This window comes from Oncorhynchus masou, chromosome 32 (assembly GCF_036934945.1).
Source record: "Oncorhynchus masou masou isolate Uvic2021 chromosome 32, UVic_Omas_1.1, whole genome shotgun sequence".
Taxonomy (NCBI): Eukaryota; Metazoa; Chordata; class Actinopteri; order Salmoniformes; family Salmonidae; genus Oncorhynchus; species Oncorhynchus masou.
Window position 1 is genome coordinate 33409099 of NC_088243.1, and position 54506 is coordinate 33463604.

Here is a 54506-nt window from a genome sequence, read left to right on the forward strand (position 1 = left end):
AGGCAGAGTAGCCTCCTCCAATGTGGTGGAGTAGTCAAATGAACATGTTTATACATTTGTATAAATGAATAAACTGAGTTTCTGTTATTGTAACTCCACTTTTTCAATTTAAATGTGTAACTTTGGCCAAAATATTCTCTCTTGTCCTTAAAACTCAGGCGTTTTGGGCCCCTTCACACTATAGCGGGCCCCTGCTATAATGACCACGTAGTCAAACCCAGATGTCGCTGTAGGGATCTGCGGTGGGTAGTTGTGACCGTACACCCGCCGCTCTCCCTTTTACACCGCATGCACTGTTTTTTTTTTCTATTCCAAGTTTGACCCTGTCTATTTCCTCTGCGCACTGCACTGTCTATAAAGTGACCATGCTTTTCCCACGCAGTCTCTTTCCCCGGCCACAAAACAACCGTGAGTGTCTAACTCACCGTTCTTTAACAACTTTAAAAAACAAAAAAATATAAAAAATAAAAAATATAAAATCTTAAAAATAAATAGGCCTTCCGTAATATACAAAATAAAAATACGTCGCTAAATTGTGTTAACAGGAGGCCTCGGGCTTAACCCGACGTTTAAGACAATTATATTTATCAGGAGAATACGCCGAGATTCCATTCTGTTTTTAGCTGTCACTTTTCCTTGTCAGCGAGTCTTGAAACTTCGATCTGAACACAAGTCGCATTCTAAGTGTTTTTACTCACAGATTCGGCCCCGGGGAACATTTCTTATCAACAATTCCCGTGATTATAGCGCGAAGGAAGAATTCATACATTTTGTGCACTCCGAGACATGAACACGGAGACTACAGGGAGTTATCCAATGGCTTCTCTCTATGTTGGCGATCTGCACCCTGATATCACGGAGGCTATGCTGTATGAGAAATTCAGCCCAGCAGGACCGGTGTTGTCTATTCGAGTATGTCGTGATATGATCACCCGACGCTCTCTGGGTTATGCCTATGTGAATTTCTCGCAACCCACCGACGGTAAGCAATCAAGCATGCCTCCAAGATAACGGCGTAAAGAGTTGCTTGGATGTTGGATTTATTTGAGCATGTCAACAGTTCAGTGCATTCGTCCTATAGAGAATACAATGTAAAGCACATCTTGATTTTATTGAGTGTATATCAGTTGTGATGTGATTTCCTGTTAAAGGTATCTCCAGCATTCACACCTGTCTAGCACTCAGTGGTTACCTCCAGACGACATAATAGAAACATACCGATACACAGGCAATCTAAGAGGTGTAGGCTAAGCCCCAATGCTGCATGTAACGGAATGAGTGAAAAACTATAGTGAGAGAGAATGTTTTCCACACAACTTGCACTGAACCATGCCTGGCACAGTGAATCAGACAACTAATACATGCAGTATGGACTCAGAATGCTTTTTACCCTTCATGGACTAACTCTGGTGAGTGGAGAAGTACAACATTTGGAATATCTCTTGACCCATATAGCAATAATGGTGGCCCACTTCAATGTGTCATTGTTTGAGGATTGACCAAGATATGCTCCAGGACTCCTGTTTTCACATGTACAAGACTCCTGCTTTGGATATGTTGTAACCAGCCTACTGTCTGTGTTGTGCCTCTAACTTTGAACGGATGGCTACAGCTTTGCTCCAGTCCTGCTCCACAGTGCCTAACCCAAAGTGACCCATTTCTGCTCCTATTTAAAGGGCCATAAGGGAACCGTTCTGTAGTGAAATTAATTCCCAATACCTTCCCTGCTGCCTTACAGAGAGAGGAAGAAACGGCCCAGCTGAACAGTAAGGCCACGTTCCCAATGATTAGAGGTTGCACGCACCAACCAATGGTTGCGTACCACTTTATTGACTGTGCAGTCAGGCACCAGAGTGCTAAAACATATGTGGTTTGCTGATAACTAAAATACCTATCCAGGCGTTGTAAGATCTGGCATGTGTCAGAAATGTCTAAGCAGGAGAACACGACCTAACTTGCATTTCCCTGCTTTCTGGGGATCATGTGATGTCCTCTGATCTGAGGAGAATAAGTCTGAATAGATTGCTTCTGCAAATACAATTCTGCTGAAACTTTTCATGTGGATTCAACACCCTTTTCTGGTTGGTTTTCTTGGGTAATTGTTGAAGTGTGTCATTCTCAACACCTCCATGTTCTCTCCTCTACATCTTGATCTGTGATGTTTTGCTCGGGTTGTAGTGGCTTACAATGTACGTGCTTGCAGGGTACACTGGAGGAATTTCCAACATTTGTATCCAAGCCCCTGCTCCTATTGTGAGAAGTCTGAACATTTACACATACTTGCACACTTTGAATTACCACTCGATTCAACAATCACTCATCTCTTAATTGTCCAAAGTAGTGCTTTTATGTGCAGTAGAATCATGTATTTGTTAGGTGTGACCTGACACGATTGAGCTGTAGCATATGGGGTGTGTTCTACGACAGTGTGGCTGCCAACTTGTTCAGCAGTGTGGACCTATGGGGCTGTTTTCATTTCACACCTGCCACCAGATATCTGACTTAGTGTAGCTAGAGAACTCTGTGGTCACAATATAACCTGAAGGTTGTACTTTTATGACAATACACAATCAATATAACATGTCAGGAAGTAAAAGTGTAGTACAACTACCACAGATGTAGAACTACAACCACATATTTGAGGGGAGTAGTGTTCCTTCGTGTGACTAAACTAGCTTTGGCTGACCGTCTCCACTTGGGTTTCAGCATGTCACAGCTGCATTTGTAAATAGTTACAAGACCTGGGGTTGCTCATCTGAACATTCTTGTTGAATGTGTCTCCCTCCATCAATGGAAGAGAATGAATAAACTCACTCCACACCAGCACATACCTCTCAGGACCCCTCTCTAAATATAGTCGCTCTCGCAGGCAGTCCAAATGTTGCCTGCCTATAATATCTCAAAAGTTTTAGTCTTCATACAGGGGTAATGTTTGACAATTAATTAGGGTGGCTATCAGCCTCACCTAGAATAAACTATCCAGTTTTCAGCTGTATGACTAAATACATTTACAGTATAATATCTTCAAACTGACCAGTGAAGTTCACTTGTTTTGTGTGTCACGTTCACTTTACCTCTTTGATTTCATCATGTTTATCTCTGCTATTCATCCATTGAGCAATCTCAGCTCCACATGGTGCTCAGGGTCTTTCATCAAGCATGGCCATGGGAACCTTCGAGAACTAGACAGACAGGGTGACCGTCACACACCTTCTCTGAGCTGGTTTGTGTGAAGTACAATTGCACAGCAAACTGCTGATGCCAGCAGACGCAAGGGAGCTCCGTTTTGTTTAACAGACATTTTTAGCTCTAAAGCCCGGGTGTGTGTTGCTGTGGAGTGACAGGAACAAAGGGGAGCTCTCTGGTTGGCATGTGTACCCAGATGGACATGAGAGAGGGGGCAGGAAAATGAGAACTGGCACAACAGAAATCATGATAGGCAGATCTGGAAAGTTACACACACTGGCATAGGTAGTGTGGACCATGAAAAATAATACAATGGCTGGTGTTTATTGGAGAACCTATAAGAGAATGTAAAGTTTAAGAGCCATTTGCCTCACTGAATTATATCTGTACATGCACTATATGTCTGCCATTGTATCTATTCATTATGAGAGGGTGAATCAACTATTATGTCTTGTGGCACTTCTGGTCCCATTTGTCTGTGTGTTAGCGCCATGTGCTCCTGCCTAGCCAACTGCCCCCCAACAGCTGCTCAGTGTGGTGGCAGGCGGAGGTCAGACTCCATAGCCACATGGTGTAGTAGTTCGGACAATCCAGTAGTAGCATGGTTTCTTAAGTGTGCAATAAACTAGGGCCAGTAGTTTTTCCTGACCACATGACTTGACCAGGAGTAACTCCTGGTCCTATCCATCACGACACAATGTGGTAGTGTGAATGATTTGGGAGATGTACGTATGGTGTAGCATGCAGCATGGTGTGGTGTGCATGGTTTGAAGTGAGCACTATATAGCATAAACAACATGGTGTACACAGTGGCTGGTATGTTTTTGGCTCCATGATGTAAGTTAACACTCTGACCTCTCCCCTCTAGCCGAGAGAGCCCTGGACACCATGAACTTTGATGTGGTGAAAGGGAAGCCAATCAGAATCATGTGGTCACAGAGAGACCCCTCACTCAGGAAGTCTGGGGTGGGCAACGTGTTCATCAAGAACCTGGACAAGACCATCGACAACAAGGCCCTCTATGACACCTTCTCTGCCTTTGGGAACATTCTGTCTTGCAAAGTAAGATTGCCGTGTTTCTGACCATAGACATCTGGTATGACCATAGACTTGTGTACTTTTTTAAAAAAGAGCATCAACTTGTCTCTCAAACAGGTTGTGTGTGATGAGAATGGATCCAAAGGATACGCGTTTGTGCACTTTGAAACGCAGGACGCAGCCGACCGCGCCATTGAAAAGATGAACGGCATGCTTCTGAACGACCGCAAGGTGTGAGTGTCTGATCATGAAGAGCGGGTGGGGAGGTGTGGGGAAGGGGCTGAACTGGAGTTACATCATTGTGTAGAAAGTGGACAGTTTATATCAATCAAGGGCAGCTAAGATATTGATGAGGATTGTACATGGTTGGAGTCTGATGTAGGCCTATACTGTGACACGGAAAAAGGGTGAGGTTAGCAGAGGAACAGCAACCTGTAGATCAGGGATCGGCAACTGGAGGCCCGCAGATCTATCTTATTTTGTGGCCTCCGCCCCCATCAAAGTTGCCCATCCCTGCTGTAGATGCATATAACGAGCCTCTTTCTCACACTCAGTCCCCATACACCCTGTCTTTCTGTGTGATTTGCGTGAATTACACAACTAACAGTGAATGTTTTTTGCAGTGCTTACAGGGAAATGTGGCTTTAAACCTATACAACAACCCATTTCGACTCTCTGTGGTCAACTCACTCCATGTGTCAGCTGAGCATCCTTCTGTCTGTACGTTTGTCCACCCGTCCACCTGCCTGTCGTGTGTGTGTGTGTAACCACGCTTGTGTGTTTTAGTGATGGAGCGAATGCAGGAATGCAATACTGGAGCCAGATTGGGAGAGGTCTGCATAACAAGGTACAGTCTGAGTAGAAAAATATGATCTATCAACCTAGTTTGGTCCTCAGCTTCCCTTTTTATGGACCTCTGTCCCTCCATGCCTCAAGTCTTGGACCAGGAAACGTCCTTGTGTCTGCTGTGTTCTGGGTGTATAGCATGAATGCTCAGTTTGCCTGATTGTGGTGCCATAAACAGTGCAAGAAGAAGTGTGTTCAATGTTGTTCCTGAGACGTCCTTGACTGACTCACTGTGCTGCTGTTCTATACAAAGTGCTTCCTTCCATTTAATAGTCTTGGACTCCTCAATGTCAGTGCTGTGAAAACATGAATCTCAGAGGGAAAATATAAGAGATGGATCACCGTCCCTTTCTCCCTGCTGCTCAGGACTGTTTTACAAGAGTTGTCATTGCTCTTTCGTGGTGTTTAGGTTCGTTGGACGTTTCAAGTCTCGGAAGGAGAGGGAGGCAGAACTCGGGGCCAAAGCAAAGGAGTTCACCAACGTCTACATCAAGAACTTTGGAGACGACATGAACGATGACAAGCTAAAGGAAATGTTTGACCAATACGGTAAGCTGTGACTGAAACATACCCAGTTTGCTTATTAGTGGAGAAGTTTTTGTTTATCACATATTTGTCTTGCAATCTTTTCAAGGAAACTAGACATGCACTTGCATTTCTCAAAACGCATATAACTGAGTCCCATTTGTTCTTCTTTTCTCCCTGCAGGTAGAATTCTCAGTGTGAAGGTTATGACCGACCCTAGTGGCAAATCTCGAGGCTTTGGCTTTGTGAGTTACGAGAAACACGAGGATGCTAACAAGGTACTATTATACCCTCATAACAACAGTCATGCCAATACAAGTCAGCAGGCTTTCGTGGTTGGTGTAAAAAGACTAAGTGAGACAATCGTACGAATAATCACATTGTGTTAACTTATGGATTTACGGCATATAGACTGGCTGTAACAAATAGATCTCTACTCAGGCATGTGAGGAGATGAACGGCCAAGAGTTCAATGGGAAGACTGTGTTTGTGGGACGCGCTCAGAAGAAGATTGAAAGGCAGGGGGAGCTGAAGAGGAAGTTTGAGATGCTGAAACAGGAGAGGATCAGCCGTTACCAGGTCAACTAGCATGTCACTCTCCTCTGGCACCACTATGTCTAATAGAACACTAATTACAACCAAATGCCATTAATCAACCTGACATCTTGTTTCATAGTACCCATTCATTAAGGGAACAAGCCAGGCTGAGTATGTATGTTTGTGGTCATGACACTGTTTTTCTGGTTTCAGGGTGTTAACCTTTACATTAAGAACTTGGACGACACCATTGACGACGAGAAACTGCGCAAGGAATTCACCCCATTCGGTTCCATCACCAGTGCCAAAGTGAGAGAGTGCAGCATAAGCCAAAACAGTGCACCACAATTACTATTTTCAGTTGTGTATTTGGAGTGTGTTATCCAGATATAACACGGCTTCTCTTGCTGCAGGTGATGCTGGAGGAGGGGCGTTCCAAGGGCTTTGGGTTTGTCTGCTTCTCCTCTCCTGAGGAGGCCACCAAGGCTGTGACTGAGATGAATGGGCGCATTGTGGGCTCCAAGCCCCTCTACGTGGCCTTGGCTCAGCGCAAAGAAGAGCGCAAGGCCCACCTCACTAACCAGTACATGCAGCGCATCACTGGCATGAGGGCCATGCCTGCCAACGCCATCATCAACCAGTTCCAGCCCGCCAGCGGATACTTCATGCCTGCAGTGCCTCAGGTTAGTGAGGGAGGGAGAGAGGGTTAAAATGGGTTTGAAAGAAAGTTATGTGAGATTTACTGGAAATGCCCTTAAAATTCCCTTCAAAAAGCCATGTCAAGGTTCTGACAGTTGATATGATAAATACTGCTGTGCAAATGCCAGTAAGATAATTGGCACTGTAACAAGTGAGTCAGTTGTTGTTTACAGGATGTAGAACTTTAATTTTGTGCAACATTATTGCATACATGGTTACACTTCTGTCATTAACTGTGTGTGTGTGTCCCAGGGCCAAAACAGGACCACCTACTATGCACCCAATCAGCTGACCCAGATGAGGCCCAATCCCCGTTGGCAGCAGCAGGGTGGCAGAGGCCAAGGTGAGGGTTAGAGATGACATCATACATAATAACTAAATGTATCATGGGCTATATATCTAGGCTATATATGCAGGCTATATTTATTAAATTACTATTTGTCCTAGTGACATTATGTTGACTTGAACTGCTGTCCAATAGTAACACTGCTAACCCCCTCTTCTCTCTCTAGGTGGTTTCCAAGGGATGCCCAACTCCCTGCGCCAGCCTGGTCCACGTGCGAACCTGAGACACCTGGCTCCCAGCGCCCAGGGCCCACGAGGCATGGGGCCTGCTGGAGCTCAGAGAGTTGGTAAGACTGGATTGCCTCAGTATATCTGATAGCCACTGACTATAATTTACATGGTGGAAATATTACCTCATCAAGCTTGATATACTGGCTCATCATACATCCTTATGTGTTACCCCTACCATTAGGAGGTGCTGGCCAGGCTATGGGTCCTCGTCCCTCCATGGGAGTCCCTGCCCCTCGTGCCATGCCACCCTACAAGTACGCCACCAGCATACGCAATACTAACCCCCAAGTGGTGCAGCCCATCGCCTTACAGCAGGTAAATCTCACCAACCTCCATCTTTAGCATAGTTAAGCTGCCTCCTTCATCCCTCATCTCTTCTGTCCCTCAAATCTCTATTTTCCCTTCCACTATTTTTCTGTTCCATCACTCCCTTGTTTTAACCACTTTCTTCCCTGTCTTCCTCCTCTCAGGCTCAGCCAGCTGTACATGTGCAGGGTCAGGAGCCTCTCACATCCTCCATGCTGGCTTCTGCACCCCCCCAGGAGCAGAAGCAGATGCTGGGTGAGTGCTGGAACAGATTGGTGGTGTGTCATATTGGTCCTTGGAAGTTAGCCAAATTCTAGAATCTATAGTCTAGAACCTTTGGAGGGATTTTGAACATCATTGCAATAAGGTGCAATTATACAGTAACATTTGAAGCCGTGAAAGCCAATCTTAACCCTCCCTGTCTCTTGTCTCTCTCTCTCAGGGGAGCGCCTGTTCCCCCTGATCCAGGCCATGCACCCCAGCTTGGCAGGGAAGATCACTGGGATGCTGCTTGAGATTGACAACTCTGAGCTGCTGCACATGCTGGAGTCCCACGAATCCCTGCGCTCCAAGGTACCAGGAACAGGATAATATCAGATCATAAAAATGGATCTAGGGTCATATAGTGTTGGCTAAGGCTCTAATTGTTTCTCCTATTTCTCTGCGTGTTTGTGCAGGTGGAGGAGGCTGTTGCCGTTCTGCAGGCCCACCAGGCAAAGAAGGATGCCACACAAAAAGTGGGAGTCATCCCTACAACCACTGCTGCCTCTACTTCCTGATGTGTAAGACCGCTTACTAAATGTTTGTTAGATTAGTTTTGTTAATAGATGAGAAAATGTGAGCTATGATATCACCGAAGCATGAGCTTTTGCCCTAGCACTGATAATGGTGTCTACTCAAACATTTTTGCAACATACATTAATGGTGTATAGATTTACAAACTTAATCCATTGCTTTTGATTAGTTCAATTGTAGTGGGTTCATATTTCTTATCCAATGCTTTTTGTGTCCCCCCCCCCAGGACACAATCAACTGAGAAAAAGATGGGGAGAGATCACTACATTGGCTTCAAATGACTGGGTCATCTCGAAAAAATCCTATGCAAAAATAAATAAAAACAAGGTTGAAAAAAATAGAAAAAATATTTTAAAAACATAAATATTTTTTAAAGAGATTACAGTACTTAATTTGTCTAGTTAAAAAAAAAAAGTTCTGTAATACATTTTAACTTTACCAAAAGCAAAACTTCCAACTAAATAAGGCCCTTTATTTTGTGGCCAGGACAAACCCCTTTTCTCTGAAAATTTGCTTTGCTCTTATTCTTTGTTTGAAAGTTTTGTTTTATGATTTGTTTTGGACAATTGGATTCCTCCGTCCCATCATGTTATCATGGGTGGTGTGGTATATGTTATTCTCAATAAAGGGATGAATATCAAATTTACAATGTTTGTTTTTCTTTTCCACAATAGTTTGCATACTGCCATAGCCCCATAGTAGGTGTGCTCACACTGCGCATTACCCCAGGGCTAAATATTAGGTTAACCAATGCTTGTTTGAACCGGATAAGCTAGTCCAGGGACTCTTAACCCGGAGCTAAGAAAAATGCAGTGTAAAAATGCCTAGTGTGTACACATTTCATTGCTCAAGTGAAGCATTGAATAAAGATTAGATTATTGGTTATTGATCAAATTATTCATTTAATTTCACAACCAAAAAACACAATGTTACATGAATAACACTAGCTACCTTCGCAGGAACTGAGGACCATAAGAAGTAAGACAACTATTATACCAACTAGCCAGCAACAGTGATTGAAAAAAAAAATATATATAATACTATACTGGTATTTTGAGTTGAGCTGTAAGATTTCAGCTTTTGGAGAGTCCCACTGGTTTAAGATTGGGCGATAATTTTTAAATGGAAAAGACAGGTGGCGCCGGAGCTCAAACATGAATCACCAGAGAGGTGGGCTTTTGTTGTAACGCACCAATCACGAGTCTTGTTGGGTTCAAGGGTTAAAGGTTACAAGATGGCGGCGACCAAACGAGTGCTGTATGTTGGTGAGTTGGTTACTCTTTGCAATAGTTTTTGTACGTAGTTACTGTGTAGTTGAAATAAACATCTTAGTAATCTCCTGGCAAATAAGCTACACATTATTTACGTGTAAAGTGGACCAGTCTGTGAATAAGCTGGCTAGATAGTTAGCTAGTTGCAGGCAGCGAGTGTGTGTAACGTTAGCAATTTAACGTCTATCAAGCTGTTGGTTGTTGTAATGCCCTATTCGTGATATTATATGAACACCTTTAGTTATAAAAGCTTGAAATAGCGTTTTATCTGATTTGAATCAACTCATAGTAAACTAACTTGATTGTGTGTGCCTGTTGTGTTGACAGGTGGTCTCACAGAAGAGGTGGACGAAAAAGTGCTGCACGCGGCATTCATTCCGTTCGGGGATGTCACAGACATTCAGATTCCAATAGACTATGAAACAGGTCAGAATAAATGGCTTTACCATTCAAATTTGGCATAAACAATCAGCTGAATCAGTAAAAAGAAAGTAATCTATCCGTCCTGTCTACTTATCCGGAACAAACTGCTACTGTTTGTAGATGAAACCCTGAAGTTTGGAGCAGACGTTAACGTCTCATGTTATTGTTTACTTTGCAGAGAAGCACAGAGGATTCGCCTTCATTGAATTTGAATTGGCAGAGGTAAGTTTAATGAAAACCTCAATGTAAGTATACAAAATGATGTTGGTGATGCTAGCTAGTTACCACTGTGAGGTCATTCCACAGGTTCGGCATGGATCGCGGTATGCTTTAAACAACATTTTACATACATTTAGGGTCATTTCACATAAATATCATTTCGTACAGTATTGTGATTTTTAGACATGGTTAACAACGTCCACATTCATGTTTTCAAATTATTTATTATGTATTTTGATGACTACATTATTGACGTTTAGTGAAAATTGATTTGATTACTGCTGTGTTTTGTAGAATTCCAGCATTGCGCCCGTTGTTTGTCGCGTCACCTAACATCCTAATCTAGGGGTTATGGTGGATGGTCATTAGTCATCATGGTGATTGTGTTGTACTGGTTTGCTGTGATTGTCTTTCATCCCCCTCTTCATCTTCCACAGGATGCTGCAGCTGCTATTGATAATATGGTGAGTGTTTGCTTTCCACTAAAGTCAAATTGGTTTAACTAACAGTGATTTGCATTATCCCTTGTTTTGATAGTATGTACTCTGAGACAGTGACTCACATGTTTAAAAGCTGTGGTATTGGACAATTCTCATTGATGCATGTTTTCCCTCTGTTTTATTGACAGAATGAGTCAGAGTTGTTTGGAAGAACCATCCGGGTCAACATTGCCAAACCTATGAGAATCAAAGAAGGCTCTTCTCGTCCAGGTGAGTGATATGCGTTAGTCTCTCTATAAAGATTTTAAACTGTCCCATGGCTTTTAGATGTGGTAAAACCGCTAACTGTATACCATTTCCTCAGTTTGGTCGGATGATGATTGGCTGAAGAAGTTCTCGGGAACGACTGTCGAAGACGCTGAGGTTACGGAGTCCACTGGAGAATCAGCCAAATCAACAACAGCAGATGTAAGTTGACTGTGTGTTCCTGCCTGTTTCTCTGTGAGTGTAGTACATTGCATAGTATCATATTATGATCTAAAAGCCTGACACGATAAAATATTATCATTGATTGCAGGGCGAGCCCCCAGCCAAGAAGGGCAGAACGAACCCCCAGGTTTACATGGACATCAAGATTGGCAACAAGCCAGCAGGGAGACTGCGCTTTCTGCTCCGAGCAGACATTGTTCCTATGACAGCAGGTATCTATGCTCCTCCTTGTTATAAAGTACCTGGGACATTTCTGAAAATAGAACACTTAATTATTAGACTTCGGGGATTATTTAGGGATATTCAAATAAAATTGTATTTCTCACTCTGTATACAATAATAGTTTAACATGATTTTTGAATTACCACATCTCTGTACCCCACACATACAATTATGTGTAAGGTCCCTCAGTAGAGCAGTGAATTTCAAACACAGATTAACTACAAAGACCAGGGAGATTTTACAATGCGTCGCAAAGAAGGGCACCTATTGGTAGATGGGTAAAAATTCAAAAGCCGGCATTACCATGCTCAAAGGGATATTCAAAGTTATTAATTACACTTTGCTGGGAATCAATACAGGCGTCCTTCCTAACTGTTGCCGGAGAGGAGGGAAACCGCTCAGGGATTTCACCATGAGGCCAATGGTAACTTTAAAACAGTTACAGTTTAATGGCTGTGATAGAACTGAGGATGGATCAGCGTTGTAGTTACTCCACAATATTAACTTAATTGACAGGGGAAAGAAGGAAGCATGTACGGAATACAAATATTAATCAGTGCACTAAAGTAATGTGGCAAAGAAAGTCACTTTTTGTCCTGAATATAAAATGTTATGTTTGGGGCAATCCATTACAGCATAATACTGAGTACCTCTCTCTGTATTTGCAAGCATAGTGGTGGCATCATGTTATGGGTATGCTTGTAATCGTTAAGGACTGGGGAGTTTTTCAGGATTAAAACAAATCTATGGAATGGAACTAAATCAAATCACATTTTATTTGTCGCATGCGCCGAATACAACAGGTGTAGTGTAGACCTTACCGTGAAACATTTACTTACAAGCCCTTAACCAACAATGTTGTTTTAAGAAAAATAAGAGTTAAGAAAATATTTACTAAATAAACCAAAGTTAAAAAAAAAAATGATATACAAAAAAAACACAGTAAAATAATGACAAGTCTATATACGGGGTACCGGTACCAACCACAGGCAAAATCCTAAATGAAAACCTTGTTTAGTATCCTTTCCACCAGACACTGAGATTTATTCACCTTTCAGCAGGACAATAACCTAAAACAAAAGGCCAGCTCTACACTGGGGTTGCTAACCAAGAAGACAGTGAATGTTCCTAAGTGGCTGAGTTACAGTTTTGACTTAAGTCTACTTGAAAATCTATGCTAAGACCTGAAAATCGTTGTCTAGCAATTGTCAACCAATTTGAATAGAATAATGGGAAAATGTTACACAATCCAAGTGTGGAAAGCTCTTAGACTGCCAAAGGTGCCTTTACAATGTGTGAATACTTATGTGAATTAGATATCTGTGTTTCAAAAATTCTGTAAACACTTTCACTTTGTCATTATGGGAAACATTTTGAATGTAGACTATAACAACATTGTGGAATAGGTCAAGGGGTATGAATACATTCTGAAGGCAGGGTGAAGTGACTGGGTATCAGGACGTATCAAATCAGAGCTCATATGTAAAGCAGGAAACATGCAGCTGGTCTGAAGTACTGTATGCTTGTTAAATAGGGGCATCCCCTAAAATCTCCAACCCTCTCGACCCTGATATCTCCTATAGAAAACTTCCGCTGCTTGTGCACACATGAGAAGGGCTTTGGCTTCAAAGGCAGCAGTTTCCACCGCGTCATCCCTCAGTTCATGTGTCAGGGAGGAGACTTCACCAACCACAACGGTACTGGGGGCAAGTCCATCTACGGGCGCAAGTTTGACGATGAGAACTTTGTCCTCAAACACACTGCTGCAGGTGAGACACACCCAGGTCTAAATGGCTGTCTGTGAATTAATGTGTAGAGTGGTGAGGAAGTGCACGAGAGGCATTGCCATACGCAGATTTGGTTGAATATGGTTTCTGATCACAATGCTCTCCTCTCATGTGTAATAGGTCAGCTCTCAATGGCTAACTCTGGAGCAAACAGCAACGGCTCTCAGTTCTTCATCACCTGTGATAAAACGGATTGGCTGGATAACAAACATGTTGTGTTTGGAGAGTTGATGGAGGGCATGGAGGTGGTCAAAGCCATGGAGGTAAGCAGAGGGGAGGGACATGCATGGAGGTGGTGAAGGGGAAGAATGGTCCTATAGGTGGTTACAGACTGAAGAAGTTGTGTACTAAGACTGTCATGTTGTTTTCTGTCCCCACAGGCAGAAGGAACGAAAGAAGGCAAGCCCAAGCAAAAAGTGATCATTTCAGACTGTGGAGAGTATGTTTGAGTTGAAGTACAGAAGAGTGACTGTTGTATGTTTGTGTAGCTCTGTGTGACTGAATGTTTGAGAAAAATGAGCAGTGTCGGACTGCAGAATTGTTAAAAGGGCAAATGTTGTATCATGTACTGCAGTTGCCCATGACTCATCTGCTGTACATGGATTGTTCCTGTTGGTTCCACCTTCTCTGTGATGTAAATATTGCAAACACTTTTTTTTTTATAATGAACATGAACAGCTTCTGTGTCAATTTCACATTTTCCAGATGTAAAATGAAACGTTTTGTTGTATTTCACAATACTTTACCAACATCTACTCACTATAAAATTGACCTGTTTTAGATTAGAATGTTTTTGGTCATGTATTTTCTCTGCTATTTTTTAAATAAAATGTCTGAAATGAAAGCCTATGTTAAGCAGCTCCAGTCCAAATTATACTGAACTAAAATAAACGCAACATGTAAATTGTTTCATGAGCTGAAATAAAAGATCCCAGAAATGTACCATTTGCCCAAAAAGCTTATTTTTCTCCTTTAGTGCACAAATTTGTTTTACATCCCTGTTAGTGAGCATTTCGTCTTTGCCAAGATAATCCATCCACCTGACAGGTGTGAGATATCAACAAGCTGATTAAACAGCATGATCATTACACAGGTGCACCTTGTGGACAATAAAAGGCCACTCAAAATTGTGTAGTTTAGTCACAACAATGCCACATGTCAAGTTGAGGGAGCATGCAATTGGCATGCTGACTGCATGAATGTCCACCAGAGCTGTTGCCAGAGAATTGACTTCATTTCTTTACCATAAGCCGCCTCCAACGTCATTTTAGAGAATTTGGGAGTACGTCAGACCGGCCTTACAACTGCAGACCATGTGTAACTATGCCAGCCCAGGACCTCCACATCTGGCTTCTTCACCTGCGGGATCGTCTGAGACCAGCCACCCAGACAGCTGATGAATCTCTGGGTTTGCACAACTGAATAATTTCTGCACAAACTATCAAAAACCAGCTCGGGGGAAGCTCATCTGCATGCTCGTAGTCCTCACCAAGGTATTTACCTGACTGCGGTTCGGAGTTGTAACCGACTTCAGTGTGCAAATACTCACCTTTGATGGCCGCTGGAGAAGTGTCCTCTTCACGGATGAACCCCGGTTTCAACTGTACCTGGCAGATGTCAGACCGCATGAATGGTGTGGACGAACAGTTTGCTGATGTCAATGTTGCGAACAGAGTGCCCCATGGTGGCTGGGGGTTATGGTATGGGCAGGCATAAACGACGGACAACGAACACAATTGCATTTTATCGATGGCAACTTGAATGCACAGAGATACCATGACGAGATCCTGAGGCCCATTGTCGTGCCATTCATCTGCCACCATCACCTCATATTTCAGCATGAGGCAAATGGTGGTCACACCACTTGTTTTCTGATCTACGCTCCTACTTTTTCTAATGTACACTATACAAAAGTATGTGTAAACAAGTTCAAATTTGTGGATTTGGCTATTTCAGCCACACCCGTTGCTGACAGATGTATCGAATTGAGCACACCGCCATGCAATCTCCATAGACAAACATTAGCAGTAGAATGTCTCAGTGACTTTCAATGTGGCACTGTCATAGGATGCCACCTTTCCAACAAGTCTGCTCTGCTAGAGCTGCTGCAGGGAAAACTGTACGTGCTTGTGAAGTGAAAAAGTCTAGAAGCAACAAAGCTCAGCCGTAAAGTGGTAGGCCACACAAGCTCACAAAACGGGACTGCCGAGTGCTGAAGCTTGTACCGCGTAAAAATGCAACACTCACTACTGAGTTTGAAACTGCCTCTGGAACTGCTTCTGGAAGCAACGTCAGCACAAGAACTGTCCGTTGGGTGCTTCATGAAATGGGTTTCCATGGCCCAGCAGCCGTACACAAGCCTAAGATCACCATGTGCAATGCCAAGTGTCGTCTGGAGTGGCGTAACGCTCGCCGCCATTGGACTCAGGAGCAGTGGAAACGTTCTCTGGAGTGTTGAATTAAGTTTCACAATCTGCCAGTCTGACAGACGAATCTGAGTTTGGCGGATGCCAGGAGAACGCTACCTGCCCCAATGCATAGTGCCAACTGTAAAGTTTGGTGGATGAGGAATAATGGTCTGGGGCTGTTTTTCATGGTTCGGACTAGGCCCCTTAGTTCCAGTGAAGGGAAATCTTAATGCTACAGCATACAATTACATTTTAGACCCCTCAAACTCAACTCTGGACCTCAAAGACAGGTCCACTGCATTTTTCATTGTTCCCCTCTAATCAGGGAATGACTTACACCAGGTGTGTGCAATTAACTATCAGGTAGAATAGAAAACCAGCAGGTTCCGGACCTCGTAGGGTAAGAGGTGAGTACCCCTGTTCTAGACCATTCTGTGCTTTTAACTTTGTGGCAACAGTTTGGGGAATCATTTTCCTGTTTAAGCAGGTAATGCCCCGCTGCACAAAGCAAAGTCCAAACAGAAATGGTTTGTTGAGCCAGGCCTAATCGCCCAACCTCACTAATGTTGTTGTGGCTGAATGGAAGCAATTCCCTGCAGCAATGTTTCAACATCTAGTGGAAAGCTTTCCCAGAAGAGTGGAGGCTGTTATAGCAGCAAAGGGGGACAAACTCCATATAAATGCCCACGATTTTGGAATGAGATGTTTGATGTGCAGGTGTCCACATACACTACCTGACCAAAAGTATCTGTGACCAACAGACTCATATCTTTATTCCCAGTAATGTGAAATCCATAGATTAGGGCATAAGGCATTTATTTCAATTGACTGATTTCCTTAAATGAACTGATAACTCAGTCAAATATTTTGAATTAATGCATGTTTATATTGTGGTTCTGTACATTTAAATGGCCCGTGAAACCGCTCATCTGCATGGTTCACGAGCCCCACCCGCCACACCTGAACAAGTTCATTGTTGCACGACAACATCGCTATGTGTGACTGACTGCTCCACCCACACGCCTGCGTTGAGAAACCGATTTTCATCCGTAGGGTCGCGTTCAAAGGGTGTTTCTCCGTTCCTATTCGGACTGCAACTTCCCCGACTGAGTTTATGGTCCTTTTGTCATAGACATTTTGAAGTGTAAGTACATGATTTGTTTACATTTCCACCTGTGTATCAATACTAGTAGTGTAAGGTTATTAGATTACGATAGAGAAAGTTTGGGTTATTTTTCATTGTTTGAAGAGACTGCGTTTGGGAAAGGTTTTCTCTATACTTTTTCTATTATTCAGCGAACTCACTAGAATAAACAATTGGGGAATAAAGTACTGTAGTTGCTGCATAGGCTGTCGTTGTTAAGACCTACTCTGAACATTTAACTTGCCTTTTTGCAATAGTTAACTTGCTACTAAATAGGAATCTTGTCATGTACTTTTAGGACATGGGTGTTTTTGCCATCCTTGATACATACACATTATTATTCATCATTCAATCTCATTTTGAAAAAGACGGTAAGTGTGAAAATAGCTCCCAGTTATGCCTATTTATTGATAATTTTACAAAGGGGAAAACCAATTATGTGTGAATAAAACATGGGAATAATGTACCAAGTCAGTTGTCCAACTGAATGTATTCAACTGAAATGGGTCTTCTGCACATTTCAGTTTAAACCCCTCTGAATCTGCCTTAATCGACATCCACGTCTTCAGCGCCCGGGGGTTAAATATATACAGGGCCAGTCAAAAGTTTGGACACACCTACTCATTCCAGGGTTTTTATTTATTTTTTACTATTTTCTACATTGTAGTATAATAGTGAAGACATCAACACTATGAAATAACACATTGAATCATGCAGTAACCAAAAAATGATTAAACAAATCAAAATATATTTGAGATTCTTCAAATTAGCCACCATTTGCCTTGATGACAGCTTTGCACACGCTTGGCATTCTCTCAACCAGCATCATGAGGTAGTCACCTGGAATGCATTGAATTAACAGATGTGTCTTTGTGGAAGTTAATTTGTGGAATTTCTTTCTTTCCTTGATGCGTTTCAGCCAATCAGTTGTGTTGTGACAAGGTAGGGGTGGTATACAGAAAATAGCCCTATTTGGTAAAAGACCAAGTCCATATTATGGCAAGAACATCTCAAAAAAGCAAAGACAGTCCATCATTACTTTAAGACATGAAGGTCAGTCAACGTGGAAAATGGCAAGGACTTTGAAAGTTTCTTCAAGTGCAGTTGCAAAAACCATCAATCGCTATGATGAAACTGGCTCTCATGAGGACCGCCACAGGAAAGGAAGACCCAGAGTTACCTCTGCTGCAGAGGAAAAGTTCATTAGAGTTACCAGCCTCAGAAATTGGAGCCCAAATCAATATATTACAAGTTGAAGTAACAGACACATTTCATAATAAACTGTTTAGAGAAGACTACGTGAATCAGGCCTTCAAGGTCGAATTGCTGCAAAGAAACCACTATTAAAGGACACCAACAATAAGAGACTTGCTGGGGACAAGAAACACAAACAAAGGACATTAGAAAAGTGGAAATCTGTCCTTTGGTCTGGTTTTTGGTTGCAACTGCCATGTATTTGTGAGACACAGAGTAGGTGAACGGATGATCTCCGTATGTGTGGTTCCCACCGTGAAGCAATGGAGGAAGAGGTGTGATGGTATGGTGGTGCTTTGCTGGGGACACTGTCAGTGATTTATTTAGAATTCAAGGCACACTTAACAAGCATGTCTACCACAGCATTCTACAGCGATATGCCATCCCATCTGGTTTGGGCTTAGTTTAATTTATTTTCCAATATGACAATGACACAACACACCTCCATGCTGTATAAGAGCTATTTTACCAAGGAGTGTGATAGAGCGCTGCATCAGATGACCTAGCCTCCACAATCCCCCCGACCTCAACCAAATTGTCATGGTTTGGGATGAGTCTGACCACAGAGTGAAGGAAAAGCAGCCAACAAGTGCTCAGCATTTGTGGGACACCTTCAAGACTGTTGGAAAAGCATTCCAGGTGAAGCTGGTTGAGAGAATGCCAAGAGTGTGCAAAGCTGTCATTGAGGCAAAGGGTGATTACGCATTAAGAAGGAAAGAAATTCCACAAATTAACTTAAGGCACACCTGTTAATTGAAATACATTCCAGGTGACTACCTCATGTAGCTGGTTGAGAGAATGCCAAGAGTGTGCAAAGCTGTCATCAAGGCAAAGGGTGGCTACTTTGAAGAATCTCAAATATAAAATATATTTTGATTTAACAATTTTTTGCTTACTACATTATTCCATGTGTTATTTCATAGTTTTGATGTCATAACACCAGTTATGTTTTTGTTCACTCACACTCAAAGGCCATCTCTTCCCCCTACTCCCTCTCTCTCTCTCTTCTATAGATGGCTGGAGGTAAAGAACACTCCAGAATTTGACTTGAGATCTCAACCAACAGTTTTCAACCGAAAAGGGTTTCTCACACCATCCTCCATCTTAACTTCCGTCAGAGAGGTAGATTGTGAGTCAGCTTCCCAATGAACTGGGCATTCCTCCAGGGCCTCCTCAGTGGGGTGAACAAGTACTCCACGGCATTCGGCCGTGTGTGGCTGTCCGTTGTCTTCCTCTTTAGGGTCATGGTGTTTGTCGTGGCAGCAGAGAAGGTGTGGGGGGATGAGCAGAAGGACTTCCAGTGCAACACGGCCCAGCCTGGCTGCCATAATGTCTGTTACGACCACTTCTTCCCTGTGTCCCACATCCGCCTATGGGCCCTGCAGCTCATCTTTGTCACCTGTCCCTCCTTCATGGTGGTGATGCACGTGGCCTACAGAGATGAACGTGAGCGTAAACACACGCTCAAATATGGCGAGGGCTGTCGGAAACTTTACAAGAACACCGGCAAGAAGCGCGGGGGGCTGTGGTGGACCTACGTCCTGACCCTGATCTTCAAAATAGCCGTGGATGGCACCTTTGTGTATTTAATCTATCATATCTACGAGGGCTATGACTTCCCCTCTCTCATCAAGTGTGAGCAGAAGCCCTGTCCCAACAAGGTGGACTGCTTCATCTCTCGCCCCACAGAGAAGCGTATTTTCACCATTTTCATGGTGGTCACCAGCCTGGCCTGTATCCTGCTATCTTTCTTTGAGATCCTGTACCTGGTGGGGAAACGATGTAAAGAGTGTTTCACCCAGATACACCAATCACGCAACTCCACCATCCAGTCACGCCAGGTGGTCATGGCTACGTCTCTGGTGATCGGTGGCAAGAATCAAATGGAGTCCAACTCTCTAAAGTTGCCCAGCAAGGATGCCTCAGCCCCATCTTATACTCAAGGTTGGGGAGTAACTGATTACATGTAATCAGTCACATGTAATCTGATTACTAAAAAAAAAAAAAAGGTAATCAATTACGTCACCAACAAAAATATTGTAATCAGATTACAGATACTGTTGATTACTTTTACATTTAGAAAAGATTTTTGGCAAAAGAAAATACATGAAGTCCTTTCTGTTTTCTCAATGACATTCAATTCAGCATTGAAAAAAGGTTTCAAGTTTAAGTTTAAGTTTGTTCCACCTGAGTGAGTCTGACCACAAGTGAAAGACCACTATGATGACACACCAAAAAGAGAATGTAAAGAAGTCGAATAACGAGGCTGGAGGCAATGAGAAGTATCTTCCATTTCTCTTCTGGATAGGCAAGACTTGGCCAGAGTTCTTCATTGTTCCTCTGTAGGCATTGTTTACTTACCTTTGTGTTGATGACCGGTGTTCCCCCCTCCCCCCCCCACTCCCGCACACTGACTCGGGACCGGTACACCCTGTATAGCCTCTTTACTGTGTTACTTTTTTTAAACTTTAGTTTATTTAGTAAATATTTCCTCAACTCTATTTCTTGAACTGCATTGTTGGTTAAGGACTTGTAAGTAAGCGTTTCACGGTAAGCTCTACACCTGTTTTATTTGGCGCATGTGGCCGATTTGATTACAACACAATCAAATTAATTGAGTCACTTTGAATAAAACATCCATCATTAGCAGAGTTTTGCACCAGGGCTGGACAATGTGATATATTCTCAAGTTATTTGTTTGCTGTCTACCACACCTCACAACTTTACCATTGTTATTTTTCGGAAAGGACTCAACCTTTGCCACACTGTGCCCACACCATTGCTGTTCTTATGCCCTGGGAAGTGTTACCTGTGTCATCCTCCATTACTAATAGCAGAGGCGGCTTTAGGCTTTGTTGTGAAAAGATGGCGCATACGTCAATATTGTCAGATGATTTTTTTTAATCCTTCTGGATATTGAGAGAGTATTTTTCTGGTCATGTTGTTTCTGGTCATGTTGTTTGTCAGTAGGTTATGCACAACTATGGCTTGAATACTGACGATTCATTTCTGTGTTCATGTGTATGATAGATTATAAAATACATGCACTCTGCACAAAGCCAGTAAAGCATGTTGATTTGAATGTGTTTCAGTAAACATAGTTGTTGATGATATGTCCCAGAATGTATATTACATGGATGCAAACAATGAGGTCCACTTATAGGTATATTTACATATTTTTATCAAAGTACAGTTGCAGTTTATCTATTTCACTTTATTGTTTGTATATTTATACAATGCAATTTATGCATTTTTCAAATACATTTGATAAATATAAACAACAGACAGTATTCAAATGAAGGGTTTTTTTGTTCAAAGATTCTTAAATAAGGATCGAGAGCATGAATAAAGTCCCTGAGTATGGTAGGAAAGATACTTTATTTCGGATTAATCATAATTTCTGAATTATACAGTATCAGTCCCATTTCACTCTCTTGTGACAGCCTTGGATGGTTTGGTTCTGGGTGCTGATATTAGTCCCATATCATCACCAGTGCATTAGTCACAGCAGTTATTCATGAAGCTCATTCTATATATGGGGACCAGAACATATGAAGCACACTCTCATTGTATAAGAGGACCTGTCCATTTGTCAGTGGTGTAAAGTACTTAAGTAGTACTTTAAAGTATTTTTACTTAAGTCATTTTTTGGGGTATCTGTATGTTAGTATTTATATTTTTGACTACTTGTACTTTTACCTCACTACATTCCTAAAGAAAATAATCAACTTTTTACACTATCAATTTCAATTTTCCCTGACTCCCGAAACTACTCTTTACATTTTGAATTATTAGCAGGACAGAAAAATGGTCCAATTCACACACTTATCAGAACATCCCTGGTCATCTCTAAAGCCTCTGATCTGGCGGACTCACTAAACACACGTTTCGTTTGTAAATTATGTCTGAGTTTTGCAATGTACCCCTGGGTATCTGTAAATAAAATAAAAACAAGAAAATGGTGCCGTCTGGTTTGCTTAATATAAGGAATTTTAAATGATTTATACTTTGGTACTTAAGTATATTTTAGCAATTACATTTACTTTTGATATTTAAGTGTATTTAAAACCAAATACCTTTAGATTTTTACTCCCAAGTAGTATTTTACTGGGTGATTCACTTTTACGTGAATCCTTTTCTATTTATGTGTCTATACTTTTACTCAAGTATGACAATTGGATACTTTTTCCACCACTGCCATTTGTATGGACAGAGGTTGGGTCCCCAGTTTAACACGTCAGCCAGAACTGTAGACCCGCCCAGTGGAGAAATTTGACGATCTCTGGGACAGGTTCTGAGTTGGTGACTCCTCTGTTTACATGGAAATGAGAGAAAAGAAAAGGGATGATATGTGTAGTAAAGGTGAACACAGGGCTATGAGGTGAAATCAAACAAATTACTCTCACTTGGTATTCCAGAAAGAGGCATTTAAAGTTGTTCAATGATGTGTATGTTTTTGTCTTCTGTAATAGTCAACCAGGAATCAAGGACGGGCCTTGTCTGTTGACACAGTGAATGTAATCTGCCTGTATCCTTTCTCTCTATTCAGCATCTTGAATCAGGAATTGTGGGTATTTTACTGCGTATACAAAGAAAATAACACACCTTTGCAGCAGTAAGACTGTACAGGATTCTCTGTTAGTTCTGCCCCAGCTCCTCATCTTCTGTTTGTACACCGCCCTATAAGACAAGTACTGACACAGAACATTGGAGTAGTTTTCCTGATCTATTCTCTCAGCGTGTGGAGACATGCCCTGCACAGCGGTTGAGTCATGGGCTGCATTCCATCAGGTGTGCCCGTCCAACTGCCTGGATCAGTTGTCATTAAACTGGAGCCAAAAAAGGAACTTTCCACTCCATCCCTGTCTCCTAGACCTAGTAAATAAATTACAGAAAGTGTTGCCAGGGAAGATGTTGACGTGTCTTATAAGAGGCCTATGACCATTGTAAAGATTCCTGAAGTGTGATATCTGGGAGGATCTTTTCTTACAATACCTGATGATAACTTTTAGTCTAGTGGTGAACCATTACCAATCATGCCTCATTCTCAAAAGCTAGACAGAAGTCACATCCTTTGTCTATGTAGTTACGTTGAGCCTAACTGTCATATTGGCTGCATTTACACAGCCCAATTCTGATATTTGTTTCCCTAATTTGTAATTTGACCAAACAGATCAGCTCTTTTGACAGTCATTTGGCAGAATATCAGAATTTGTGTAAAACACAGCCCTTGATTGAGCGACTAAAGGATTGCATGGATCTATTGGATGAGTCGTTGAATAGCCTGTGGAATGTGAATAGAGGTAGAATACTTCACCTTGGTGGATGTGAACAAAATACAGAAAAATAGAAACCAGTTCAACCGCAGGAATGTATGTGGGGAGATTGCCCATTCGCTGAGCTGAGACCTCTGATGCGTGGGCAAAGTGGATGAACAGTAAACACTAGTTGAGAGAGGTGTTATAAGAAATGAAGAAAGTGTTTGATGTCATTGAAAGTTCACATCCCATGGGTACATACTTGTGATCCCAGTGTGTTATAATCCTGCAGCATTAGTACGTATCAGCCCGTATGAAATATAAAATATGTCAATAGCTCAGGTGTGTTTGTGTGTCTGTTTGAGAACATGGATGCTCAAATACATACTAGTCACACACAGTAAAGTTGAATGTACATGTAGGAACGGTACATTCATATAACAAGCCTTTTTGCCTTTGTTGTTGTGTCATGCGTGGGGACATACAGTAATGTGATAGCGTTGAATAGAGGCAATCCTCCTCATAGAGCTGATATGTTCTGACATGTTTGGGGAATTATCACAAGTAGATATTTGATGATGTTTTCCATACACCACACATCTGGGAGTTTTTTTTTTTGCCCACAAATATTCTCCCAACAAAGATGTTCTTATGGCCATCTGAAAATATACTGATACTCTTTGTCCTGGGAACATCAACACAGCCATCCAGTAAAAGACATTGTGAACATCTTCTATGAAAGCTTATCTCCAAAGTCTGCTCATATAAGTGGGGGGTTGCTGGTCATATCAAGGAGAAATGAGCCATAGTCAATTTCCTTGGAGATTTAGATTTGGGATGATCTCCATAGTAAGCAAAAACCTTCTAGTTCAGTCCATCCCTGGCCTCTCGATAACCATGAAGAATAAGAATAAGGGAATAAAGAGACAACAAAGGAAGGTCTCTGCATATCAGTGAAACAAAAAAAAGTAAAAATAACATTTGTTCCATTGAAAAGAGGGTAGAGAAACAATGAAAAGTCAGGTAACTTTAAAAACAACAACAGGTAATATGATAAGGAATTGCTGTGCCTTTATTAAAAAAGTTGAAAGGATGAATTCTCTTGCTGATTTGAAAGTGCCCCCCTCCCTCTCACCCACTGCCTCGCGCCTTCCGCTGGCCCACCTCTCCATTCAATAATAGAGTTGCCTTGCACCAGGTAAGCCTTTGATGCTTTCCACCAATCAGGTGTAAGGAACAGCAGCCAAACAAAACCTCGTATTCACCTCTGGGTGTGGCGGCCTCTTATGTTAGTGGAGGGCTGGGAAGCATTCCGGAACAAGTTTCAACTGGAAGAAAGGACTGTGCATAGAAACAGGAGCTGGAAATCAAGACCAACACACAAACAAAACATGCTCAAGCTGCTGTTTCCTTATATCCATTTGTCCTGGGTTAAGTTAATGGAGAGATGGCCTATCAATAATATGATAATACCAATTTATTGTGTATGTAACTTAACATGTGTAGGTAGTATATACACTGCTCAAAAAAATAAAGGGAACACTAAAATAACACATCCTAGATCTGAATGAATGAAATATTCTTATTAAATACTTTTTTCTTTACATAGTTGAATGTGCTGACAACAAAATCACACAAAAATTATCAATGGAAATCAAATTTATCAACCCATGGTGGTCTGGATTTGGAGTCACACTCAAAATTAAAGTGGAAAACCACACTACAGGCTGATCCAACTTTGATGTAATGTCCTTAAAACAAGTCAAAATGAGGCGCAGTAGTGTGTGTGACCTCCACATGCCTGTATGACCTCCCTACAACACCTGGGCATGCTCCTGATGAGGTAGCGGATGGTCTCCTGAGGGATCTCCTCCCAGACCTGGACTAAAGCATCCTCCAACTCCTGGACAGTCTGTGGTGCAACGTGGCGTTGGTGGATGGAGCGAGACATGATGTCCTAGATGTGCTAAATTGGATTCAGGTCTGGGGAACGGGCGGGCCAGTCCATAGCATCAATGCCTTCCTCTTGCAGGAACTGCTGACACACTCCAGCCACATGAGGTCTAGCATTGTCTTGCATTAGGAGGAACCCAGGGCCAACCGCACCAGCATATGGTCTCACAAGGGGTCTGAGAATCTCATCTCGGTACCTAATCGCAGTCAGGCTACCTCTGGCGAGCACATGGAGGGCTGTGCGGCCCGCCAAAGAGATGCCACCCCACACCATGATTGACCCACCTCCAAACCGGTCATGCTGGAGGATGTTGCAGGCAGCAGAACGTTCTCCACAGCGTCTCCAGACTCTGTCACGTCTGTCATGTGCTCAGTGTGAATCTGCTTCCATCTGTGAAGAGCACAGGGCGCCAGTGGCGAATTTGCCAATCTTGGTGTTCTCTGGCAAATGCCAAACGTCCTGCACGGTGTTGGGCTGTAAGCACAACCCCCACCTGTGGATGTCGGGCCCTCATACCACCCTCATGGAGTCTGTTTCTGACCGTTTGAGCAGACACATGCACATTTGTGGCCTGCTGGAGGTAATTTTGCAGGGCTCTGGCAGTGCTCCTCCTGCTCCTCCTTGCACAAAGGCGGAGGTAGCGGTCCTGCTGCTGGGTTGTTGCCCTCCTACGGCCTCCTCCACGTCTCCTGATGTACTGACCTGTCTCCTGGTAGCACCTCCATGCTCTGGACACTACGCTGACAGACACAGCAAACCTTCTTGCCACAGCTCGCATTGATGTGCCATCCTGGATGAGCTGCACTACCTGAGCCACTTGTGTGGGTTGTAGACTCCGTCTCATGCTACCACTAGAGTGAAAGCACCGCCAGCATTCAAAAGTGACCAAAACATCAGCCAGGAAGCATAGGAACTGAGAAGTGGTCTGTGGTCACAACCTGCAGAACCACTCCTTTATTGGTGTCTTGCTAATTGCCTATAATTTCTACCTGTTGTCTATTCCATTTGCACAACAGAATGTGAAATGTATTGTCAATCAGTGTTGCTTCCTAAGTGGACAATTTGATTTCACAGAAGTGTGATTGACTTGGAGTTACATTGTGTTGTTTAAGTGTTCCCTTTATTTTTTTGAGCAGTGTACATGACCACTACACTACATGACCAAAAGTATGTTGACGCCTGCTAGTCCAACATCTTATTCCAAAATCAGGGGCATTAATATGGATTTGGTCCTCCCTTTACTGCTATAACAGCCTCTACTCTTCTAGGAAGGCTTTCCACTAGATGTTGGAACATTTCTGCAGGGACTTGTTTCCATTCAGCCACACCAGCATAAGTGAGGTCGGCATTGATGTTGGGTGATTAGGCCTGGCTCGCTGTCAGCGTTCCAATTCATCCCAAAGGTGTTCGATGGGGTTGAGGTCAGGGCTCTGTGCAGGCCAGTCATGTTCTTCCACATCGATCTATACAAACCATTTTTGTATGGACCTCGCTTTGTGCCATTGTCATGCTGAAACAGGAAAGGGCTTTCCTCAAGCTTTTGCCACAAAGTTGGAAGCACAGAATCGTCTAGAATGTCATTATATGCTGTAACGTTAAGATTTCCCTTCACTGGAACTAAGGGGTCTAGACCGAACCATGAAAAACAGCCCCAGACCATTATTCCTCCTCCACCAAACTTTACAGTTGGTACTATGCATTGGGCTGATTCTCCTGGCATCCGTGAAACCCAGATTAGTCCGTCAGACTGCCAGATGTTGAAGCGTGATTCATCACTCCAGAGAACATGTTTCCACTGCTCCAGAGTCCAAAGGTGGCGAGCATTACACCACTCCAGCCAACGCTTTGCATTGCACATGGTGATCTTTTATGCGGCTGCTCGTCCATGGAAACCCATTTCATGAAGCTCATAACGAACAGTTCTTGTGCTGACATTGCTTCCAGAGGAAGTTTGGAAATCGGTAGTGAGTGTTGCAACCGAGGTCAGACGATTTTTACGTGCTTCAGCACTCGGCGGGCCCGCTCTGTGTACTTGTGTGGCGCTTATGTGGCCTACCATTTTGCAGCTGAGCCGTTGTTGCTCCTAGACATTTCCACTTCACAATAACAGCATCTACAGTTGACCGGGGCAGCTCTAGCAGGGCAGAAATCTGACAAACTGATTTGTTGGAAAGGTGGCATCCTATGATGGTGCCACATTGAAAGTCACTGAAAATCAAATCACATTTTATTTGTCACATGCGCTGACTACAACCTTACAGTGAAATGCTTACTTACAAGCCCTTAACCAACAATGCAGTTTTAAGGGAAAAAAGTGTTAAGAAAGTATTTGCTAAAATAAACTGAAGTTTAAAAAATGTACTTACAAAAACAAAACATGCCAGAAAAAAATATGAAAAATAAAAAAATAACACATTATTAAGGAGCAACAATAAAATAACAGTAGCGAGGCTATATGCAGCGGGTACCAGTACAGAGTCAATGTGCGGGGGTACCGGTTAGTAGAAGTAATTGAGGTAAAATGTACACATAGGTAGAGTTCAAGTGACTATGCATGGATAATAAACCAAGAGTAGCAGCAACGTAAAAATGAGGTTGGGGTGGGGACAATGCAAATAGTCCGGGTAGCCATTTGATTAGCTGTTCAGGAGTCTTATGGTTGGGGATAGAAGCTGTTAAGAAGCCTTTTGGAACTAGACTTGGCGCTCCGGTACCGTTTTCCATGCTGTAGCAGAGAGAACAGGCTATGGGTCACGTGTGCTCCCTCTCCGGCCTCTAGGACACTAGGCTGCTTGTTTCAACTGGAAGAAAGGACTGTGCATAGAAACAGGACTTGCTTCCAGACTCCCAGTCAGGATGCTTTCGATGGTGCAGCTGAGGAACGTTTTGAGGATCTGAGGACCCATGTCAAATCTTTTCAGTTTCCTGAGGGGGAACAGGCGTTGTTGTGCCCTCTTCACGACTCCCTATAGGCTGTCTCACCTTTGTCTGTGATCAGGCCGACCACTGTTGTGTCGTCTGCAAACTTAATGATGGTGTTGGAGTCGTGCTTGGCCATGCAGTCATGGGTGAACAGGGAGTACAAGAGAGGACTGAGCACGCACCCCTGAGGGGTTCCCGTGTTGAGGATCAGCGTAGCAGATGTGTTGTTACCTACCCTTACCCTTGAATGTTGACCTATTTAAAGGTCTTACTCACATCGGCTACAGGCTGTGCTTGTCTTTGTAGTCCGTAATAGTTTGCAAGCCCTGCCACATCCGAGAATTGAAGCCGGTGTAGAATGCTTCGATCTCAGTCCTGTATTGAAGCTTTTCCTGTTTGGTGTTTCGTCGGCGGCCGTAGCGGGATTTCTTATAAGCGTCCGGGTTAGAGTCCCGCTCCTTAAAAGCGGCAGCTCTACCATTTAGCTCAGTACGGATGTTACCTGTAATCCATGGCTTCTGGTTGGGGTATGTACGTACTGTCACTATGGGGACGACGTCATCGATGCACTTATTGATGAAACCAGTGACTGATGTGGTATACTCCTCAATGCCATTGGAGGAATCCCGGAACATATTCCAGTCTGTGCTAGCAAAACAGTCCTGTAGCTTAGCATCTGCTTCATCTGACCACTTCCTTATTGAGATAGTCGCTGGTACTTCCTGCTTTAGTTTTTCTTGTAAGCAGGAATCAGGAGGATATAATTATGGTCAGATTTGCCAAATGGAGGGTGAGGGAGAGCTTTGTATGCGTCTCTGTGTGTTGTGTAAAGGTGGTCTGGAGTCCCCCCCTCTGGTTGCACATTTAACATGCTGGTAGAAATGAGGTAAAATGGATTTAAGTTTTCCTACACTAAAGTCCCCGGGCCACCAGGAGCGCCACCTCTGGATGAGCATTTTTTTGTTTGCTTATGGCCTTATGCAGCTCATTGAGTGCCGTCTTAGTGCCAGCATCGGTTTGTGGTGATAAATACTAAGGGTGAATTTGTGTGTGAGAGATATATTATGTATAACCTACCTAAAAGCAAAAGATCGCTATGTACACAGGTAAGATCAGGGATATTGCCTCTGCGTATTGAAAAAGGTAAGATCAGGGATATTGCATCTGCGTATTGAAACAGGTCAGATCAGGGATATTGCCTCTGCGTATTGAAACAAGTCAGATCAGGGATATTGCCTCTGCGTATTGAAACAGGTAAGATCAGGGATATTGTCTCTGCGTATTGAAACAGGTAAGATCAGGGATATTGTCACCTCTGACATCCAGTATTAAAAGTGCATCTAAATCATTAAGGTAAGATTACATCCTATCCTAGGGATATATTGTCTCTGCGTATTAAAAAAGAAACAGGGTCAGTATTGTCAGTATTGTGGTGAAATGGAAGAGAAAAGACTATGTAACTATTGTGACCTCGAATAAATAGAGAATGAAACTAATTTTATTTCTAATTTTATCCTCAAGATCTTCAGGAAGGTCATTCTATTGCCAATGCTTGTCTATGAATATCGCATGACTGTGTGCTCGATTTTAAATCTGTCGTTCTGCCCCTGAACAAGGCAGTTAACCCACTGTTCCTAGGTCGTCATTGAATATAAGAATTTGTTCTTAACTGAATTGCCTAGTTAAATAAAGGTAAAATAAATAATAATAAATATACCTGCCAGCAACAGGTGTGGCTGAAATAGCCAAATAAAACACACTCCTAATATTGTGTTGCAAAGGAAGGTCTCTGCATGTCAATGCAACAAACAAAAGTAAAAATTAAATGTGTTCAATGAAAAGAGGGTAGAAAAACACAATGAAAAGAGGGTAACTTAAAAGAAAAACAGGTAATATGATAAGGAATTGCTGTGCCTTTATTTTACATTTACTTCACTATATTCCTAAAGGCAATGATGCACTTTTTACTCCATACATTTTCCTTGACACCCAAAACTACTTTGGGTAGCAGGACAGGGAAATAGTCCAATTCACGCACTTATCAACAGAACAACCCTGGTCATCCCTACTGCCCCTGATCTGGCAGACTCACTCACTTATTTCATTTGTAAATTATGTCTGAATGTTAGAGTGTGCCCCTGGCTTTCCGTACATTTTAAAAACAAGAAAATGGTGTAATATGGTTTCTTTAATATATGGAATTTGAAATGATTATGTATATTTTACCAATTACATTTACTTTTGATACATTTACTTTTGATACTTAAGTATATTTTAAACCAAGTACTTTTTGACTTTCACTCAAGTAGTATTTTACTGGGTGACTTTTACTTGAGTCATTTTCTATTAAGGTATCTCTACTTTTACTCAAGTATGACAGTTGATTACTTTTTCCACCACTGCCTAGCACCAGGTAAGCCTTTGATGCTTTCCACCAATCAGGTGTAAGAAACAGCAACTGAACAAAAACTCATATTCATCTCTGGGTGTGGCGGTCTCTTATGTTAGTGGAGGGTTGGAAGCATTCTGGAACAAGTTTCAACTAGAAGAAGGAACTGTGCATAGAAACAGGCGATAGAAATGAACATCAACACAAACAAAACATGCTCAAACAATCTGCTGTTTCCTTATCTCCGTTTGTCCTGAGTTTAGTTAATGGAGAAGAGATGGCCTTTCAACAATATGCTAATACCTATTTATTGTGTATGTAACTTAACATGTGTGAGTAGTGTATATAAACTCAGCAACAAAAAAAGTCACTTTTTCAGGACCCTGTCTTTCAAAGATAATTCGTAAAAATCCAAATAACTTCACAGATCTTCATTGTAAAGGGTTTAAACACTGTTTCCCATCCTTGTTCAATGAACGATAAACAATGCATGAACATGCACCTGTGGAACGGTCGTTAAGACACTAACAGCTTACAGACAGTAGGCAATTAAGGTCACAGTTATGAAAACTTAGGACACTAAAGAGGCCTTTCTACTGACTCTGAAAAACACCAAAAGAAAGATGCCCAGGGTCCCTGCTCATCTGCGTGAACGTGCCTTAGGCATTGCAATGTCCATACTGTGAGACGCCTAAGACTACAGGGAGACAGGACGGACAGCTGATCGTCCTCGCAGTGGCAGACCACGTGTAACAACACCTGCACAGGATTGGTACATCTGAACATCACACCTGCGGGTCAGGTACAGTATGGCAACAACATCTGCCCGAGTTACACCAGGAACGCACAGTCAGTGCTCAGACTGTCCGCAATAGGCTGAGAGAGGCTAAGGGCTGAGGGCTTGTAGACCTGTTGTAAGGCAGGTCCTCACCAGACATCACTGGCAACAACGACGCCTATGGGCACAAACCCACCGTCTCTGGACCAGACAGGACTGGCAAAAAGTGCTCTTCTCTGACTAGTCGCGGTTCTGTCTTACCAGGGGTGATGGTCGGATTCACGTTTATCGTTGAAGGAATGAGCGTAACACCGAGGCCTGTACTCTGGAGCGGCGATCGATTTGGAGGTGGAAGGTCCGTCATGGTCTGGGGCGGTGTGTCACAGCATCATCGGACTGAGCTTGTTGTCCTTGCAGGCAATCTCAACGTTGTGCGTTACAGGGAAGACATCTTCCGACCTCATGTGGTACCCTTCCTGCAGGCTCATCCTGATATGACCCTCCAGCATGACAATGCCACCAGCCATACTGCTCGTTCTGTGCGTGATTTCCTGCAAGACAGGAATGTCAGTGGTCTGCCATGGCCAGCGAAAAGTCCAGATCTCAATCCCATTGAGCACATCTGGGACCTGTTGGATCGGAGGGTGAAGGCTAAGGCCATACCCCCCAGAAATGTCCGGGAACTTGCAGGTGCCTTGGTGGAAGGGTGGGGTAACATCTCACAGCAAGAACTAGTAAATCTGGTGCAGTCCATGAGGAGGAGATGCATTGCAGTACTTAATGCAGCTGGTGGCCACACCAGATACCAGAGGTGTGGCCTCGAGTCACAGGACTTGGACTTGAGTCAGACTGAGTCACAAATATGATGACTTGCAACTCGACTTTGACTTTAACACCAATCACTCGTGACTTGACTTGGACTTGAGCCTTATGACTTGATACCCTCCCCAAACCCAAATATAAAAATTATGCTATTTAAAAAGGTGTGCAGCGCATAAACTCTTCATTTAAGGGATTACAATTTGAATCGGACAGCAGCCAATCAAATTGTGCCAGCTGAGAAAAAGTTGTGCGTGGCACAATGAGCCTCCACACAGTCAGTCAGTGCAGGAAAGTGATCATTGCACCCAAGATTGAGCTACAACTGGCTAGGCAGTTGGTAGCCTAAATCCTCCCTGATGTTACTGCTGTTCCTAAAACCGTTGACATACGTTAGCCTACTGTAACCACACAGAGTGTGTGTGTGTGTGTGTGTGTGTTAAGGTTGGGCGATTGTGTACAAGCCTACATCGCCCGATTGCGCCCCATAGCGATCCTCGATAGTCGATCACTATTGGGGGGGTGTGTCTTTCTTTTGTTGTGTTACATATACAGAATGAGTATATGATTGAGAAAATCACATTTCATCGTGTCACTGTGGGTTAGTCCAAGTTGAACCAAAGTTACCAAACCACGTCAGTCCCAGTACTCGACAGTCCCACTACTACGGCATGCCTAAACTGTGCAGAAAGTGTGGCCAATGTCATCTGGCTGCAGACTGCACAGCCATCTTCTGCAGAATCTGTAAAGGGGACCATCCCACCTCAGACTGTACTTCCACATAGCCACAGCCCGTCTGGTGTTCAACCTTCCCAAGTTCTCTCACGTCACCCCGCTCCTCCGCTCTCTCCACTGGCTTCCAGTTGAAGCTCGCATCCGCTACAAGACCATGGTGCTTGCCTACGGAGCTGTGAGGGGAATGGCAGCGCAGTACCTCCAGGCTCTGATCAGGCCCTACACACAAACAAGGGCACTGCGTTCATCCACCTCTGGCCTGCTCGCCTCCCTACCACTGAGGAAGTACAGTTCCCGCTCAGCCCAGTCAAAATTGTTCGCTGCTTTGGCCCCCCAATGGTGGAACAAACTCCCTCACGACACCAGGACAGCGGAGTCAATCACCACCTTCCGGAGACACCTGAAACCCCACCTCTTTAAGGAATACCTAGGATAGGATAAAGTAATCCTTCTCACCCCCCCCCTTAAATGATTTAGATGCACTATTGTAAAGTGGCTGTTCCACTGGATGTCATAAGGTGAATTCACCAATTTGTAAGTCGCTCTGGATAAGAGCGTCTGCCAAATGACTTAAATGTAAATGTAAATGTACAGGTGCAGTAATCTGTGAGCTGCTCTGACAGTTGGTGCTTAAAGCTAGTGAGGGAGATAAGTGTTTCCAGTTTCAGAGATTTTTGTAGTTCGTTCCAGTCATTGGCAGCAGAGAACTGGAAGAAGAGTCGGCCAAAGAAAGAATTGGTTTTGGGGGTGACGAGAGAGATATACCTGCTGGAGTGTGTGCTACAGGTGGGAGATGCTATGGTGACCAGCGAGCTGAGATAAGGGGGGACTTTACCTAGCAGGGTCTTGTAGATGACATGGAGCCAGTGGGTTTGGCGACGAGTATGAAGCGAGGGCCATCCAACGAGAGCGTACAGGTCGCAATGGTGGGTAGCATACGGGGCTTTGGTGACAAAACGGATTGCACTGTGATAGACTGCATCCAATTTGTTGAGTAGGGTATTGGAGGCTATTTTGAAAATGACATTGCCGAAGTTGAGGATTGTTAGGATGGTCAGTTTTACAAGGGTATGTTTGGCAGCATGAGTGAAGGATGCTTTGTTGCGAAAAAGGAAGCCAATTCTAGATTTAACTTTGGATTGGAGATGTTTGATATGGGTCTGGAAGGAGAATTTACAGTCTAACCAGACACCTAAGTATTTGTAGTTGTCCACGTATTCTAAGTCAGAGCCGTCCAGAGTAGTGATGTTGGACAGGCGGGCAGGTGCAGGTAGCGATCGGTTGAAGAGCATGCATTTCGTTTTACTTGTATTTAAGAGCAATTGGAGGCCACGGAAGGAGAGTTGTATGGCATTGAAGCTTGCCTGGAGGGTTGTTAACACAGTGTCCAAAGAAGGGCCAGAAGTATACAGAATCAAATCAGAGTGATGGCTGGTGTTAAACCTTTAATGGTTGACTATTTAATCAAATCTGTTATGCCCTGTAATTACAGCCAGTTTGGAAGCCTTTGTTTAGGCCCCTAGAAGTGCAAGTGATATAAAACACCAAGTATTCATTAATATGCTATAATATACAAATGCCTATCAGCCAACTTGCTTGCACCACTCCCTCGTAATTACAGTAAAGTACTGTAAAAACAACTTTCTTACCATTACTTTGTCACTTTTACAGTATTGTACTGTCTTTCATTGCTTTGACATTATAGTAATTTACAGGAAGCAGGCATCCAATTACCGTGAATATTTCAGTAATGTATTAGCATTATCCAGAGATAGTCAGAAATATACCATAAGATATCTTGTTGTAATTACAATTCTTTTGAAGACCAGTATATCCTTAACTACAACAGGATTTTCAGTAACGATAACAGAAAAGTTTTACTTGCTATGACTATGATGTTTTTTAAAATTATCAATCTTGGTTGAATGCACCAACTGTAAATTGTTAAGGACAAGAGTGCCCATTAAATGACCCAAATGTAAATGAAAATATAAAAATGAAAACTTGCAAAAACACTTGGTAATATGTCACTGGGTAATTTCATTAATATGCTGTAATTGTAATTGGTCTGTAAATTATATTACAGTAACTGACGTGGTACTGTAAATTAGATTACATGAACATTTTTGGTACCATAAAATGTATTACAGTAGCTGTACTGTAAAATCAAATACAGTAACTTACTACCAATTGCTTGCCAGTAAGTTACTGTACATTTTACAGGAAATGTTTTACAGTGTGGTGTAGGCCCATTCCAGAAAAAAAACATCTGGGCCTCAATTGGTAGGCTACAAGTGTATTTTTTTAAACCCCACCCACAGACAAACGCCAAAGACACATCAATCATGACAACAGCATTCTATCTGTTGAGCGGGGCTAATCTATGCGTAAAACGAATTAACTACAGAAAACAGAAGAAAACTGATTATGAACTGAAGCACAAACAATGGATTGACATTTGTTAAGTAAGTGAAAAGTAGGCTATCTATTTTTATGAATGTATCTGTTCCTTACTTTGTGGATGAGTTTAAAGAGAGCATGGTGTAAAAATGTATTTTGATTGTCTTACTCCGCTGATGTTGAATTGTAGCCTAAAGTTTTGGCGTAACCAGATAGCCCATTTAATTTACTCTGTTACTACAAAAGTCTGAGATTTACTCTGTTCCGACATATCATACAATTTATAGGTTACTCAGCCACCTGAATATGCGCAATAAGAAGAGCAGGTAGGCCTATGCGTAAAAAGTATTCTACTTTCAACTGTATCCATTCCTTTCTTATGGATACTTTTTGAACAGTTCACATTGGCTTTATACCAAAATGTAAAATGTATAAGCAGACATAAACAATGAGGGAACAAACAACAAATAAACATGATGGCATTGATTTCCTTCCCTGCCACACAGTAATATGTGGGATATGTGGGATATGTGGAAGTAAACTGATTTTTTTTAAATCGATTGAAAAAGGGAAACAAAATCTCAGTCAATGTAGAACACCTAAGTTCTCAAATAAGAAATAATGTACTTCTGGTTGCTATAAAATGCTGTAGATTGAGGTCTACACATAAACATAGGCCTACACCCAAAAAGCTGAAAAGCTCCTCTTGTTTGTGTGGATTGTATCATACCATTTTGAAGGGCATTGTGCAATTAATTCATACCAGGATCCAGGTTACATTGATGCCTTCCCTCAACTATCTTCTCTTTTATCTACTCAGGTTGCTCCAGTGTTCCATAGTTATCGAACAAAAGGAGGCAAGTTCTGAAAAAGAGACTGTCAACATCCAGCCTCAACCATGGATTGGAAGACCTTCCAAGGCCTCCTGAGTGGGGTGAATAAGTACTCCACGGCATTTGGTCGTATCTGGCTCTCTGTGGTGTTTGTGTTCAGGGTGATGGTGTACGTGGTGGCGGCAGAGCGTGTGTGGAGCGATGATCAGAAGGACTTTGACTGCAACACCAAGCAACCCGGCTGTGCCAACGTCTGCTACGACCACTACTTCCCCATCTCCCACATTCGCCTGTGGGCCCTGCAGCTCATCTTTGTCACTTGCCCTTCCTTCATGGTGATGATGCATGTGGCGTATCGCGATGAACGCGAACGGAAGAATGCCATGCATGGCAACAAGGGCAAGCTGTACGAGAACACAGGGAAGAGGCACGGCGGCCTCTGGTGGACCTACCTGCTTAGTCTCTTCGTCAAGACGGGCATCGAGATCTCCTTCCTCTACATCCTCCACAAAATCTACGACAGCTTCTACCTGCCCCGGCTGGTCAAGTGTGAGGTCAGCCCCTGCCCCAATCAGGTGGACTGCTACATCGGCCACCCCACAGAGAAGAAAGTTTTCACCTACTTCATGGTGGGTGCCTCGGCCCTCTGTATTGTACTCAACGTCTGTGAGATCATATACCTTGTCTCCAAGCGGATCGCTCACATAGCACAAAATAAGAGGAGAAAACAGAACACCATGGCCCTGAATGAACGGTACAGCAAGGAGAATTCCTGCAGCAACTGCACTCTGCCCATGTCTCAGCTGGAGAAACAACCCTTAAGGTTCCAGTCCCCAGACCACCTTCAAGCCCCTTTACCGACTCACATGCGGGCGTCTGCCCCTAACCTGTCCTCTGCAGCATAGGATGCCTGAACTATCCCACGATTCAACCACAACATGTATGCCTATGGAGCCAGGTCTCACCTTATTGATCAAATCTGCTCATGCTTGTCCTCCTTTAAGACTCTGTATGAGAGACATGTTTTTCTCTAAGACTCTACTGTCCTATTACTGCCCTATACTGCCATGGTGCAAGGCTTTGTACTGATGTTCCATGACCCTGGGGCTAGACAACCCTGATCTTCAGCCACACCCCATTTTATACAACTCAGCTCCCACTGCTAGACTAAATACAAAAAAATACAAGAAAATCTATAATTGTCTACTGTAACATCTTATACAAAGCTTTTCCAGTTACTCTCACTTTGTTTTCACATTACTTTGGGGTTTCTTGCCAGGGGTAAAGGTGCCCGCATACTAGATTTGGTTTGTTCATAGCAAAACTCGGCTTGGCGAAGTGAACGTCTGTGTTCGCATACTCCCTAAAGACTTTCGCTTGAAAAACAAGAAAAAAGCAGCAATATTAATGTGGATGTCCCTCGTAAGCCACCGTAGCAACAACATAGTCAGTAACACATCCTCAAAACAGTCAGAATTAATCTAAGATAAATCAAGAAATCTGTAATACATTTTTTACCGAGGATGTCTGTCGCACAATTGTGTATATATAGCTAAGATGTTTGGTGTAAGTGAAAAAGTTAAAAAAGATTGCATGAAAACTAGTAGAACATTACCCTCAAATACACTTTTTAACCCTGTTTTATGACCTCAATATGAGGACAACAGAATGATAACAAATCTCTTTACTTTGGACTTTATAGTGTTACTGCAAGATTAGTCTAAAATGGACAGTGGCTTCCCCTACTTGACGCTCTTATCATTTATTTAGTTTTATTTACAGCATTTATTCTAATAGAAGCTCCTCTATCATTATTACGGATATGTTGTATTTTCTTACTTACTCTATTGCAAGACTACATTAGCATGGTTCCACTCAGATTTATATTGCAAAGCTACAACAGATTGCCTGTGTTTTTACATGCTTGTAAACCAACCTTCCTCATCCAAGGTTTATGTTGATTCAAATGAGGGACAAGGAACGCTGCTATTTAATTGATCAAGTCCACTTATGCAAGTAAACCCTGGCATCTTGGAAAGCTGGAGCACATGAAAGCAAAGAAGAACAGGGTGGACAATGAAGTGGATACAATCTCAGCCTTACAGTGTTCCTCGGGGAACATTGGTGTGGATACCTGATAGCCTCCCATTGTCAGGAGCAGAACCTTCCCAATCAGCTTCAAACTTCCATTTTGAACATTATTATTTTGATAAATAAAATGTTTACATTTAATTTACTTCAGTCTCATGTTACAGTAGTTATTTGACATTCCTGTTGACTTATCTTTTTCTGGATTCTAAGACAAGTACTTGACTTAAGGCCCCATTCAGGTGACCCTGACTGACTCGATCAGAACATCTCTAGTCAGGACATTAAAACAGACCCATGTGACATACAGGACCACAAGCCCAAAGACATCCTGTTATAACCATGTAATACAGTATGTCGTATTGATGTAGGTCCATACACGTAAGTCAGTGAAAGGATGTTTCTAACACTAAATATTGCTTTAGTGTTCATTTTCAATTAGATGTTGGAATTTCTCTGATGTGTATGTTCAAGTCATCAACTCATTGGCCCATATCTGCCAGCTAAGGACAACATGTAATTTACCGTTTCCTGTTCTGCATTCTCCCAATCAATGATGACAATGATAAAAATGGACCAACAAACATTCAAATGACTGAGTCAGATCTAGACGATTATTGTTTTACCATTTGCCTATTTCCTCATTGTGGCACAGAAACATTTGTTGAGATTCTCTGAGAATTTGTGTGAGCAAGCTAAAAGAATCTGCATAGCAGGCCCAGCTTGCCATTCAGGTTTCTCTTTGCGTTAGGACAAGGAGTGGAAGACAAACACTCCTTGTCCTAATGCAAAGAGAAACCTGAATGGCAAGCTGGGCCTGCTATGCAGATTCTTTTAGCTTGCTCACACAAATTCTCAGAGAATCTCAACAAATGTTTCTGTGCCACAATGAGGAAATAGGCAAATGGTAAAACAATAATCGTCTAGATCTGACTCAGTCATTTGACTGGAACATGTTCCAGGATTCTTCCGATGGCATTGAGGAGTACACCACATCAGTCACTGGCTTTATCAATAAGTGCATCGAGGATGTTGTCCCCACAGTGACTGTACGTACATACCCCAACCAGAAGCCATGGATTACAGGCAACATTTGCACTGAGCTAAAGGGTGGAGCTGCCGCTTTCAAGGTGCGGGACTCGGAACCCGGAAGCTTACAAGAAATCCTGCTATGCCCTCCGACGAACCATCAAACAGGCAAAGCGTCAATACAGGCTAAGATTGAATCATACTACACCAGCTCCAACCGAGGATGTTGTCCCCACAGTGACTGTACGTACATACCCCAACCAGAAGCCATGGATTACAGGCAACATTCGCACTGAGCTAAAGGGTGGAGCTGCCGCTTTCAAGGTGCGGGACTCGGAACCCGGAAGCTTACAAGAAATCCTGCTATGCCCTCCGACGAACCATCAAACAGGCAAAGCGTCAATACAGGCTAAGATTGAATCATACTACACCGGCTCCAACGCTTGTTTTATGTGGCAGGGCTTGCAAACTATTACAGACTACAAAGGGAAGCACAGCTTCGAGCTGCCCAGTGGCACGAGCCTACCAGACGAGCTAAATAACATCTATGCTTGCTTCGAGGCAGGCAACATTGAGGCATGCATGAGAGCATCAGATGTTCCAGACGACTGTGTGATCACACTCTCCGTAGCCGACGTGAGTAAGACATTTAAACAGGTCAACATACACAAGGCTGCGGGGCCAGATGGATTACCAGGATGTGTGCTCCGGGCATGTGCTGACCAACTGGCAGGTGTCTTCACTGACATTTTCAACATGTCCCTGATTGAGTCTGTAATACCAACATGTTTCAAGCAGACCACCATAGTCCCTGTGCCCAAGAACACAATGGCAACCTGCCTAAATGACTACAGACCCATAGCACTCACGTCCGTAGCCATGAAGTACTTTGAAAGGTTGTTAATGGCTCACATCAACACCATTATCCCAGAAACCCTAGACCCACTCCAATTTGCATACTGCCCAAACAGATCCACAGATTATGCAATCTCTATTGCACTCCACACTGCCCTTTCCCACCTGGACAAAAGGACCACTTATGTGAGAATGCTATTCATTGACTACAGCTCAGCGTTCAACACCATAGTACCCTCAAAGCTCATCACTAAGCTAAGGATCCTGGGACTAAACACTTCCCTCTGCAACTGGATCCTGGACTTCCTGACGGGCCGCCCCCAGGCGGTGAGGGTAGGTAGCAACACATCTGCCATGCTGATCCTCAACACTGGAGTTCCACAGGGGTGCATGCTCAGTCCCCTCCTGTACTCCCTGTTCACCCACGACTGCATGGCCAGGCTCCCACAACTCCAACACCATCATTAAGTTTGCAGACGACACAGCAGTGGTAGGCCTGATCACAGACAATGACGAGACAGCCTATAGGGAGGAGGTCAGAGACCTGGCCGTGTGGTGCCAGAATAACAACCTATCCCTCAACGTAGCCAAGACTAAGGAGATGATTGTGGACTACAGGAAAAGGAGGACTGACAACGCTCCCATTCTCATCGACGGGTCTGTAGTGGAGCAGGTTGAGAGCTTCAAGTTCCTCGGTGTTCACATCAACAACAAACTAGAATGGTCCAAACACACCAAGACAGTCGTGAAGAGGGCACAACAAAGCCTATTCCCCCTCAGGAAACTAAAAAGATTTGGCATGGGTCCTGAGATCCTCAAAAGGTTCTACAGCTGCAACATCGAGAGCATCCTGACTGGTTGCATCACTGCCTGGTATGGCAATTGCTCGGCCTCTGACCGCAAGGCACTACAGAGGGTGGTGCGTACGGCCCAGTACATCACTGGGGCTAACCTGCCTGCCATCCAGGACCTTTACACCAGCCACCCCAGTCATAGACTGTTCTCTCTACTACAGCATGGCAAGCGGTACTGGAGTGCCAAGTCTAGGACAAAAAGGCTTCTCAACAGTTTTTACCCCCAAGCCATAAGACTCCTGAACAAGTAATCAAATGGCTACCCGGACTATTTGCATTGTGTGCCCAACCCTCTTTTTACGCTGTTGCTACTCTCTGTTTATCATATATGCATAGTCACTTTAACTATACATTCATGTACATACAACCTGAATTGGGCCGACCAACCAGTGCTCCCGCACATTGGCTAACCGGGCTATCTGCATTGTGTCGTGCCACCCACCAACCCCTCTTTTACGCTACTGCTACTCTCTGTTCATCACACATGCATAGTCTCGTTAACCATATCTACATGTACATGCTACCTCAATCAGCCTGACTAACCGGTGTCTGTATGTAGCCTCGCTACTTTTATAGCCTCACTACTATTGTTCACATAACACCTTTTTTGCACTATTGGTTAGAGCCTGTAAGTAAGCATTTCACTGTAAGGTCTACCTGTTGTATTCGGCGCACGTGACAAATAAACTTTGATTTGCATCACTTGCTTTCCAGTAAAATTGCAAAATCACAACCTCTCAGACTATATCACTCAACCATTAGGGATATACACAAATCCAATGATTTACAAATATCTCAATGGATCCACCTTTGATTGGTTTTGTAGTGCCTATGAATGAATGTCAAATCCTCAACTAGTCTACTGTTATATAATCACCAGATCCCAAGGTGAGTAATTTCTTCGTCCTCGTGGGATGGGGAGTGTTGTGCTGGCAGACATTTTGGCTACACTGTAGACGTGTCACAGACACTGGCTGTGTAAATGCACTAGATTATATAACCTGTTCTGTTAAATATGCAAAACACATTCATTAAAAATGTTAGTATTTATTTTTTGAAAATACAGCAAAAAAATGTGCTTCCTTAGAGTTGAGACAAACTTTTCGAATGGCTTTAATTCAGAAGTATAACCTTTTACAATAAATATTTACATTCAATGAGACACACCAAAACCAAGAATTAAACAGAAAAAGAAAAACAGACAAATTCCACTCAAACTGCAGGAATGGTGGACTTTAATTGTCCTAATATGGTAGGCTTGTAACTCCTAAGTGGTTTTCAAGTAAGGATAGTTGGAGGTTTGGTTAAATGGAAATAAACATGACATCAGAATGACTAAATCCTGTGACTTCCTGTCCCATAATAGAAAACAATTGGTTGATTCTTATCAATACATGTATTTTCTATTCCACTCTGCAAACATCAAGATCTGTTTAGGATACCTACTGCAATACACTGGTAGGACCCATCCCTTTGCCACTGTTACGACAACTGGCGAAACATAAGGATTGACAAATAAGGACAAGGCTGTTTGTACACCAAGCAACTGAAGTACAAGTCAGGCAATCCCTTCTTTTAACTGTTGTTGTTCATGTAACTTTAAATTATATTAAAACAGCATACTTTATTCAGAATAACATTTCCATCCATGACTAGTGTATTTGCAATAATCATGTAACACACAAAGGTAGCGGGCAAGGCACCAGGTTTATGTAGGACATGATGTGAATGATAAGGCACCACTTGAGCAAGGCTTTCCAACTATTTTGATTTCTTCATTTATAAGCGAGGTACTTGACTTACATCAAATAATGGAACGCACACAGTTCTTACAACCATTTTTATCTACAGCTAAACAAAATATATTACACCTCGGTGGCGCAGGTGTGTGTTGCCTTAGTAATGCCTTTTAGCCTTGTCTGTAGGAATCACTCGTGACATCCCTCTTCTAGGCCTTTGTGGAGCCAGGTTCACAGTTTGCAGGTGGCCTGGGCCACTTTCGAGCTTGTCTTTCTGTTCAGGGAACAACAGATAAAAGCTCCAGCATCCATCAGCTTTGGCAGGTCCACTCCCTGAGATAGAGGGAGAGGAAGGACAGAGTCAGACACAAACAGGGAACTCATTGTGTGCACTGACTAGTTTAAAAAAAGAACTGGTTCTCCTACAGATCAAAACGCTTTGTGTCGAAGTAAACACTGATGACAATGATGCTGTCAATACAGAGGAAGTAGAACACTATCTCGTAACAGTTTGCCAGATTCCATTGAACTGAGGGAGGAAGTGAAAGTGGGAGACCGGTAAAAAGAGGGAAGAGGAGAATTCTCACTGTCTGAATGCCAAGTCCGTGCAGCATGTACACCACATCTTCTGTGGCCACATTGCCAGAAGCCCCTTGTGCATATGGACACCCGCCAAGGCCAGCCACTGACGAGTCCACAACACTGATGCCCATCTGCAAAAAGCAAACAGCATCTTCATCAAATGCATGCCAATAGAATTCCAGTACTATTCATACAGCAATCAGAGTCCTCTATATTGCACTCAGCTTCAGAGTCGATATTCACATCATAACAAGGAATTCCCCTCAACCACGCCCAGAAATTGGGGTAAACATACCCCCATTGTAAAAGAGCCAACTTCGTCGTAGATTTTTTTGTTATATGTTGTTCAATGTACAGTACATGTAACCAGGTTTTTTAAAATTCTGAACTATAGTTTGCAATGCTCCCACGTAGGGAAATAGAGCCTTCGAGAAGAGCCCAGTGGCTTCAGGCTATTCGGGTTGGGAGAGTAGGAAATGTGGGGACCCGGTGTCCAAGTAGGCTACACGTTACTACCGGTTAAAAGTTAAAAAACACCTACTCATTCGAGGGTTTTTATTAATTTTTTACTATTTTCTACATTGTAGAATAATAGGGAAGACATCAAAACTATGAAATAACACAATGTAATAAATAATAAATAATGTAGTAACCAAAAAATTGTTAAACAAATCTAAATATATTTTTTATTTGAGATTCTTCAAAGTAGCCACCCTTTGCCTTGATGACAGCTTTGCACACTTGGGTTTCTCTCAACCAGCTTCATGAGGTAGTCACCTGGAATGCATTTCAATTAACAGGTGTCCCTTTATAATTTGTGGAATTTCTGTCCTTCTAAATGCGTTTGAGTCAATCAGTTGTGTTGTGACAAGGTAGGGCTTGTATACAGAAGATAGCCCTATTTAGTAAAAGACCACGTCCATATTATGGCAAGGACAGATCAAATAAGCAAAGAGAAACGACAGTCCAACATTTCATTAAGACATGAAGGTCAGTCTATACGGAACATTTCAAGAATTTTGAACGTTTCTTCAAGTGCTGTTGTAAAAACCATCAAGCACTCTGATGAAACTGGCTCTCATGAGGACCTCCACGGGAATGGCAGACCCAGAGTTACCTCTGCTGCAGAGGATAAGTTCATTAGAGTTACCAGTCTCAGAAATTCCAGGCCAAATAAATGCTTCAGAGTTAAAATAACAGACACATCAACTGTTCAGAGGAGACTGTGTGAATCAGGCCTTCATGGTCGAATTGCTGCAAAGAAACCACTACAAAAGGACACCAATAAGAAGAGACTTGCTTGGCCCAAGAAACACGAGCAATGGATATTAGACTGGTGGAAATTTGTCCTTTGGTCTGGAGTCCAAAGTGGAGATTTTTGATCCAACCGCTGTGTCTTTGTGAGACGTGATGTGTGTGAACGGATGATCTCCGCATGTGTATTTCCCACCGTAAAGCATGGAGGTGGTGTTATGGTGTGAGGGTGCTTTACTGGTGACACGGTCTGTGATTTATTTAGTATTCAAAGCACGCTTAACAAGCATGGCTACCACAGCGATACGCCATCCCATCTGGTTTGGGCTTAGTTTAATTTATTTTTCAATATGACAATGACACAACACACCTCCAGGCTGTATAAAGGCTGTTTTACTAAGGAGTGTGAGAGTGCTGCATCAGATGACCTAGCCTCCACAATCCCTCCGACCTCAACCAAATGGTGATGGTTTGGGATGAGTCTGACCGCAGAGTGAAGGAAAAGCAGCCAACAAGTGCTCAGCATTTGTGGGACACCTTCAAGACTGTTGGAAAAGCATTCCAGGTGAAGCTGGTTGAGAGAAGGCCAAGAGTGTGCAAAGCTGTCATCGAGGCAAAGGGTGATTACGCATTAAGGAAAGAAAGAAATTCCACAAATTAACTTAAGGCACACCTGTTAATTGAAATACATTCCAGGTGACTACCTCATGTAGCTGGTTGAGAGAATGCCAAGAGTGTGCAAAGCTGTCAAGGCAAAGGGTGGCTACTTTGAAGAATCTCAAATATAAAATATATTTTGATTTAACAATTCTTTGCTTACTACATTATTCCATGTGTTATTTCATAGTTTTGATGTCATAACACCAGTTATGTTTTTGTTCACTCATACTCAAAGGCCATCTCTTCCCCCTACTCCCTCTCTCTCTCTTCTATAGATGGCTGGAGGTAAAGAACACTCCAGAATTTGACTTGAGATCTCAACCAACAGTTTTCAACCGAAAAGGGTTTCTCACACCATCCTCCATCTTAACTTCTGTCAGAGAGGTAGATTGTGAGTCAGCTTCCCAATGAACTGGGCATTCCTCCAGGGCCTCCTCAGTGGGGTGAACAAGTACTCCACGGCATTCGGCCGTGTGTGGCTGTCCGTTGTCTTCCTCTTTAGGGTCATGGTGTTTGTCGTGGCAGCAGAGAAGGTGTGGGGGGATGAGCAGAAGGACTTCCAGTGCAACACGGCCCAGCCTGGCTGCCATAATGTCTGTTACGACCACTTCTTCCCTGTGTCCCACATCCGCCTATGGGCCCTGCAGCTCATCTTTGTCACCTGTCCCTCCTTCATGGTGGTGATGCACGTGGCCTACAGAGATGAACGTGAGCGCAAACACACGCTCAAATATGGCGAGGGCTGTCGGAAACTGCACACCTGTTAATTGAAATACATTCCAGGTGACTACCGCATGTAGCTGGTTGAGAGAATGCCAAGAGTGTGCAAAGCTGTCATGATGGCAAATGGTGGCTATTTGAAGAATCTCAAATATAAAATATATTTTGATTTGTTTAACAATTTTTTGGTTACTACATTATTCCATGTGTTATTTCATAGTTGTGATGTCGTCACTATTATTCTACATTGTAGAAATTAGCAAAAATAAAGAAAAACCCTTGAATGAATAGGTGTTCTAAAACTTTTGACCGGTAGTGTAGCTATGTGTGTGGAAAACATTTAATCACAGGTAAGACATTTAACTTGTGTCGTCTAACTCTACTCACTCTTGTAGCTGTATCATCTATTTGTTTGTGTTGTTGGTCTTGGCTAGCTTAATATTCTTGTTGGTAGCAAGCTAGCACCTGCGTAGCTGCGAGCGCCATCATTAAAAGGGGCATAAGAGAAGCCCTACAACATTACATTTTTGTAAGATGTGAGAATGCTCTAGAGCAGGCAATGTTGAAAAGTCATCTTTAGACATGTTGAACCTTTCTTAAATGTAGTTTTGCAATTGACTAAAACAAGCGGAAAACAAGAAAATTACATTTGAAAAAAGTCATGTTTTTTTGCTGGGAGCACTGGTTGGTATCCCCATAGGCGAGTGGGGCCGCAATGTTCTATCTAATGCCAACCGGGACTATACAGTACCTGCAGGGCAATGAGAATGTTGGCCAGGGCCTGACCGTAGGTGTCATGGCAGTGGACTGCCAGAGCGTTGACGGGCACCTCCCTGCTCACCGCCTGCAGCATCTCAGTCATGCCACCTGGGGTACCCACACCTATGGTGTCACCCAGAGATATCTCATAGCAACCCATGGAGTACAGACGCTTGGCTACCTGCATTAAAGAGTTACAAGTGAAATCCTCAAGCAGTTTTAAAGCTCTATAACAATGTTCAATTAAATCTATTTGGAGGATAATGACATTTATAAGGGAAGATGAGATATTTCTCAGTGAAAAGGGAAAGAATGCTAGGCTTTGTCTGAGCCAGAGGAACTCACCTGAGCCACTTTATCTGGTGACACCTTGCCCTCATATGGGCATCCCAGCACACATGACACATACCTGAGGAAACAGAGCATGGACATAAGAGGAATGTGACCAACCCTAAAGAATGTGACCAACCCTACAGATGTTCTCCATTGACAATCACTGCTCCTCATTTTCCACCTCAGCTTCTTTGTCCGTCTGTCAGTCCGTCTTACCCTCTGACTGGCACGCCGGCCTCTTTGGCTGCTTTGGTGACGACCTCAAAGCGCTGCAGGCTCTCATCCACAGAGCAGTTTATGTTCTTCTTACTGAACAGCTCCGAGGCTGCACCAAATATGGCCACCTCTGCAGCTCCTGCATTCACCTGGGAAAACAAACAGCAACATACTTGCTCGATACCTACATTATACAATAGGACACTGACTTTACAACAGTGTATGATGACGCTTGATGGAATTCATTAGTTATTCTAACTTCTCGCTTTTAAGTAATTTGTGTATAGATATGATATTGAGGTGACATAAGCAGAGTGCCATGGAGCCCAGGTAGGAAATTACAGCTGCCAGGAATCCCTTGAGGTTGGGGGTCAGAACGGGGTAGGACACACCTGGCCTTCTGTGGATCCCCATCATCACCTCCACCTGGTCTGCCATCTGCCAACCAGGGGGGAAAAGACACCAAAGATTATGGATAAATGAAGATGTCCCACTCAGGCCATTTACCATTTAAAATAAATTGTAAGTTCTGTCTGCTTAACGGGGTAGCTCTCCCATAGACACCAATGCATTAACAGCTGGGTCTGATCTGCTTAGTTCATTGACTGTATATGAACTCGAAGAAATGAAGGAGTGTGATGTCTCACTTCCTCTTCCGTCTCTGAGGACACATCACAAACTATGCAATGGAGTCTTCGCTAAGTCCCGGCACCCTTGGTTATTGTTACAACCTTGGACAACATTTTTCTGGGAAGTCAAATACATCCACTGGCAAAATCCCCTCACAATGATCTCAAACGGTGTTTCTAATACACAATTAAACACACTATTTTGTATTTATTAAGGATCCCCACTCTTCCTAGGGTCCAGCAACATTAAGGCGGTTATTTACAATTTGAAATATTACACGACATTACATTTCATAACACTTTACCCAATACATTTAGTGTGTTCCCTCAGGGCCACTTGCAAATCAGGAAACTCTTAGGGTATGTTGTGGAGAACGGTCATTACAATTGCTTCATGGGAACCTGGTAAAATGTTTGTAGTAAAGCAAACCACTGAATGGCTCTGAATCCACTGTAAGCATGCAATCAAAGCTATAAAACACATTTGGAACTAACAGCAGATGGGAGTTGTATTCATAACAACTTGGCTAAACATACATTTTGAGAAAACAAGTTATATTAAGTGGCTAGCGTTAGCAACATTTGGTGGTCAATGAGACTGAGAGCTAGCTAACCAGCTGAGCTAGCAAACTATGTAACAAAAGTATAATTTAGGAGTCGAAAAATACTCCAACAGGCTCTGCATTTCAAGAATCACAGTGGCAAGTACTCCTGGTGCACTGCTCAATTAACCATTTACACATTCATTTAAAAGAAAAATCTCAGTTTTCATGCAATTTAAACGTGAGCTTGGCTCAGGTTAGCTAGCTAAGTTATATTCATAATATAGCGAACTCATCTGCTGTCGATATCAGGATATGATCTGAGTGCACTAGTTACAGTGCCTCCAGAATGTATTCATACCCCTTGACCTATTCCACAATGTTGTGTTGTAGCCTGAATTCAAAATTGATAAGTCTTCTACACACAATACCCCATAATAACAAAGTAAAAACATGTTATTCAAAATGTTTGCTAAATGTACTGAAAATAAAATACAGAAATATATAATTTACATAAGTATTCACACCTGAGTCAATACATCGTAGAAGCAACTTTGGCAGCGATTACAGCTTTGAGTTGTTTTGGCTATGTCTGTATCACATTTGCACATCTGGATTTAGGTATTTTCTCCCATTCTTCCTTGCAGATTTTTTCAAGCTCTGTTAAGTTAGATGGGAAGCAGCGGTGAACAATATTCAAGTCTTTCCATGGGATTAGCACCATAGCATGCTGCCACCACCATGCTTCACGGCAGGGATGGTGTTTGACAGGTGATGAGATGTGCCTGGTTCTCCAGACATAGTGCTTTGCATTCAGGCCAAAAGCGTAAAACTTTTGTCTCATCAGACCAGAATATTTCATCTTATTCTCGCAGTCTTTCACATGCCATTTAGCAAATTTCAGGCATGCTGTCATGTGCCTTTTTCTCAGGAGTGGCTTCCATCTGGCCACTCTCCCATAAAGCCCAGATTGGTGAAGTGAGGTAGAGACTGTTGTACTTCCGCCAGTAGTTGCATATTCAGAGTAGTTGCATATTTATTCAATTTCCTAATGATGGAGACCACTGTGCTCTTTGACATCTTCAACACTATAAACTTCCCCAGATATGTGCCTCAACACAATTATATTGCAGAGATCTACAGACAGTTCCTTGGACTTCAGGGTGTAGCTTCTGCTCTGACATGCACTGTCATCAGTTTCTTTCTAAATCATGTCCAAACAATTGAAATGGCCACAGGTGGACTCCAAGTTGTAGGGACCTCTCAAGGATGATCAAAATAAATTGAATGCACCTGAACTCAATTTGGAGTGTCATAGTAAAAGGGGTGTGAATATGTTGTGGAGCTCTGTCAGGAGCTCCCTCGGGGCAGTCCCGTTAGTTCTCTTACATATTGCTTACACAGACAAGTTATATATGCATGATTTACATTATTCATTATTTACTTTTGGTTCATGCATGTGACCAACCAATACCACATGAGGCTTCTTTTCCAAGCGGAGAACTTGAAACGGATATACCCATTTATGTTCTCAAAACAATGTGCTGGGTGTACTGCCAAATTGCTTATACTAATAGTGAGGATTCCTCCGGAGCCGGATCAATCAGTCACTTGCATGAACCCAGTCAAAATGGTTATTAGAAAAGCACAAACATAACATTTTCCTTCACAATGTAAATTATATATTCCTGTATTTCATTTTCAATAAATTTGAAAATATGTTTCTCACTGTCATTATGGGGTATTGTGAGTAGATAGGTGTGAGAGAAAAAAAATATTTAAAACATTTTTAATTCAGGCTATAACAACATGTGGAATAAGTCAAGGGGTATGAATACTTTCTGAAGGCATTGAAGCTCGAAAAGTGGTTAGTAGCTTTGAGTGCGTGCTGGCAGTGCATTTAGACCCGTCCAGTGGTTAGGCACACTTCAAACTTCATTTTACCAGGTTCCTGTGAAGCAATTGTAACAACAGTCTACCACAACACACATAAGAGTCTCTTGAACAGAAAGAGTTTAATAATGTTTCATCAGTATATTCTATAAAGGAAAAATGGGTGTCAAATGAAGCCTTACAGTTTCCTCTGTAATATAAGCAGTATTTTGATTTCAATAATTTTCTTACAAATAATCAATATTGAAAAATATACAGTGGGGCAAAAAGTATTTAGTCAGCCACCAACTGTGCAAGTTCTCCCACTTAAAAATATGAGAGAGGCCTATAATTTTCATCATAGGTACACTTCAACTATGACAGACAAAATTAGAAAAAAAATCCTGAAAATCACATTGTAGGATTTTTAATGAATTTATTTGCAAATTATGGTGGAAAATAAGTATTTGGTCACCTACAAACATGCAAGATTTCTGGCTCTCACAGACCTGTAACTTCTTCTTTAAGAGGCTCCTCTGTCCTTCACTCGTTACCTGTATTAATGGCACCTGTTTGAACTTGTTATCAGTATAAAATACACCTGTCCACAACCTCAAACAGTCACACTCCAAACTCCACTATGGCCAAGACCAAAGAGCTGTCAAAGGACACCAGAAACAAAATTGTAGACCTGCACCAGGCTGGGAAGACTGAATCTGCAATAGGTAAGCAGCTTGGTTTGAAGAAATCAACTGTGGGAGCAATTATTAGGAAATGGAAGACATTCAAGACCACTGATAATCTCCCTCGATCTGCGGCTCCACGCAAGATCTCACCCCGTGGGGTCAAAATGATCACAAGAACGGTGAGCAAAAATCCCAGAATCACACGGGGGGGACCTAGTGAATGACCTGCAGAGAGCTGGGACCAAATTAACAAAGCCTGCCATCAGTAACACACTACGCCGCCAGGGACTCAAATCCTGCAGTGCCAGACGTGTCCCCCTGCTTAAGCCAGTACATGTCCAGGCCCATCTGAAGTTTGCTAGAGAGCATTTGGATGATCCAGAAGAAGATTGGGAGAATGTCATATGGTCAGATGAAACCAAAATAGAACTTTTTGGTAAAAACTCAACTCGTCGTCTTTGGAGGACAAAGAATGCTGAGTTGCATCCAAAGAACACCATACCTACTGTGAAGCATGGGGGTGGAAACATCATGCTTTGGGGCTGTTTTTCTGCAAAGGGACCAGGACGACTGATCCGTGTAAAGGAAAGAATGAATGGGGCCATTTATCGTGAGATTTTGAGTGAAAACCTCCTTCCATCAGCAAGGGCATTGAAGATGAAACGTGGCTGGGTCTTTCAGCATGACAATGATCCCAAACACACCGCCCGGGCAACGAAGGGGTGGCTTTGTAAGAAGCATTTCAAGGTCCTGGAGTGGCCTAGCCAGTCCCCAGATCTCAGCCCCATAGAAAATCTTTGGAGTTGAAAGTCCGTGTTGCCCAGCATGGAGGAATGGGCCAAAATAACAAAGGGTATATAACAAAGTATTGAGATAACAAAAGTTTATTGACCAAATACTTATTTTTCACCATAATTTGCAAATAAATTCATTTAAAAAATCCTACAATGTGATTTTCTGGATTTTTTTTCCTCATTTTGTCTGTCATAGTTGAAGTGTACCTATGATGAAAATTACAGGCCTATCATCTTTTTAAGTGGGAGAACTTGCCCAATTGGTGGCTGACTAAATACTTTTTGCCCCACTGTAAACATGAATATTGAAAATATTTGATTTGTCTAAATTCTCAATACATTGAACATAATCTACTGTACAGGCATATCAAAGTTCTAGAGTGGGATCTCTGCTAGTTTGAGTTATGTTCCAATTTGTAAGCATTTCCAACAGAGTGAATGTAAAAATGGATCAAAATTGGTCACCCTCTGCTGGTTATTTGCAGGGTGTGCAATGATACAATCCAACAGCATACCACCCTGCATCCCACTGCTGGCTTGTCTCTGAAGCTAAGTAGGGTTTGTCCTTCTTAGACCAGATGCTCCTGGATGTAGTGTTGGAGGGCCAGTAGGAGTCACACTTTCCTCTGGTCTAAAAAAAATATCCCAATATCCCAGAGCAGTGATTGGGGACATTGCCTTGTGTAGGGTGCCATCTTTCAGACGGGACATTAACTGGTGTCCGGACTCTCTGTGCTCACAAAAGATCTCATGGCACGTAAGAGCAGGGGTGTTAACCCTGGTGTACTGGCTAAATTCCCCAATCCGGCCCTCATGGTCACCTAATCATCCCCAGCTTACCATTGGCTCATGCATCACCCTCCTCTCCCCTGTAACTATTCCCCGGGTCGTTGCTGTAAATGAGCATGAGTTCTCAGTCAACTTACCAGGTAAAAAAAGTTATTTAAATAAAAATTTAATACAAGTAAAAGAGGGGTTAGTGATTGCCAACTATGCCAATTTCTCTGTAGAAAAATGGGCAATAACTCTAAAACTACCTGAGATTCCACTCTGGAACTTTGTTATGCCCGTAGAGTATATTATGTTCAACAATATATTGATATAACAATAGACATGTTTTATATTTTCTATAATTATGTTTATATTTTTCAATATTCATATATGAATGTAATACAATTGTTATTGAAATCAAAATACTACCCATTCTACAGAGGAAGTAGTAAAGCTTCATATGAAACACATTTTTCCTCTGTAGCACATACAGATTAAACATTATGGAGTCCTGGGTAAGGCCAAAATGTAAAATGTTCTAACTTCAATGAATTATGTCTCTATTAAAATACAAATCTCAAATATGTCAACAATCATTCCAAAGGACCCTTCTATGGCATTCAATTTAGTTAAAATCCCCCAAATCACTCTAGTAAACTCACCTGTGGAACCCATTTCGGGGAGACAAAGCTCGTGGCTTCGATGACAGAAAGACCTGCCTCTGAGAGCATGTCAATCAGGTGAATCTTAACTTCAGAAGGAACGACAGTCTGACAGGGCCAACAGGAGAGAGACAGGAGTTATGACAATAACCGGTGGCTTTTGACCCAGTTCCCCATAATTGGAAGGACTAACTTTTTCCTCATGAGTTTCAGTGACACGCCCACCCACTCAATCCAATGGACCGCCAAAAATATGTAATTCACTGGTGGACTGATTTAAAAGTATCAAATCTTAATAAAGTGAAATATTACCTTCTCATTTTGCAGGCCATCCCTGGGTCCCACTTCCACTATCTTTACCCTCTCTGGGAGAGTTTTCCCTGCAGACGCGCCATCCTGAACCTGTCAAACAGAGCGTTGTGAGGCAGTGCACGTAACGTTAGTTAAAAGCAACACACACAAGAACCACACACGCTCAGATTAAGGCAAACCATATCGCATTATGGCTATGACATTGACGGTTATACCAAAATATAGTATCACACACATTTTAAAAGCGGCCTTTATGTCAATTCTAACAAAAACAGCTAGCCAACCTAGTATCAATGATACTGGTACTGTAGTCGCTAGCTAGCAAACGTAGGCTAACAACAGGCGCTTGTGTTTATTAAAGGGCACTCATTTGTAATCAAATGTAGCTAGTCAAAAAAGCAAGCCACTGCATTGAGGAGACATTGAAAAAGAAAGCATATGGACTTACTAATTTTGCCACTGCTACTGGACGACTCAAGGATAAACATTGAAGACCCATTCTAGAACCAAAACAGCTTCTGTTGACAAATCTCATGACAGCCGCCATTTTAGTCCAACATTAGCATGAGCGTTAACGTCAATTTCTTCTTCTTCTTCTTCTTCTTCTTCTTCTTCTTCTTCTTCTTCTTTGGTATCATGGCGTTCGCACATTTTGTTTGTGCATGCTGCCACCTACTGTACGGTAGCGTGTGTTCAATCACGTTACATTTGTGATACAAAAATTAAAATGAAGCGAAAGAAAATACAAAATTGCACCACCAACCAACCCTGCACCTATATACCACAATATAATAAAAATCCGTCTCGAAATATCTTATAACTCTTCTGCAGTCAAATATCGTACACCCAGGTACTTCTCTGCAGCTGCCACCTACACTCATTAAAAACCCACTGCC

General features: G+C 42.6%; 5 protein-coding genes and 1 long non-coding RNA gene across 7 annotated transcripts; 4 read left to right on the plus strand and 2 right to left on the minus strand.

Annotated features, from left to right (window-relative positions):
• The first annotated feature begins 354 nt into the window (after positions 1-354).
• On the plus strand, positions 355-9157 carry pabpc4 (poly(A) binding protein, cytoplasmic 4 (inducible form)). 2 transcript variants are annotated; one of them, XM_064953965.1, is made up of 17 exons: positions 355-982; positions 4055-4248; positions 4342-4455; positions 4848-4944; positions 5011-5071; positions 5480-5619; positions 5779-5873; positions 6037-6174; positions 6346-6441; positions 6546-6815; positions 7084-7174; positions 7344-7463; positions 7589-7722; positions 7878-7968; positions 8156-8286; positions 8391-8495; positions 8735-9157. In XM_064953965.1, the coding sequence occupies exons 1-16, from the start codon at positions 787-789 to the stop codon at positions 8490-8492; spliced, it is 2070 nt and encodes a 689-aa protein (XP_064810037.1). In that variant the 5' UTR covers positions 355-786; the 3' UTR covers positions 8493-8495; positions 8735-9157. The 2 variants fall into 2 exon arrangements, with proteins under 2 accessions (XP_064810037.1, XP_064810038.1); XM_064953966.1 differs by lacking the exons at positions 4848-4944; positions 5011-5071 and having other exon boundaries at positions 358-982; positions 4342-4457.
• Positions 9158-9729: 572 nt separating this feature from the next.
• On the plus strand, positions 9730-14301 carry ppie (peptidylprolyl isomerase E (cyclophilin E)). Its single transcript, XM_064953967.1, has 10 exons — positions 9730-9773; positions 10107-10205; positions 10381-10424; positions 10859-10885; positions 11050-11131; positions 11226-11329; positions 11439-11562; positions 13156-13341; positions 13480-13622; positions 13740-14301. Exons 1-10 carry the CDS (start codon positions 9743-9745, stop codon positions 13806-13808), a joined length of 909 nt encoding a protein of 302 aa, XP_064810039.1. The 5' UTR covers positions 9730-9742; the 3' UTR covers positions 13809-14301.
• Positions 14302-16743: 2442 nt separating this feature from the next.
• Positions 16744-22128, plus strand: LOC135525979 (gap junction beta-4 protein-like). The gene is made up of 2 exons (XM_064953968.1): positions 16744-16911; positions 19179-22128. The coding sequence occupies exon 2, from the start codon at positions 19311-19313 to the stop codon at positions 20133-20135; it is 825 nt and encodes a 274-aa protein (XP_064810040.1). The 5' UTR covers positions 16744-16911; positions 19179-19310; the 3' UTR covers positions 20136-22128.
• LOC135525980 (uncharacterized) lies at positions 21930-24124 on the minus strand. Its single transcript, XR_010453226.1, has 2 exons — positions 22771-24124; positions 21930-22476 (listed from the first exon to the last, which is right to left on the minus strand). It is a non-coding gene; the product is annotated as an uncharacterized LOC135525980 (long non-coding RNA).
• An 11204-nt stretch (positions 24125-35328) lies between these two features.
• On the plus strand, positions 35329-38489 carry LOC135525981 (gap junction beta-3 protein-like). The gene is made up of 2 exons (XM_064953970.1): positions 35329-35485; positions 36241-38489. The coding sequence occupies exon 2, from the start codon at positions 36319-36321 to the stop codon at positions 37156-37158; it is 840 nt and encodes a 279-aa protein (XP_064810042.1). The 5' UTR covers positions 35329-35485; positions 36241-36318; the 3' UTR covers positions 37159-38489.
• Positions 38490-42176: 3687 nt separating this feature from the next.
• Positions 42177-54216, minus strand: LOC135525982 (hydroxymethylglutaryl-CoA lyase, mitochondrial-like). The gene is made up of 9 exons (XM_064953971.1): positions 54059-54216; positions 53611-53700; positions 53299-53406; positions 47685-47780; positions 47343-47491; positions 47139-47202; positions 46786-46974; positions 43406-43531; positions 42177-43151 (listed from the first exon to the last, which is right to left on the minus strand). Exons 1-9 carry the CDS (start codon positions 54155-54157, stop codon positions 43050-43052), a joined length of 1023 nt encoding a protein of 340 aa, XP_064810043.1. The 5' UTR covers positions 54158-54216; the 3' UTR covers positions 42177-43049.
• Between the last annotated feature and the right edge of the window lie 290 nt (positions 54217-54506).

Excerpts from the sequence above, each read along its gene's own strand:
- pabpc4 (XM_064953965.1), top strand. The coding sequence starts at position 787 with ATGAACACGGAGACTACAGGGAGTTATCCAATGGCTTCTCTCTATGTT. Across the intron at positions 4,456-4,847 it reads TGCTTCTGAACGACCGCAAG|TGCTTACAGGGAAATGTGGC; the intron begins GTGTGAGTGTCT and ends TGTTTTTTGCAG. Across the intron at positions 4,945-5,010 it reads AGCTGAGCATCCTTCTGTCT|TGATGGAGCGAATGCAGGAA; the intron begins GTACGTTTGTCC and ends TGTGTGTTTTAG.
- ppie (XM_064953967.1), top strand. The coding sequence starts at position 9,743 with ATGGCGGCGACCAAACGAGTGCTGTATGTTG. Across the intron at positions 9,774-10,106 it reads CAAACGAGTGCTGTATGTTG|GTGGTCTCACAGAAGAGGTG; the intron begins GTGAGTTGGTTA and ends TTGTGTTGACAG. Across the intron at positions 11,330-11,438 it reads CCAAATCAACAACAGCAGAT|GGCGAGCCCCCAGCCAAGAA; the intron begins GTAAGTTGACTG and ends CATTGATTGCAG.
- LOC135525979 (XM_064953968.1), top strand. The coding sequence starts at position 19,311 with ATGAACTGGGCATTCCTCCAGGGCCTCCTCAGTGGGGTGAACAAGTAC.
- LOC135525981 (XM_064953970.1), top strand. The coding sequence starts at position 36,319 with ATGGATTGGAAGACCTTCCAAGGCCTCCTGAGTGGGGTGAATAAGTAC.
- LOC135525982 (XM_064953971.1), bottom strand. The coding sequence starts at position 54,157 with ATGGCGGCTGTCATGAGATTTGTCAACAGAAGCTGTTTTGGTTCTAGA. Across the intron at positions 47,203-47,342 it reads GCCGGCGTGCCAGTCAGAGG|GTATGTGTCATGTGTGCTGG; the intron begins GTAAGACGGACT and ends CTGTTTCCTCAG. Across the intron at positions 43,152-43,405 it reads ACGGACTTGGCATTCAGACA|GGAGTGGACCTGCCAAAGCT; the intron begins GTGAGAATTCTC and ends CCTCTATCTCAG.